Raw genomic sequence first — 72,089 nt, forward strand, 5'->3', positions numbered from 1 at the left:
GTATTGGGGTTGCAGAGGGGCAGCCTGAGGGTGGGTAAAGGCAGACAGTCCAAACCCCTTGTTGCCTGTGATGATTGGCTGATAGACTGCAGTCTGCCCCAGGGCGCGGGGGCTAGATGGTGACTGGCAGTAGCCACGACTGAGGCGACATTGGGATAGGAGGTGGGGGTTCCCCTGGGTGGGGAGACCCAGAGAGAGAGTGGGGTACTGCCAGGGGGGCAGCACCTAAGCCAAGGGCACCGGGGTCTGGGAGGGACACGGGGGCCAACGACAGGCGGGACACCTGGCCTGCAGAGGGCGTTCTGGATGCTAGTGAGCTAATTCCCGAGACGACCAGCAGGAGGCGCCGCAGGGGTGAGTCTGTGCCTGATCAGTCTCCAATAGGAATTAGGCACCTAAATATAAAAAGCTGAGGCCTGATTCTCATTGAAGTCAATGGAAGATAGGCACCTAACTCCTGTAGGTGCCTTTGTAAGTCCCACTAAGCACCAGTCTGCATCTTTAAGCATCTAAATACCTTTGTAAATCTAGCCCTAAGTACCTAAATCACTTAGGAAAATGAGACTTATGCTTGTATTTTATCCTTTAGCTAAATCCAGCTCACAATTTGATCCAACCACTGTTATGCTCTCTTTGTTTGCCCTTTCTTAAAAATCCGCAGGACTGGAACTGGCTTACACAAACACTTGAGGAGGAGTTTTTAATTCACATGAACGTGGATATTTGTTCATGAACAATGGTATTTGCTCCTGAACTGTTCCCCCAACCAACTTCCATATACACACACAATTATTTTGGGAAGTTGTGACCAGAGAAGATCGAATGTAAAAGTCTGCTAGGCAGCTAATAAATCTGGCTCATTTCTGTCTCTCCCCCCAGTCAGGAAGGAACCCAGCTATTTTTAAATATGGACTCCACGTACACATCCAAATATAATGCTCTTTCATTGGCAGATTGGACAGGAAAAGATTTGACATGTCCTAACATTTCCTAGGCCTGCTTATCTCTAAGTCACTGTCCCCAAGAGATTCAGTGCTCACCCTCTGCCTGCCTCATCTATACAGACTGTAAGCTCTTTGGGGCAGGGGCCATCTCCCACTGCGTGTTTGTGCAGCACCTAGCGCAAGGAAGTCCTGATCTCAGTTGTGGTGCTACTGTGATAAACAACAGCATTAAGAATATGGGTGGAATGAGCACCAGGCCTGGGCAATGGAACAGCTCCTTCCTTTCGCCCATCACTGCAGGCTGAGTGTGGAAGGAAGCCTTAAACTGACAGATGGAGGCCTCAGTCCAGAAAAGCATTAAGCATGTGCCTAATAGTAAGTACATGAGCTGTCCCATTCACTCCAGTGGGACTGTTCCCTTCCTTAAAGTTACACATGTGCTTAAATACTTTGCTGGATTGGGGCTTGGTAACTGACAGAATGATAATTACCACTGCTGATGAGCATGGAGTGAATGCTGGCAGGCAGCCCAGGCCTTCCAAATACATCATTGTAAATGGAGGTGTGCTGGGAGGAGAATCAAATCAGAAAGACACACCCAAGGTTACCACATTGTGTTCTAATTTTAATACTTCTAATGACCCAGCAGCAGCAGCCCCTTGGCTTTAGCTCATAATATCCCAAATCCAGGAAGCCATTATGACTCTCTAGGGTCAAAGGTTGCTCCCATTGTAAACCACTTCCTCCTTCAGAGATTTAAATTTGGAAATTTTTCTAACTGCCATTGTATATGACATGACCACTCAGATAACCATGGAATTGTTTTAATTTGTCTGCTTTGCCTCAAACCACCCACAACTTTCCTCGGAACAGTCCATAAATAGCAATAGCTAAGCAGGAGCCATACAACACTGTCAGTGTTTGGCTTCATACAGTGGAAGGGCTGTGTCTCTAATACACTGGACCTTATGTGAAAAACTGCTACGTGTGTGGGAGTGTGAGTGTGTGGGGGCGGGGTGAGGGGAAGATAGAAGACCCACTAGGGCGACACTGTTGACTGAAGGAAAAACGTGTAACACCACAGGACTTGTCCAATCATCCATAGAGGTTGTGTGACTTCTGCTTTCCCCTGATCGCTTACACCAATGACTTCATACTTGTATCTTCATTATTCGGAGATGTATTACTGTGGTCCCTGGAGGCCCCAGCCAAAATCAGGGCTCTTTTGCGTGAGGCGATGTACACGCATCCAAAGAGCTCACAATCTACACTGGCAAAAGGGATGAGGGGAACCAGAATCAAAGTGACTTGTTCAAGATTACACAGCAGGTCAGTGGAGCACGAATCATTTAATCTCGGTCTCAGTTTCCCATCCGTGAAATGGGGATAATAAATAGTTTCTTTCTCCCACACTGTCTTCTTAGGGCAGAAACTGTCTCTTACTATGTGTATGCACAGCACCTAGCACAATATGAGTCTCAAGCTTGGTGGGGTGCTCTTGTATTATAGTTAGAAGTAAAGTTGTATGCAGTGTTGTTATCGCGGTGTCAGTCCCAGGATATTTGAGAGACTAGACTTGAAGAAAAGCTCCATGTAAGCTTGAAAGCTTGTCTCTCTTATCAACAGAAGCTGGTCCAATAAAAGTTATTACCTCACCCACCTTGTGTCTCTAATTTAGAAGTAAATACATAAATAGAACTGAACAAAAAGAGAGGAAACGACAAATATTTCTCTGCAATTCAAAACGGGAGTTTGGTTTTTCTGAGTCTGTGATCCATTCATTCTGCTAACATCCCATTGCTAATTCTTTACTCACAGAAAACATTCAAATGCTAAAGCCCAAATCCTCGCAGCAAAATAAATCTTAAAATCAATACGAATTTGGAAGCTTCCACCATGCTAACCCCTGACAGCCTGCCCAGTTGTGTGCTGGGGTGAAAGAGATTTGTCAAGGAAGGAATTAAAACACTCTCAGCCCTGTTGATAACATAGACCAAAAGAAAGTGTTCAACAGCAAAGCAGACTCTGTAGGAGAAAGTGTGAATGAGCCAATTAAATCCTGGCACTTCTGGACAAAGAGGACTCTTAGGAACAGAGAGATTAGCACCTCCTGTTCATCAACAAGCAGCAGCCGGCCCAGGCATATTGCAGGCGCAGAGAAGCATTTCAGGGGTTGTAGAACTGGCTAATGTATCTCAAGTAGCAATGTAAAGGAATGCCTGCCCTGCTGTCAGCGTTGTATGAAATCACCCACCTCCCTTCCCACCCGAAGGGCTGTTGGCATTGTAATGAGCTAGAGTTTGCCTTTTACAGCTAGAGTGTGTGTATAGAGGAAAACAGGCTGGTGAGGCGATTTCTTTAGATCCTGTCAGTCTGCTACTACTCTGCTCCTGCTCCAATTCAAATCATTCCATACCTTACTCCAGTCTCCCTTGTATTAACTGCTTGGATCCCCTTCACCTGCCTCACCCTAACTTGTGCCACAAGTAAATCTCATCCCCTTATTGCATTGCCCTTTCTTCAGGTCCACAATCCACACAGGGAGCAAATTGGAGATGGATCCAAAAACGTCAACGTTCAGAGGAGTTTGGAGCTGGGTGTTTGCTTTGGCCAGCTCCAAAGATAGGGGCTATTTGCAAAGTTAGAGGCTGGGTTCAGATACACTGAAAAATCTTGACCCACCACGATGACAAGAGTGCCTATTGATTTTGGGTACCCAGCTTGAGACACCTTAAAAAGGCCTGATTTCCAGAGGGTGGGTGCTCAGCACTTTCTAAAAAACAGGCACCACTAAGGTGTCTCAACTTGGGCCCTGAAAATATGAGGCACATAAAATCGCTAGGCACTCTTGACAATCTAGGCCATTATTTCAAACACCACCCCCCACTTAAAGTTTAGATCCAGGGCTTTGGTCCCCAGTATGAATCCCTGTGTTCCCCCATTTCTCTAGATGACTCTTCCCACCTCACTCCCTTTCCCCTACAGCCGCCTTTATGGAGAGCCAGTTTCCAGAGGCCAAATCTAGCACAAGACTCAACTAATCCCCTGTTCCAGACTTGAAAATAAACTGCCCCACATTTACCAAAACATGAGGAGAGGATGTGGTCATAAAACCCCCCCATTCTCCCAAAAAACAAATACATGGACACTTTATTCACAGCCTTTAACTTGGGATGGAGTGCTGACAAGGTACCATTAAAACACCTAGTAATTCTCCAGCTTGCTACCATTGTCCCTCCCTCCTCCCTGCCATCTAGCAACACATTGGCCCAAATTCTCCAGAGGTGTAGTTAAGGGCAACGTCACGCAAATCAACAGGGGTATGCAGGGTCTGAGGGAAAAGCTGGCCCATCTACCCTATTCAATCAAGTACCATTGCACAAAGAAAGCAGATTGCCCAGGTAGGTGAAACATAAAGTTGTGCACCCACTTTTGTGAGCGCAGTCCGCACTGCATTGTAAACCTGGGTTTATGATGGCTGGACCCGGGTCTCACAGCCGTGCTAGCGCATCATAAGAAACATAAGAACAGCCATGCTGGGTCAGCCCAAAGGTCCATCTAGCCCAGTATCCTGTCTTCTGACTGGCTGGTGCCAGGTGCCCCAGAGGGAATGAACAGAACAGGTAATCGTCAAGTGATCCATCCCCTGTCACCCATTCCCAGCTTCATTCCCAGTCACTGTTATCTTAAAATTAGTAGCCTTCAATTTAATTCAGCATGCTGCCAAAAAACTGAAATATCCTCAGACACTGTGCAGTTCTGTAGGTTACTCTGGAGACTTGGGTTCCAAATCCCACTTTAGGTGACAAGTGAAAAAGCACAATTTTCTACCACCTCAGCTAAGGGATATGCCATTTCACACTTTTCTTGAATCCCTCTCCACCTCATTTCCCTAATCCTAACACAATGCCAGAGGAAGCACAAGGAAAGAGAGGTGGGGTGTATTCATGTGAGCAGTCAAGGGGCAAGAGGGGTGAGTCACTGGCTACTAATTAAAGATGATCAAATGCTTGAAGTTTTCTGTGGAATATTCAACCCGTGAATTAATTCTGACTGTGTTCACACTCCTTTGGGATTTTTTTTTCGACAAATATTCCAGCTAATTATTTTGGGGGGGGGGGGAGAGCAGGAATGTTCTCAGGAGCAGTCAAGTTCTAAGAAAATATTTAGAGAATATTTGTGCAAAGAGACAAAAACAACAAGGAGTCCGGTGGCACCATAAAGACTAACAGATTTATTTGGGCATAAGCTTTCGTGGGTAAAAAACCCACTTCTTCAGATGCAAGTGAGGTTTTTTACTCACAAAAGCTTATGCCCAAATAAATCTGTTAGTCTTTAAGGTGCCACTGGACTTCTTGTTGTTTTTGTGGATACAGACTAACACAGCTACCCCCTGATACTTGTGCAAAGAGAGTTTTTAGATTCACAAACATGAGTATTCACCTAGCAACCAGATTCTAAGGGTTGTGCTCATGCAGCCAAGGAACAGAGCACCACCACACAATCGGTGTGCCCAGTGAAAACTAGCTAATGCCTCTCAAATTCTGAATGTTGAATATTCACTCCCAGCGGCTGATAAACAAGTCAGAGGCATTCACAGAAACCACCCAGCAACTAATTTTGAATAATACATTTGAGAAAATCACAAACGGTTTACAGACAGGAAAAACTAAAAAAGGTAAAAAGTCACGTGTTAAGTTGTTCTGTCTTCGTTATTCGCCCAGTGTGAAGAGCCTTATCCAACGCCCACTGGAGTGAACAAACCTCCATGGATTTCAAAAGGCTTTGGATCAGACTCAATGGTCTTGTCTTCTCCGCAAGGTTAACTCAAATGATAACTAGGGCTCCGTGTCGGTTATGGAAGCCGCGGATTCCGTGACTTTCCACAACTTCTGTGACTTTTGCAAGGACAAGTGTGGTCCCGGAGACAGCCACACCAGCCGCTGCTCCAGAGGCCCCTGCAGTGGTCCCCCCGGGCCAGCCAGGGCAGCCATGGTCCGCAGGCCCCGGCCGCTGTCCCCCGCCAGCCCATGGTCCGCAGGCCCCGGCAGCAGTCCCCCGCCAGCCCATGGTCCGCAGGCTCCGGCAGCAGTCCCCCGCCAGCCCATGGTCCGCAGGCCCCAGCTGCTGTCCCCCGCCAGCCCATGGTCCGCAGGCCCCGGCAGCAGTCCCCCGCCAGCCCATGGTCCGCAGGCCCCGGCCGCTGTCCCCCGCCAGCCCATGGTCCGAGGCCCCGGCCGCTGTCCCCCGCCAGCCCATGGTCCGCAGGCCCCGGCAGCAGTCCCCCGCCAGCCCATGGTCCGCAGGCCCCGGCCGTTGTCCCCCGCCAGCCCATGGTCCGCAGGCCCCGGCCGCTGTCCCCCGCCAGCCCATGGTCCGCAGGCCCCGGCCGCTGTCCCCCGCCAGCCCATGGTCCGCAGGCCCCGGCAGCAGTCCCCCGCCAGCCCATGGTCCGCAGGCCCCGGCAGCAGTCTCCCGCCAGCCCATGGTCCGCAGGCCCCGGCTGCTGTCCCCCGCCAGCCCATGGTCCGCAGGCCCCGGCAGCAGTCCCCCGCCAGCCCATGGTCTGCAGGCCCCAGCCGCTGTCCCCCGCCGGCCCATGGTCCGCAGGCCCCGGCAGCAGTCCCCCGCCAGCCCATGGTCCGCAGGCCCCGGCCACTGTCCCCCGCCAGCCCATGGTCTGCAGGCCCCGGCCGTTGTCTCCCGCCAGCCCATGGTCCGCAGGCCCCAGCTGCTGTCCCCCGCCAGCCCATGGTCCGCAGGCCCCAGCAGCAGTCCCCCGCCAGCCCATGGTCTGCAGGCCCCGGCAGCAGTCCCCCGCCGGCCCATGGTCCGCAGGCCCCAGCCGCTGTCCCCCGCCGGCCCGCAGCAGCTGGCAGCCCCAGGCACAACCCCCGCAAGCTCCCTCAGTGCCCCCTCCCCCTCCCGATTTAATCATGACTATTACTAAAAATGCCGTGACTAAATCGTAGCCTTAATTATAACTCATGTGTTGCCCCTGACTAGAGTGCCATCCACACACAAAATCCCGTACGTAACATGCTTCCAGGGACACCCACAGCTGTGAACCACTGTGTTACCCTTCTGCTTCAGCAAGGGTGAGCTTTGCTGGCGATCAGACTGTGTGTCAGAGTAGCAGCCGTGTTAGTCTGTATCCGCAAAAATAACAGGAGTACTAGTGGCACCTTAGAGACTAACAAATTTATTAGAGCATAAGCTTTCGTGGGCTACAACCCACTTCTTCGGATGCATATAGAGTGAACCATATATTGAGGAGATATATATACACACACATACAGAGAGCATGAACAGGTGGGAGTTGTCTTACCAACTCTGAGAGGCCAATTAAGTAAGAGAAAAAAATCTTTTGAAGTGATAATCAAGATGGCTCAGTACAGACAGTTTGATAAGAAGCAAGTGTGAAAATACTTACAAGGGGAGATAGATTCAATGTTTGTAATGGCTCAGCCACTCCCAATCCCTATTTAGCCCTGAGTTGATTGTGTCTAGTTTGCATATCAATTCCAGCTCAGCAGTCTCTCGTTGGAGTCTGTTTTTGAAGTTTTTCTGTTTTAAGATAGCCACCCGCAGGTCTGTCAAAGAATGGCCAGATAGGTTAAAGTGTTCTCCCACTGGTTTTTGAGTATTATGATTCCTGATGTCAGATTTGTGTCCATTAATTCTTTTGCGTAGAGACTGTCCGGTTTGGCCAATGTACATGGCAGAGGGGCATTGCTGGCACATGATGGCATATATCACATTGGTAGATGTGCAGGTGAACGAGCCACCGATGGTATGGCTGATGTGATTAGGCCCTATGATGGTGTCACTTGAATAGATATGTGGACAGAGTTGGCATCGGGCTTTGTTACAAGGATAGGTTCCTGGGTCAGTGTTTTTGTTCAGTGATGTGTGGTTGCTGGTGAGTATTTGCTTTAGGTTGGGGGGTTGTCTGTAAGCGAGGACAGGTCTGTCTCCCAAGATCTGTGAGAGTAAAGGATCATCTTTCAGGATAGGTTGTAGATCTCTGATGATGCGCTGGAGAGGTTTTAGTTGGGGGCTGAAGGTGACAGCTAGTGGTGTTCTGTTATTTTCTTTGTTGGCCCTGTCTTGTAGGAGGTGACTTCTGGGTACTCGTCTGGCTCTGTCAATCTGTTTTTTCACTTCAGCAGGTGGGTATTGTAGTTTTAAGAATGCTTGATAGAGATCTTGTAGGTGTTTGTCTCTATCTGAGGGATTGGAGCAAATGCGGTCTCTGCCATGCCAGTCTGTCTTCCTCACTAGCAAACTCCTCAAGGCTCTCCCAGCCCAAATCTTGCCTACCAGGTAACGGTCAATGAACTTCCCAGCTCCTCAGAGATGTCTCTCCGCAACACACTGGCCCTAGCACTGTCCATTGACAGGAGATATTAAGTTTGCTGCTCTTTTAAAGAGTCAGCACGTTACAGTTTATTAACTTAGCAGAGGTAAACACACTCTTCCCCTCAGCCACAGCATTGAGTTGGTTTTTTAGTAAAACTAAAAGTAGTTTAACAAAAGGACATGAGTTAAGTGCTACCAAGTAGGGGGAATAAAGATAGAAATGGTTCTAAATAAACCAAAGTCAAATGACACTTTCTGATGGCTAAGAGCTAACTGAACAAGCTACAAGCTTTGTTCAAGGAAGTTTCCTCACCAATCTTCCTTTCCCAGAAATAGCTGGCTGACTCTTAGCCAGGATCCACAGAGAGTCCAAGGTGCTGGTTTTCTTCATCTCCTCAGGTGACGGATAATCCAGAGTCTTTCTGTGGGTTCTTATATCTCAAAGTCTGCCTTTGTTTCAAGGGTCAAATTGATCCCCTGGGGCTCAGTCTCCCATCTTCTCTGGGGGGCTGACTCCATCTTGGTTAAGGTGTTCCCTCTTGCGTGTTCCAATATGATGCTTCCTGATGCAATTTTACAATGTAAATGTTCTCTTCCAGTACAAATAAATAACCCATTGAGTTTGGGCACACCTGGATTGAGGTGATGGCCTCTTCCCTTGGTCTTGAGAAAACCTGTTTAGCAGCTCCCCCTAACATACCTGGTTTCGACACCTTTTAGTCAGACTTTAAAGCATGATATCCGTGAACATCCACAATTCCCCACACAGCATTGTCACATACATTTCACAATGATATTACTCACCAGTGTGTTATTAGTTTCAAATGATACCTCACCAGGCATATTTTGTACAAACATCATTGTAATGCTGTGCAGGGCAATGTGAACACAGCAGTTGTAGGATCACACCTTAACTCAAGTGTGGTGGTGGTCTTAACTCAAATTGGCTGGTCCGTCGGGGGTGTCGGCTACAGCTCAAGTTTGCACAATTCATTAGCTGCTAACACAACCACTCTGTAGCGTAGACACAGGCAGTGCCACTAGTCCTCCACTGCTTTCCCACAATTCCCTCTTTCTCCTCCTCCTGCCCCCCACATGCCCAGGAAGGACAGACAAGGTCTCTCACTATTCACTAGGAAAGGATACAGAGAGCAGCTTACCTCACTGCAGCACGAAGAACCGTGGGATGTGCCCCCAGAAGTCTTAGTGACACACACCAGTGAGTGTGGCACTAGTATGAACACAACAACTCAAGTGCTATATCACCGTATGGCTGCTCTCACTTGAGCTAGGCTAACTCGAGAGGAGTAACTTAAGTGTCCATAACTTGAGCTAATTCTGCAGTGAAGACACACCCTAATTCCCACGTGAAACCTTAAATTAGAGTGCTTAGCTAGGGCAGGGGTCGGCAACCTTTCAGAAGTGGTGTGCCGAGCCTTCACTTATTCACTCTAATTTAAGGTTTCACGTGCCGGTAATACATTTTAACGTTTTTAGAAGGTCTCTTTCTATAAGTCTATAATATATAACTAAACTATTGTTGTCTGTAAAGTAAATAAGGTTTTTAAAATGTTTAAGAAGCTTCATTTAAAATTAAATTAAAATGCAGAACCCCCCCAGACCGGTAAGTGCCACTGAAAATCAGCTCACGTGCCACCTTCGGCACGCGTGCCATAGGTTGCCTACCCCTGGGAGGGCATTCAGGGTCCTGATCCAAAGCCCACCAGGGCCGGCGCAACCCATTAGGTGACCTAGGCGGTCGCCTAGGGCACTACAATTTGGGGGGCAGCGACCACGGCGGTATTTCGGCGGCGGGACCTTCCACCGCCTCTGTTGGGGGCGGCATTTCGGGGCGGGACCTTCCGCCGCCTAGGGCGGCAGAAAAGCTGGCAGCCGCTCCTGAAGCCCACTGAAGTTAAAGGCAATTTCTATTGATTTCATGGGCTTTGGAGCATGGGAGCACCAGGAACGGGGAGGGGAAACCAAGGGCTCCAGTAAGGAAGCTATTTCTGCCTTAGAGCCGAACCAATGGCCTAATATATTAGAGGCTATTAAGGAAAAATGAGTTAGTTTGGAGCTATTCAGCCCTACTACCCCAAATACGAACAGTATTTTGATTTAAACCCTCTTAAGTCTTTCTGCTTTAGGGCATGTGATGAGTGGGGTTATTGGGTTAGTGATTGAATGGGAGTGGAAGGGAGAACAACATCTTTTTTTGGTCTTTGCTAATGAAAACAAAAAAGAAACCCTAACTGGGCCTTGCATGAATTAGGGACCAAGTAAACAGTACTTAACAGTTCTAATTGAAGGTCAGTAAATCCCCAAGAGATTAAATGAATCCTGCAGTGAGATGTAAATCTCGCTGCCTTTTATGGCATCCCAGCCAAGCCCTCAACCTCAGTTGTGCAAGACTTAATAAACATGGTATGTGTTTAATCAAAACCATTTTGCCACCAAAGGGGCAAGGGGTGTAAATCACAATAGCTCTTGGCACTAAACCACTGGCACAAAGAGGCCCAGCGATGCCAAATACCTTCAAGGGCTGACTTCTAGCACCTAGTTAGCTGTCTGGCACCACTTTCCAGGTCTAAATGCCCATCTTGCTGCTCTGCAGGGGGAAACAAAACACTAAACAGGACAGCAAATGCATGAGGGTTTTGCTTCTCTGTGTCTTTCTCGGCATGCCCTCTGCCAGCTCTCACCTCAATTTAGCAATTATTAAGCACATAGCCCTGGCAACAGCCTAGCCCTTTGCAGCTAAACCTTGTAGATTTAATAATCCCATCAAAATTTATGTTCCCAACGGTATTTCAAGGTTTAATGGTTGTTGCCTGGAGAATACTTTGGAAAAAAGTCTTTGAAAGCTTGGTTTCTATTTCAGCCAGTCAGGATTCTGGAATGGGTGAAGGCAAATTGATCAGGTGATGGGGAAAGATGGTCACCTTTGAGCTGAACACTTATACTTCAGCTGAGCTACGGTGCCATGAGTTTGGTAGTCTGTGCCAGTCCCTTGACGGCGGCAAAGCGTACAAATGAGAGAGAAAGAGATGAACATACCATCCAGCTTAAGTAAAGAGGCTCAGAGCTGTGGCAGAGTGGAAGATCAAAGTGACCCAGAGCGAATGAAGAAGAGACATGCATAGTGACCCAAAGTAGCTCAGGAAAGAGAGCCAGGATACGCCCAAATGAGATCAGAGAGGCGCAGAGCAGCTGTAGAATAGGGGGATCGCAAGGTTCTGAGCAGCAGAGCTGGACTGATAAGAGAGTCCTAGAACTATTATGAAGAGGAAGATTGATTTCAGGGTCAAGACATAGACTCAGGAGATCTGGATTTGATTCTGGACTCTCACGGACTCCCCCGTCATCTTGAGCAAATCATTCATTCAGTGTCCATTCGGGATAATACTACATCCTTCATCCATCTTGTCTATTTACAATGTCAGCTCTTTAGGACAGGAACGGTCGCTTGCCATATGTTTGTGCGGTGCCTAGCACAATAGGTCTGGACCTTGTCTGAGGCCTCTACTGTAACGATAACTATGACTGCCACTTTGCAAGGGGCTGGCTTATTCTGCAAGACAATTGGGCATCATGTGTGTCCAGCCAACAAGAAATGTGGGTTGTGACACTGCTTCGCCATATGGGAGCACTGACCAAGAACACGGAACGTCGTCATGCCCTCGAATAGCATCTTATGGCAATGTCCTATGCAAAGTCAATACAGGGCCCTTTAACTGTCCTCCAGAAGATGCTATGGCCCTGTGAATGATACAACACCACATGGAACAGCCAAAGGAGGGGAGGCCCAAAGAACATCTGAGAGGGGATTAGAAAGGCCCAAAGCTACCAAAAGGAAGATAGGAGGTAGCAGGATTGGAGAGTCCTTGTTTTTCTCGTGCCCCTTGTTCCTTGTCCCCTTTATTATGTCCAATGTGCAGTACCATACCTTGTGTTGCCCCGATACCCAGCAAACTCTTCTCTTGCTCTTTCTTCTCCCAGATGCCCCTTGTTCCTTAGAACACACTGCCAGGCAGAACTGGAACAGAGACAGATGTAGGGCACTACCCTAAAGGCCTTCACGTAAAAGACTTTTAGGGATTGTACTGCAAGATCACTGCGCATCAGCACCAGCGAGCGATCAGTCCTCCCCTCGCTCAGCTCATCTGACATGATGCTAGAACTCACCATTCTATAACAGTGGTCTCCAAAGTGGGGTGCGCAAGAGGATCCTTAGGGGTGCGTGGCACGAGGAGCCCCCTTTTTGGGGGGGGGCGCTTCGGCAAAAATGGTACAGCCGGCGCGGCAGGGGGTGCATGCTCAAAATTTTTTTACTGATAGGGGTGCGCGATCAAAAAAGTTTGGAGACCGCTGTTCTAGAACACTGGTCTCTTCCCTTTGGCCCTCAAAGCTCACAGCATGGAAATCGGGGCAGATTGACATTGGGTGATCTTTGGGAATCAGGAATTCAGCAGTCCTCTAACTTTCCCTGGGATGGGTTGAGACAAAGTGCGCCTTTTCCCTTTAGCCAATATTTGGGTAGCTCAAGGTGCAGGTGAACTGCCCCTGGCTTCCCCCTCCCTCAGTCACTTTTTGTCTCTTCTGCTTTCCTTTCATCTCACTCTTTACACACACACCCCACTTCCACCCTTCACGTTTCCTCATCATGTTCATCTTCTCCCTCTCCCATGTTCTTCTCCTGGAACTATCTTACCCTCCTTGTCCCATACTTTTTCCTCCCTGTTCTCTGACCCTCCCTCTCACCTCCCCCATTTTAATGCTCCTTTCCCTTATACCTCCCCTCTCTCTAGTCTCTCTCCCCAGCGCGCCTGGAGCCTGAGCAGGAAAAAAATCGGCTGGAGCCTTAATTGCTGCTCCCCTGCCTGATGTCAATTGGAGATGACATCTCCTGAACACAGAGCTGCAGCCGTCCTGCTGCATATTCCCTCTGTCTGAGTGTATCAGGGGAGATGTCACAACCAGAAAGCTAGTAGCCATCGCAGGAGCAGGGAGCCACAGAGATCATTGTGAAGCTAGCATGAAACATTGAAGAGGTTGGTAAACCTCGCTTCCGCAACGGGTTCTTCCAGCGCTTTCTGCACTGTTGGGCTCAGGCTCAGAGCAGTTACAGGAACTGACATTTCAGGGGTTGCACAGCAATGTTACAGCAGGGATTTTAAACAAAACAAATGTTTGTATTCGACTCCATCCCGGCTCTACAGCTCCCCATGGAAGGGTGACTTTCCAGTAATTGAGCAAGAATGGTGTTTGATAGCATAGAGGGGACTGGGTACTTATAAGGTTTTCAAACTTGTCTTTGCTTATGAAAGTGAGGTGCTCATAGCAGTGACTAACAGAACAGTGCAGACAGGAACTGCACAAGCGCCTTCATGCAGTTACACCAGCGCCCCTCAGTTCTGGTCTAGAGCACTCCAGTTTATTCGGTCCCTGGTCCCCTCACACAGTTCAGCCAATGCAGTTTAATCCTGACCTGCGATATCTCCCACTCTTTCAGTTCTAGGCCCTCACGTAGTTCTGCCAAAGCAGTTCAATCCCAGAAGCCATTATTCCTGTTCACCACTGCCAATGCCATTTATCCCAGACCTACCGCTAGGGATGAGGGAACCAAAAAAATTAGGGTGGAGGTCAGATGCCTGACCTGGAGCCCATCAGAACTTTGGGGACCTTTCCAACTTACCTCCCAACCCAGGTCCTCTTCTGACCCCCTGAGAAGCCCCATCTCCTTCCCCACAACCACCCAACACGTGTTGTGCTCTCCCCTTCCAAGCAATCCCTAACTTGGGCCCTTCCTTCCCCACCACATGGCACGCAGGCCTCTGAAGATGCAACACCCAACAGGCCTGAAACATTCACCTCAGGGCACCTGTTCACTTCAAACTTCCTGACACAGAGTCTTTCCCTTGAGTTCTTCCCCATGGTGCATGTGGGGACACACTGTCAGGGAACCCACATACCCAAGAGAAAATGTAAGCTTTGCTCTTCTATTGAAATCTCATTTGCTCTGGGACATTGGCATTCGCTGCAGGAGGATGATGTCGCTGTCTGCCCTTAAATAATAGTGGTGTTTACATTCGTCATTAAGTCTTGGCTGCTGTCATGTACATCAAGGGCTGCCCTTGGAGATAAGGGTGTGTCAGCGCCATTTTGGTAAGGCAGGCCGTGGACAATGAACAAGCTCAGGAGCTCTGGAGATGCAGATAGGCCAGAAGGCTGTTTTGCCCTGTGGGAGGGAACTCAGAGGTGATGCTCAGAAAAGGGATGATTGGATTGGGCAGGGTGAAGAGCCAGTGCTAAGAAGGGAGGAATGGGTAATGGAATGGCAGTCTGCATTAATCAATCAGGGTTTCCACTCTCACAAAGTGGGTACCATTGGTCTGCCTGCTTTTGAAGTTCACGTATGACAGTTTTTAACTGTGTTACAAGGGGCTGTTCCTGGGGTGGGGCTTTGGGTAGGCAAGAATGAATTCAGAATAATTTTCAGAAGAATATGTACATATCTATAGAATATTGATTTGGTTGAATATCACTATAGTCAGATACCCAAGTATGGATTAATATGTTGGGCTGATATTAGTGCTTCCATATACTCAACCTTCCCCTGCCTCTACACCCATCCTCCACTCCTCTCAGCAGTGCCAAATTCTGTTCCTATTTCCACCCTATCTGGCCCAGCCGCACAGGGAGTCACACACCCAGACACACAGGGAGAGGAGAAATCTCAAGGAAAGAACCACCAGTAGCTCCCTTCCCAAGAGACCTGCATGAGAACAGGATTTCTTTAGGCCCAGTGCATTCATGGTGCTTAAAGGGGGAGGCCAGCAGCAAGGGGACAAGTATTCCTTGCTATTGTTGCTGCAGGACAAACAGCATAAAATCTGCCAAGCCCCCATAAAATCTTTACCCCAGATTGGGTTGAGGAAAGTGGACCCACCAACTGGGTCCCCAAAGAGCTCAGGGCCTACTGGTTGCCCCTCAAGTTGGAACAGGAGGGGATCAAGACCAATGGGGCAGCCCCATATAAGGGGGAGGGGGAGTATGAAACTTTTCATAGGCCGGTAAGATGGGACAAGAATTAGAAGACAGGGCGAGCTGATGTTGTTGATATTCAGAATGATGATGATACGAACATCAATCAAACAGGAGGAGAGCATAAATATTCCCCAAATTTAAGGAACTCCAAATACAAATATCTCACAAACCCCAATACTAGCCTGTTCAGTAGAGCTGATTGAAAAATGCCCAGCATTTGCCCAGCAACAGCTTTTTGACAAAATAGACATTAAAAAAATTTTTTTTTTTAAATTGGTTTTCATTGCAGGGGGGAAAAAATGAGAATTCAGCAATTGGCAACCAAAGAAAATGAATTTTTTCAGTTTACAATCTTTCAATGAAACCCCCGTAAAACTGAAGACAAATGTGGATAAAAAACAAAAATATTTTCATCAAAAATTTTCATGGGGAGAAAAAATGATTTCTTTCCTATGTCTGGTATTCATCCATAGTGCTGGATATGTGGATAAAGAGGGGTTCTGGGGTTTATAAGAAGGGAGGTTGGATGAGGCGCCATGACATTCTCCTCCTGATGCGCTTTCTTCCTCTTCAGATTTACTTCCAAAATGCACCATTTCTCTAAGCATTTCCCCAAAGGAAGGAATTTCCTCAAATGTCCTCTGATCTGTTTATTTGGGAGGCAAGGCAGAAGCAGGCCCCCTCAACAGCAAAAGCACAGCCCCTACTACTTGGGCTAAAAAGATCAGTTCTGTGTATTGTAAGCAGCAGGCTCCTATCATCCCTATCCTCTCTGGAGGCAGCAACTAGTAGGTGACATGATCGCAGACATGCTCAGCCAGTGTATTATACTCCTTTTGTGGTATGGGCCAAGATACATTTGCACTTAGGTCAAAAAATTCATTTTATTCATTGCCTAAGAGATTTGATCCCAAGATCTTAACTAGAACTGGTGGAAATTTTGTGATAAAATTTCAAATTTTGAACAAAAACATCTGCAAAATTTTCATGGGTAGTTTTTGGTTATTTGTTTTGTTTTTGGGACATCACTGAATTCTGATTAAAAAAAAATCACATCAAAATTTTGAATTTCCATTAAAAAAAATGCAGGATGGGGAAACTGACATTTTCTTTCACCTTCTTCAGCCAGCTCTAATGCTAACGCTTTCCTTTGCCCATGCTTTGTGTTTCCTTAGCAAAGATAATACACTTTAAAAGAAAAAAAGGACTACAGATGACTCTTCTGTTCTGAGAACCACAGTCTGTAGATTTTGTAATAGTAAGTTTTCATTTCATATAGTGCTTTGCAGCTGCAGATCACAAAGGGCTTTATAAAGGACGGTAAGTGTCACTAACCCCATTTTATATATGAGGACACTGAGGCACAGAGAGGGGCAATAACTTGCCAAAGGCCACCTAGCACAGAGGAGAGCCCAGGTCTCCTGACTCACAGTTTGACATTTTGTCCGCACCACTGAATATCACTCACACTCCATTGAACAGAGGTCCAGGGTTGGTGCTGCGGAGCCGGACTGAGTTTCTCTCAGTAGAGCTGGCTGAGGGAAGCTTGCAGGGTGCCTGTCGTTAGAGCCTCTCTCGCACTTTACTTTAAAACAATTAAAATTTGCCACCAAATGAAATTAAGTTATTTTCAAAGCATCAAAACTAAACCCAGCTATTAACTGGCTGCTCAGAGGCGAGTGATTTGTTCATTCTCCCTAGCTCCATTCCACACTGATCAGCATCAGCTGGATTTTATTATTAATAATAAAATCAGCGGCAGATTTATGGGGCCCCATTGTTGCTAACAGGCTTAGGCTCTGTACATTATCAATATAAAAATCAAACCTGCTACCTGAAACCCAGGCAGCTTGGCAAGGCAGGAAAAAGAAGGGTGGGGGGGCGGGGAGAGAAAAATGACTACGAGCTACAGCAAATCACCAGTACTGTCAGGAGGAGGTTAAAGAAAGACTGGGCGCATTAGGAATGTGTAGGCTACACTCAGCCCCATAAAGCCATCCAGGTTAAAGTACAGGATACTGGTAACAGTTTTAAAATGGCTCTTTCTGTAGATCCTGCATCCATTGGTGGAAGCATGGAGAAAGGGAAATCAGGGAGAGATTTGCCATTGATTTAAGAATAACACGTTCTTAGGCTTAGAATTCTGGGAGTGGTTACCAGCGCTGAAGTTACCTGAAGCCTTGTCCATGTTTGCGTTAAACTAACCTCCTTTGGGAAACTGATTCTGCTTTCAGAGGGGACAGTGCTCGTCAGAACCATTTTCTTGTCTGCCTCTCCCATCAGGACTGCGATATTGTTCTGGAGCACAAGGCCTGAAACGCCGCTGCCTTGTGCTGTCATTTACCCCACGACAAAACAGGGATTAAAAGCTACTGTTCTGATCTGGTAGCATTTTACCCCAGCTCAGCACTCATTAGGAAAATCAGGTCCATTTTGTTTAGGGACCCAAATCTTGCAAGATGCTGAGCAATTCTGTGAGGTTATGAACGTCCTCAGTTCCCACTGACCATGCCGGCCCCATGGGTTAGAAACCATAGCACAGCTTAAAAGTTGTGCCATGCAGATAACAAATCCTGCTACCTTCTTTTAAAGCGTGTCATACAGGACACAACTCCCTGATTCTAGGGAAAGTGTCTGTTACCATGATTGCGGACTGGCAGAGGAGGGCCATTAGCTATGTTCTACCTTAGTAACCTGTGAGAATGTTGTCAGCCACCCCTGTGAAAACGTACCCTACATGGAACGATAAAAGCCACAAGTGTGCAATGAAAACCAAGGACCAAATAATATAATCCAAAGCGTAACTCCACATGGAAGTGGAGCCGAATGCCAGTGCTGAATAGAGCCCAATGCCAAATAGCGGCCACATGGAACGCAGAGCTAATGACAGATGCGGTGATGTATTATGTCAAGCAATAGCATGTAGACATTATTATATGACTCTTGTGCTGAACTAAGACACAATGTAGTGTCTGATCACGCAGGGCCTGGTGCTTTGCCCTGCCCTGTCAACAGCCTTTCGCAGCAAGATGTTTTCATCTCCGTAGCTTGCTCTCACTTGTCTCAGGGAGTCACTCCTTTGCAGGAGCCAAGTGACAAGTGCACTTATTCAACTCCACTGCTACCCCCGCCCTACAGGCTACTGCTACCTTGTTCCCCAAGCGCCCCATATCCTCCTCCCAGCCGCCAAACTCACCAACACCAGCACCATGCATGGCCTGGAATCCTGACGGACACTCCCTGCCCTCCACCATGCCCCCTTATGGCCCTGCGGTGTATTGCGCTCCAAGCCCCCTCAGCTTCTTTCAACCAATTACCCAGACTAGGTTGGTTTGAAGACCCCTTTGTGGTAGTCTGATTTATTAAGTCTTTCTCCAAAGTGTAGCTCACTTCATTAGTCGCCCCAGTTCACCTTACTCTGGGTACACATAAGAGTCCTGGTCAACCCTCCCGCCCCTGGGATTCAGGAGATCCACCAGCCCCTTCCTGGAGTTGGGGTTGTACTTTAAACTGTCACTCTTTGTCCCTCCTCAATCCGGGAGTCTCAACTCTCTTCTTTGGAGCTGGGGTGTAATTTAGATAATCACTTTCTCTCCCCTCCTGGAGCAGGGTATACTTCAGAAGTCATTCCGTCTCTTCTTAGGACAAGAGCCCCAGTCCTCCTCCGGGAGCTGGGAATGAGCAACAGGGGATGGATCACATGATGATTACCTGTTCTGTTCATTCTCTCTGGGACACCTGGCACTGGTCGCTGTCGGTAGACAGGATACTGGGCTAGAAGGGCCTTTGGTCTGACCCAGTAAGGCCATTCTTATATTATCACTTGGGTCAGCTGTAAGACCTCAGCCAGCTTCTCCTTCAGCTGACCCCTTTGCCTCATCTAGTCCTCAGGCTCAGAGGGTTCAGGCAGCAGCTAATTCTCCCACTGGTGTCTGCCCTGTTATGTGAGCGGAGGCAACATATGTAGTTCCCTTGTCCCGAGCTCAACCCCAACTGGCAGGGTGAGTGGGGAGCCTTGCCCCTACCCTCTCTGCAAGGCTCCTAGCCCCAGGCCCTTTAAGACACAGTGACAAGCATTACATATTCCCAGGACACCTTTCTTTCCATCAGTATCTCCTGCGTCTGTGTGTATATACACATCAGACCTTTCAAAATCTTAAATGATGAGTGGGCTGACGCTGGGCACTCCTTCTCGTAAGGGGGCAGACTACCCCCTAACACTTCCCACATCTTATTTCACACACCACCCAGTTCTGAGTCAGTCTGTAATAAAATATTACGGCTCTCGTTCAGAATTCTAAATTAAAAACATTATGAAAGTCACTATGCAGCAACTGCCTCCTTCAAATATTAATTACTTGGCCATTTCTTTATTTTAAGAAGAAAAACACCAAGAGGCATAAATATTAAAGATTAAGTGCCTACCAAATGGAATTTTGTACAATTTGCTGTGGTTTCTTTTTTTACTAAACTCTTTTATAGAGGAAAGCAGCTAAAAGTCACAAAATAACCATTTTCTCTCTCCTTATTCTAACTCCCCAAACTGGCCAATCCATTTTAACTAAACACACAGACATTCCAGGGTGTGCATCTCTGGACGCATGACTCAGGCACATGTGATGCATGAGGGCCAAAGGCCAAATGTTTCCAGCAACTCAAGTGGACTAATGGCCCAATAATGCACACCCAGGAGGGAACTGTTATGACTGTTGTGGGGCCCAATCCTGGTCCCATTGAAATATTTCAGAGTTTTGTGATTAACTTCAGCGAGACCTGGATTGACCCTTAATAAGGGACGGAGGTTAATGGTAACATTAATGTGCTATATAGCAGAGCATAACCCAAATGCCTCCCCCCCCCTTGTTAAAGCAATTGATTGCACTAGGCACACAAGCTAGTCAGCGTGGTCCAACTGCAAGCATTTTGTTCAATTTCTTTCTCCTGATGAAGCAGGGATAGATATTAAATGTGGGCTGCTGGGAACTGACTCTCAACAGAACAATGATGAACTAACCGTTCATGTATCAGCCCATGTTTACCTGTAATCACACAACTCCTGGCACCACGTTCCACTCATTCTACCCCTGCTTTATCAGTTAATGGAGACATGACTTCAGGTCTAATCCCAGTGGACTGCACGGCAGAGCTTGTGGCCCTGGGTGCTACTGCTGGAAACACCCCAGTAAAGTATATATAGCTGCCTTTAGGTTCTGAGAGGCTGTGGCAGTTCCTTTGGGGGCACTTCTAGGCTTAGATCCTGATGCCTCCTGCAGATCCATGCTTGAAAGAGACCCAGAAGAAACATCCATCTATAGTTTTCCTTAAAGCTTTTCTGCACTACTCTCCCCCTTTCACAGTTCCCTCCCAGCTGTGTACATACATGAGGGTGCATGTCACATGCGTAGGAACATGTGTATGTTCATGTCCCTGAGTGACTGTGCATTGAATTCAGCTAGCTCTGGTGACTTTCCTTGCCATAGCCATCCTGATCCACATCCAAACTCTCTTGGGCAAATGGCTTGAGTTTGAACTTCTCTCCTTACTAATGTGCTCCACCAATCTCTGACTGACTGGAAGGAAGAAAGAAAGAGAGAGGGAGGGAGGGAGAGCAGCATAAAGGTCAGCTAGCATTGCAGCCTAGTGCAAAGATTTATAACCCTCCAAACTCTCCCTCTCTCTGGCAGCATGTCTTACCGACTCACATTATCTCTATTAATACCAGCCACAAGGTCATTACTCAGGCACCAAGCCTTCCTCCAGCATAAATATTTATACAAGGCTGACCTGCGGCTGGCGCGTTTGCCTTTTATTTGATTTCTGCCGCCTTTTGTGTCTGTCAGCTAATGTCTTTCGCTCCTCTGTCTGGGACAATGGGAGCTGGAAGAGGAGGCATGCAAGCAGAGAGCGAAGGAGAGGAAGAGGACATTCTGCGTGATACTAGTGGATGGGCACAATAGGTCCTTTAATAAAACAGGTGAAATTTCCAAAGACATGTCTGATTCCTGGACCCCTCCGCAACTTTCCACTCCCTACTTTATCCTACACGCTGGCTTGGAGGCAGAAAAGGCCTGCTCTGTAGGTAATGTAGTCCAGTCCTGCCAATACAAGATCATTCTACTACTTCACTCAACCTAATTTTAACTATCCTAAGTGATGTAGTTTCTGGAACTTCTCTGAAGAGTTTGTTGCGGCTGGTGGCAAAGCCTAAAGGGCAGAAGCAGGATAGGAAGAAACAAAAGATGCTAACACACACACACTCTCTCTCTCTCTCTCTCTCTAACTCTGGCTCCCAGGTACTGGGGCATCAGCTGGAGCGCTATGGGGCAGCTGAGGCCTTTTGGGGGTCATATAATAAAGGTTAGTTGCACATACAGATGTGCTCTCTGACATACGTGCACACATTTGCTCTCCTATACATACCCACAGCAGGAGAGCTGGTAGGAAACTGAAACACGGTTTCCTAGCCTCACTCTCGTAGCATGTGTCAGGGTTCCAAAGGCAAATACCCTTGTTCGGTGAAATGGGTCAGCCTGCACGGCTTCTGTTACAGTGTGCAAGGGTGGCTTTGGGGCACGGCCTGGGAGCTTTTGCCTTAGCAGAAGGGGGCTGGTTTTGGTGAGCTGGCATCAGCGGCAGGGAAGTGGCTATTAGGGAGGCAGAAGCAATGGGATTCAGAGACTAGGAGAGCACAGCTGTGGGAGCAGTGGGCTGCACAGTGAAGACTTGGGCTCAGATTTTCAAGCGGGATGGACCTTTGCTGTACATGAGCTCAATATTGAAGGACACTTTGACCACACACAGAAAAAGAAAAAAAAATCCCAATCGCTCCTGCTGTGAAGATCTCTAGTTAATGGAAACATGGGCTGCAGTAGTTACAGTTTTGCCCTCACAGACCTGAGTTGCTGTCTCGGGGGAGCTGGGACATCACAGGTTAAGAGGAATAGACGTTCAGTGCTCCCCCACAGGAGGTGCTCCCCCAAACTGAAATGTGATGGCAAGGGACACAGAATACACAACTAAGAAACTTCATCATGGTCATAAGTTACAAGTGCCAGATGTAGGCTTAGACTTTGCTGTGATGGGAGTTATAGAGTCTCATTGTGGTGCATGTCATGCATTATAGTTTGTTTATTTTTGCTTTCCTCTAAGCATCAGTCATTAGTCACTGCCAGAGGGAGGATGCTGGATTAGATTGACTATTGTACCAAATTCTACATTATGTCACTTTCCTCATGTGGTCGAGTACTTTCAGTTGTGGTTGGGCAACTGGGTTCTCCGCTGGCATCTATTCAGATCTCAGGATAAGCCACTGAAACAAGTTAATCTAAAACGGCCCTTCATAGTAACTCAGATCAGGTTTTTTCCCCCTCCTCCTTGTAATCCTGCAGGACTCCAAGGACTTCCTCCCCTTACATGGTTTGCACTAGTTGATTTTTGCCTCCAGCCAGGAAGGCTCCCTCCATATTCCATCAGTGCCACTACTTCAGTTAACCAGAGAGGGTCTCTGGAGACTGACAGGGATGGGGGGGCTCTCTCCCCCACACACCCCAACTTCACATATTGTCTCCAGAGCACTCCCATCACACCTGTGGAGCAAGGCATTGAACTATGTATGGTCTTTTGATCCAGCCAGACTGGGTGGACTGAACCATTCACCCAGCCCTGATCCTAAGATACTTGCAGATTTTATTGTGAGCAGCAGCCAGCATCCCTTTCCTGAATGAAGTGTACACAGGTCCGTGTTTGTCATATTTGAACTGTCTCATCCTTGAGGCTGGAATGGCATATCCTGGAACTCCTTTACTTTCCTTAACCCACCTTAGGCGGCTTCTCCTTCATAGTATAGGTGCTAAAATACTCCATCCACTAAGGACCAAAACCCATCCTCTCCTTCAGAGGAAGTTATACTTAAAAAAAAAAAAAAAAAATCTGTTTCTGCTTTTCCCTGCCTTGCTTTTCGCTTTAGAAGAGGAAAGGAGGAGGAGGGCTCTTATAAACATTTCAAGCAATCAGCCACACAGTATTTAATGGATTTGCCACTGAGAATCCGACACAGAAAGCATACCTGGTGTGCACTGATCTGGAGCCTATCAGAAGTTCGAGCAAGCCCATTGGCCGGACAAAGTTAGAGCCGCCAGTGACAGCTGTAATCTTTGCCATGGAACAGACAGGAGTTAAGAATGATCAGCCAGAACTAACAATGCCTCTCCCTTTTTAACACGGCATCTCTCAGCTCAGCAACTGTAGCGTCACACACACACACCCTTCCCCCAGCCTGGCACTCGTTGTACCGTGCCTCGGAAACGCTCTGTATTGCAGGGAGGCTGCAGTTTTATGAAAAGGGCAGCGCTGCTTTTGGGTATGTGACCACTACACCTGTAACTGAAGTCAGCCTGTTCACAGGCCTGACCTAGGACACCAGCCCTGAATCCCCACAGGTACTCAAGAAAAGTTCCCAGCTTATCGCATTACTAAATTAAGCAGATCAGTTTTGGCACATGAGCAGATGGGCCTGATCCAAAGCCCCATTCTGTCAACACTAAGATTCCCATTGACTTCAGTGGGTTTGGATCAGGCCCAATATCTCTTGCATAAATTAAACTCAGCTGCATTGGCTCAGCTGATTCAATAGCACTCCTGTATGGCAGATGGGAAATTCTTTGACAGCTTCATATTAATTAGAAATGGAGAGTTTTATGGAACTGAATATTAAGTTGAACAACAGTACAGCAGCCCCTCTCCTGTTTTTGACATTAAACTCCATTTACCTAGCACTGTCTGTCTCCACACTTTCATCTTTCAATACGCTGCAGATTTTTGTACTGACAGCATTTAAGTGTGAAGTCAAGGTTATCAGGGAGACACTTCAGTTGGGTCCCTGAGCACTTAGGAAGGGATGAGACAGCTTGGGATTGTGAGACAAGCATATTACCTGAATGTTTCTGCTAAAGTGATCAGCAGCAAAATGGTTACAAATGTTGATGTTTAATTTGTCATCTTTAGGTTCAGGAGCTAACATCCCATTGCAATGAAAGGGGTCAGTTCACACCTCTCAGAGCTATTGTTCCGAGCTGCATGCAGACTTATGAGGACAGTTATACCTGGTTTGTTTGAAAAATATTTTTGCATAAGGCATTAAAAATGAAAGTTTAAATTCTGGAGCATAAAGCTGGGGCAAGAGATAGGAAAGGGATTCTTCTACCAATACCACGGCCATGGATATGGGGAATACACGAGGTCCTATTTATAAGCTAGACAAGCATCCACTTCAGTCTGGTTACTAGTTGGATAGGAGACCTCAACCCCAAAGGAAAAGAAAATAGGGAGTTCTGGCATTCCTCCTCAGTCAGTATGGAATCAATTCCCCAACATGGTGTGGGTGCTGTCTTTTAAATAAGATGAAACACTAAAGATCCTGCCCCCAATCTTGATTTGCCCCACCCTCAGACTTTTCATACACCTATGTACTCCATGACATCTGCCATTTTTGCCCTCCCCCCCCTCCTTTTGCAGGGTATAATCTAATCACATATAACATTTTATACATTGACAGCTTTCCCCCCCTCCCACCCCCCAATTTTTCGGAAATGATGCCTCAGTTCTGACCACTGGTGTCATTTAGAGCAAATTGGGAATTTTCTGACAATAGCGGTTGTTTTATTGGCAAATGCCTATTTATCAAAACTGAACCTCTTTATGAGATTGGGTCAGTTCTGACAAATCTCTCAATTTAAAAAAAAGCATGGAAAAAACAAAAACTTTCAGAGTTGTCAGAACATCCTGTTGTCATTTTCCAGTTTGAAATTACTTTGTTTAGAAATTTCAATTCATTTATACTTAAAAACAAATCTTTTTTTTTTTAAAGGGAGGTTGAAATTGAAATGAAAATTCAAAGTGATCCAACTAATGTTTTTAATTCACCCAACCTGAAATTTATTAGGGGGATTATCAGTTCATGAACATTTGAAATTTCAGTTTTGTCCAAGGTTTGGTTGGGGAGAAAAACATTTGAAAAAAAAAAATCAAACATTTGTATGAGACGGGAAGACAGTTTCCTGCCCATCTCTAGAGTCCACCTAGGCATCATACCCAAATTCCAGGCTCCTCAAATTGCTCCTGCAGTTTCAAGTGGCTACAGCATTATTTCTGCCCCCAAACATGGTGTATGTGTTTTTCTACCCTAGAGACAATTGCATCTCAGCAATTAAATGGGTTAAACGCTTCCTTTATAAAACACCATGTGATCTTTCTGGATGATAAAATAGAATTTAGTACATTTTCTTCTTTTTAGCTCAAAGGACCAAATTCGGTCCTCACTTGCACCCAGTCAACCCTCCTGGACTCTGAATTTGACCCAGAGGATGCTGGATTGTTTTCATATTATTTTTATTTTACTTGATTGCTTTATTTCAGATACCTGAACCTGAGCCACTCCTCTCCTCGGCAAATCTGGGATCCATTGCAGACTGCTACAGTTTAAGCTCTTGCCCTGTTTTTGTTTGTTTGTTTGTTTGTTTGGGTCTGCTTTGGTCTGCTTTTTTTCCAGAACATAACTCATTACTGTGCTCTTCTTTTTCCTTTACTAGAGTATTCGAGAAAACCATACAAAACCCACAAACAATAACTGAAGTCAGGCATCATTCTGCTTTGGGTTCCATTCTATATGGACTTCATTCAACGTTCTGATCAAAAATCTGGACTGAGGTAATCAGGCACATTTCTAATTTACATTATGTTCCACAGTGGTACTACTTGGCGTGATGATGCATTAGGTGACACCAGCTATCTCCTTTGGAAGTGTTCTGCTGTCTACATTGATCGTAGGCTTCCACTGATTCCATTCCACCTAGGCATTGCTTTTATTATTGGGCTACGTTGTCCCCCCAGATCTGAATTTGCAAGGTCTCCCCTTGGTTTTCCTAGACATTCCTGGCCCATGGACATTTCAGAAAGCTGCTCCCCACAGTGATGGCTGTGAAGCATCCAATTTTGAGGTTGATGTATAATGTATGGGGAATGCCAAATTATCCCATTCATGGATAGTTCATTAACAGAAGACAAGAACAAACGAGAGCTGTATATTAAAGCTCTTAAATCATGGAACTGAATGTGTCATATGAAAAGGAGAATGCATGAATTATTCAGGAGGACAAATGTGGGACCACAAAGCACCTTCTCTTCAAGAGGCTGAGCACATCCAGTGCCCATGATAATCAGACCTTCGTTCCTCATATGTTGTCCAAGACAGGGGGCTGTTTTTAGAATACGATGCACAGTTGTGGGTCAGTTCTGGTTCTTCCCACCAGAACTGCATAGAAGGAATAGAACATAGAAGAAATGGACAAAGAGTCCCTGAGCCATTCTGACTGTGCAGGGCAGACAAGCCAGAATGTCCTAGAGGGAGCCAGCATAGTCAGAAGGCTACTTATGGCTGGTCTGAAAAGAAGGCATGTGTCACCCACCCCAAATGCCTGTTACTGGGTACCAGCAGGTGTGCAGGGAGACAAGGACATGGTCATACCCTCAAGCTGCCTAGATATGCCCTCTTAGGAGCAAAGATCCTCTCTGGGTGTGCTAGCCAGCCCCCTCCTCCCATTTAGCCTGGATGAACAACAGGAGTGAGGTGTTGTGACACTGAGCATCACAGCATCTAACTTTCAGGTGCCTAGAAAGTCCTTGCGACTCACAGAGCCTGAATTAGGCTCCTAGTCACCTGTACAATGAATGGGGAGAGATAAGTGCCCTAGCATTAGGGTGACCAGTCAGCAAATGCGAAAAATTAGGACAGGGGGTGGGGGGTAATAGGAGCCTATATAAGAAAAAGACCCAAAAATCGGGACTGTCCCTATAAAATCGGGACATCTGGTCACCCTACCTAGCATACTGGCTTTTGTGAATTTCAGGCTAGGCAGGGAGCTGCCTAAGCTAGCCAATGGGAGATGCCAACCAGAGGGACGCGTGCTAAGCCTCCCCTCTCTCACAGACATGACCACTCCCTGCAGCCTAGACCCAGACACCTATGTCTGCTAATGATTCTCAGCTGTGACCCTTCTCCTGGACTAAGGCCCCTGTACCATTTTATCAAGTTGACAGGGAGCACACAGGAGGCCAGCCTCCCTCCTAATGTTTAGCCCCGTGGTTACTCACCTGGGATGTGGGAGAACCCCAGTTTAAGTCCCACCTCCACCTGAGGGGGAGAAGGGATTTGAAATGAAAGCTGCCACCTCAGTTGAGTTCTCTAGCCAGTGGGCAATGGGATAATCTGGAGGGCGGGGGGGCTAACTCAGTCTGTCCTAAGCAACAGAGGGTCCTGTGGCACCTTTAAGACTAACAGAAGTATTGGGAGCATAAGCTTTCGTGGGTAAGAACCTCACTTCTTCAGATGCAAGACATCAGTCTGACCTGTTGAAGCAGTTGTACTCTGAGGAGTCGGAAGGAAGAAAAGAGAAGAGATGTAAGGAGAAAGAGAAAGCAACATATAAAAACAGAAAGATGGAGACAGAAAAGGTCTAAAACTGGGAAGGAGAGAAAAGAAGACAAGGAGGGAAGAGTGATAAAGCGCATTGAAAAGACAGAAAAGTGTAAATAAAAACAACACTGAAGATGATGATCCTCAAAGACACCTGTCTGCACTGGGGCCTCATTGAGCAAGGTGCTGTATGAGCACATATGAAGACACAGTCCCTGCCCCAAAGTCCCTTACAATCTAAAGCCTGGACCTTGCAAGCCCCATTGATTTCAAGAGCCTAAGATGTGATACGATGTCTACACAGACACAGCTTAGCCAAACAACGGGTAGCAAAGAAAGGAACCACCATTTCAAAGGTTGGAGAAGAAAGCTCTAGCTGGTTAGTCATGCCGGCTCATGCACTGGTTTCGGTTCAGCTCTGCTGACTCTCACAGCTGGACTCAGACAGTTTCACAAAAAAAGAATGAACCAAGGGTCTCCCACATCCCAGCTGAGTACCCTAACAACTGGGTTAACGAGTTAGGAGGGTCCTCCTCCTGGGTGTTTTGTGTGATCTCACCCCAGGGGCCTGATCCAGGAGAGAGGCTCAGAGGGCAACTAACAGATTGGGCCCATACACGACAAGCAGCCAAACGCACCTCCTCGCCTGGTGTGAATCACTTTATGATTTAGGTGTCTGGATGCCTAGAGGGAGGCAGCAGTCTGCATGCTCATAGGCACCTAGGGAACTTTTTACTGAGAAACAAAACCCCCCCAAAAACCCCAACAGGTAGTGAGCAAGTTTAGGCGCCCACAGCAGTTTTGTGAAACGCAGTGGTCCTCACTCTGTGACTTAGGCACCTAAATCCCTTTGTGCACCCAGGCTTAAGTCACTATTCTGCCTGGGTCCTCTGTGGGAGCACTGACAAGGAGAAGGCTGCCTCTATATATCCTCTTCCTCCCCTAACATGCACTAAACATGAAGGCAAATGTACATCTGCATATTTCATAATGGAACAGCCTATACATGGGGTATCCTGAAAGAGTAGGTCCTCTGTGAGCCGTGCCCGGGTGTAAACTGCAGCAAGAAGCCCTGGGATGTATCAATTCCACTAGAATCCATTCTGGATATTTGTAAAATGAGGAATAAACATGGTGAGGTGGTCTAGGGTGCTGGCTCTTCAGAACGTGGTCAGGTTCCACCAGCCTCCTCAAACTGTTCCATCCTCTGCCTAGTGGCCACCTCCTCCTTCTTACAGCTATGTACAAAGTAGGTTGGGTTGGATGGTGCAGCAATAACTTTGGCCCAAGATTGTGTGTAGAGAAGATGTGATTATAATCAGAGCTGCTGTACAATGGGGCAGGACACTGAACATTTTCACCAACTCTAAATCACTTTTACACATGCTTTCTTATTCACTTTTCCATGACCAGTTGTTCAAATGTTGTTGGGGTTTCCCCCCTCCTAGCAGGTGTTTGCACAAGGAGCTCTTCCCCAACCTCCAATATTCACAAGCCAAGAAGAGGTTTCCACTAGCAAACCCAGGGTATTTATTACATGCTCCAGTGCAACTCACTTCTTTCTAAAAAGTTTCAGACAAAACAAGGGAGCAGAAACACCACATGATTGGTCACTGAAATCTCACAGCACAAACAGACAGCAGATAGCCAAAGACATCATAGCAAAGATTGCAGGGACAACCCCATAGGCTGAAATCTGTCCATACAAAGGGTTGGCTGAACAATTTCAAATAATTAATAAGCTCATAAAAATTGAAGTCTATTTGTGGCTAACTCATGCACAGAAACAAGCACTAGTTCCTTTCTTTAAATCCTTGACTGGATCATTCACCCTCCTCAAATTATAAATTCCATCTCAGCTTCCTAATGGTACCATAAACCATTTGAGTGCCACCCTTGTGGTTTATCGCCTCATTAGCTCTCCTTTGAAGTAATTAATACTTAATCATTTGACAAGCCAGGATCTCCTCATGGTGGCTCTGGGTCAGATCCTGCAGCCCTCATGCACCCAAAACCCTTACTGAAAAGAACAAGCCTTTTGCCCGAGTAGAGACTTCAAAATTGTAATCTTGTTGGGGGCAGGGACTCTTCTCTCATGTCTGTGCAGCACCGACCAGACCAGGGCCCTGATCCCTGACTGGTGCTTCTAGGTGGGAAGATAAAATACACAGATAAATGAACTAAAGAACAGTGACAATGATTTCAGAATGATTGAATGATCACAGCTCTTCCAGCAGTTTTGCCTTTCCACCTGCACATTAACAACAAGCACAATCTTGGTAGATTAGGACAACATTCATACTGTAAGTTTAGAGTCACGAGAGAGAATTCCTTTCTCCCCCCCCCCCCCCACCCCCAATGCCAGCGGAAGAGCTTCACAAAGAGGAGAATCCCAGGTTTTGGCACATAAGCTTTGCTTTTGAAAGCTTTACCGATCTTCCCGATTGGACTCAAAACGGACCACACGTGAGAAATTAAACAAACATCATTTGTCAAAAGGCTTTGTCGGCTCACAGCTGTGTTTATTTATAGGCTCACTTGTTATTTATGGGCTCTCACACTCTATATAAAGCTTTGCCCAGGAGAAGTGGTGATGATGGGGGGGGGGGAGCTAAGTGTTTTACTGCTTACACCAACATTAGAGTCTCTTTTCCATGGAGATCAAACAGTGGAGTGTCTACCTCATTTCCCATCCCCTTCCTGTGGCCGAAAGAAGCCAGGACCTGTCAAAAACTAACCAAGGCACCCTTAGTCTAGTTAGCAACTAACACTAGTTTAGGAGTTCTCATACTCTCGTATTATGGATCACTTCTTAGAGCAAAGGCCACATTATGGGCACTTCCCATCCTAGCCTGCCTCTCTAATCAACATTTATACCACATTCATTGCTGTAGTATCCTCATCCCTAAACATTCTCCATAGCAAACATAGGGTTTTTCCAACATCAACCAGTGATATTAGGACAATTTTAAAGAGACCAGGTAAAACTACTCTCACCTTAATGGGATGGGTGCAGCTGCTTAATTTTGTCTTCATTTCATATCCTCTCCTTCTGTGCAAGGCTTTAAATTTGTTGTCAATGGATTTCCTTTCAGTGTCTACAACCCCCACTACTCTCAATTCACAGGGTCACTTAACAGTTTGGTTCTCAGTCCTTATATATTTGCTACTAGAAATTAGTCTGAACCCAAACCGCAGATTTGAACCTCAGAACATAATTCAGACCTACTGCATCTCCAGAGTGGGATGGGTCTCATTTGAATCTGGAATATGCTGAGCTTTAGGAAGGTTCAGATTCAGAACTGAATTTTGCACCCTTGAGTTCAGAAGATGATCCGAGTCTCCCTGTAATGAAGACAAAGTTTGGATTTGGAGTCTGGATTTCAAAGTCAGACCCAGGATTTCCTTCAGGCCCATTTCTAGTTTTTACAAAATATTTTTTGAGTGATGCGACAATGTGAGACTGGGTTTCTAAATGATGTGCAAATGCATACATAAATAGGAATTCATCACAACAAGTTTTACATTCAGATAACTCAGAAACAGCTGTTTCCAACAGCATCATGCAGGTGATTAGTTTACAAGAGGAATGAATGGCAGTTGCTGTTTTGAGAATAAGGAATGAGAATGTTTCACCAGAAGTTTTCACAAGGCCTTTTTTAGCACATGGGCTCCTCTTGAGATGGAACTGTGCTGATCTGCTGAGTCAAAGGGAACAGGTCAACGATATAAAAATTAAAACATGTTTTGCAAGCAACCCTTGATGCAACAGAACATAAATACTCCACTGGAGTTTGACTAAGACGTGTCTGAATGGAGCACGAACACACATAAATAAAACCTATTCTAACTAGTCCCTAATTAGGTATTTACATGACAATCCAATCAGGTCTCAGAAAAAGCAGTTATTGACAACTGGCTAATTAAGGAGATTTTTGAAATACATTTTCAACCACACACACACACACAAAGACATGTTTATGAGATGTTAAGGGATTGACTCAGAACCACAAAAGCATTCAGTTAAGTCTGGGCTGATATGTTGTCATTAACTCAAGGCACTGAGCTGTTGGGCCTTTTTAATTCTACACAGCAGCACAGCCATCCACCAGGATTCTTACCCTTCTCCAGTGACTTCCTGACCTGTGAATTTAACAAAAAACACTCTTAATAGCACATAGAATGAACAATTTGTGGTTGGACTATAGAGCAGACATCGTCCTGGTTTCCCATCCCTTTCACTATTTTTGACTCGTCCATCCTCTTCTTCCACAATGTATCTCTAGCATTTCTAAAGCAGCCAACACTATAGCGTCTGCTAGCCTATGCAAGCAGACCACACAAAGTGGTTTGATAGAGTTGGGTTGGCTTGAATTTACTGCAGTGTTTGCAACACCAAAACTAGCCAGTGAGCAGCTTCCATAACAATTATGTAAGAAAGGGGTCACTGAGCAACTCTTAGAAATAAAGGTCCCAAAACAAAGGAAATTCTCAGCCCAAAAGCTTTGCTAGGGTGGTGCTAAGCTTGCAGATAATATAACAGTAAGTTTCTCAACCTAACAGTAATTTGTAGCTTTACAAAGTCTAACAACTACAACATTCAAATCTAAAGTTACACTAAACACCCCCTCCCCCCCCAGAAAAACAATATGCAGCACAAAGGTACTTATGAACAACCGTAATTGTATCCCTGCTGTCCCTATACCATTGTAAGAAAATGATATACTGGCATACTTTTGATATCGACAACATATTAAGAAGACTTACATTTTCAGTGGATTCCCCCCCCCCCCATAAATTATTTGTTTTTCTATTTTCTTCTGTGGAAACTTTTGAATGACTACAAACAGTTAGGAAAAAGTGAGATTTTTCTTCCAGTCCTCATATTTCCCAGATGTCTTGTTTGATTTGTCTCTGACTTTCCATGAAAAAAAGATTTACCCAACATGTAAGACCATGTGTATGAAATTTCACACGCTTGGTAATTGGCAAGACTTAAGTGGAAATATGCAGTGGAATATTAGGAGGAACATTTACTGTGGATTGATTTTTGAAATGGACACAACCACTTAAAAAAAGCGTTGATGAGAGAAGCTGCAGGGTGTGAATATATTCATTCTGTTACTGCGTCGATTGGTACATAAATAAGAATACTCAGGGAAACGTGTCCTCTTTATGCACTACTCACCCTGTGCGTACACCTACAGTTGTGTATGAAATACTGCATTTCACAAATTAAGGGATACATTTCTAACCATATATTTGACCTTCTGCTACACTTGATGTCACTAGAGTCCACCCATATCAAAATGATAATTGTATCCATAGTAACCGACACTTCAGAGGGTCAAAAGAATAGGGAGATTTAAAAGGAAACAAGAAGAATTACATAAAAATGACTGAATTAAACAGAGGAGACATGGGTGGGGTTCTTTGCCTATTGTTTTGGAAGATCTGCATAGCGTATGTATGCTCCACCACTCATGACTAATGCAGTCACCCAAACTCATGGTAATAAATATTGGACTCCACCCCATAACGTACGATAGATTAGATAATATTCTAAATCACTACAAAGGGATTTCTGGTGATGTGATATATCTTGTTAGCATAAGAGCACAGCTCGACTCCCATACCCCCAAGATGGGTGGAAAACGAGAATTCCATTTCATGAAAAGTTTTGAGATTTCTGGATTTGTTTTCATTCAGCATCAGAATGAAACCAAAGCCTTACAAAAAAAAATTGTTGAAAAGAAACGAGAAAGTGTGACTTGAACCTGGGTATCCAAACTGAGTGCCTAAACCACCACACCATTGACTGGGGTCGGGTCAGTCTCTGGTTTTCACCAGAAAGTCCATCGTAGACCGGAGAAAGTTTTACCAAAACAGACACATTTCCGTTAAATGTTTTGATAAATTGACATTTTCTGATGAAAAAAAATCAAAAATTCCTGACCAGCTCTACCGAAGACTCCATTTGGCAAGTGTTGGAAGGAACTGAACTATTAAATGTCTGTTGCCATAAGAGGAAAAAGTAAAGGGATTTCAGGGTATATTTTCAGTTGAGAGAAGGCCCAGCTTCTGTCTTTGCACCTACTTTTATATGCCCCCAAAATGAGCTGCAGGTCCAAGAGTGATTAGTTGCATTTTTGATTATTTGGTTTGCACACACAGTCAGGTAGTTGGTGCAATATCCAGATTTGTTCCCACAGTTAAATTGAGAGGAATGCTGCTCTTCTCTAAAGATGTTCATTCATTTTAGTCACTTAAAAAAAAAAATCAGTATTTTAGCCATGCTTATTTGAACCACGCTTCCCAGAACAATCCCAGAGCTGACATGTTAAACCAAGGGTCAGACTTTCAAAGGCACCTAAAGATACAGATAGGCACCTGGGGGGGATTTTCAGGAGCACTTATGTGCCTAACTCCCATTGATTTCAATGGGCGCTAGACACCTGCATATCTTTCTGCATCAACAAGTGCCTAAATGCCTTTGAAAATCTAACCCTAAGAACCTCAATGCAGGCCTAATCCTGAATTGCAATTCCCGTTGCCTTAAATAAGCATTGCAACCTTTCAGAACCAAGTTGAAAATTCATAGTTTCCAAGGCCAGAAGGGACCGACGTGATCATCTAGTCTTACCTCCTGTGTAACATAGACCATAAAGCTCTCCCGAATTAATTCCTAGAGCAGATCTTTCAGAAAAAAAGACCCAGTCTTGACCTAAAACCCGCCTGTGATGGAGAATCCACCAGAACCCTTGGCAAGTTGTTTCAATGGTTAATTACTCTCCCTGTTAAAAATTTACACCTTGTTTCCAGTCTGAATTTGTCGAGCTTCAGCTGCCAGGCACTGGGTGGTGTTAGACCTTTCTCAGATATATTGAAAGCACATCATCAAATATTTATTCCCCACAAAATAGTCACATTTCTTGGGGTGGGGAGGAAGATATGGTCTAGTATCTACAGCACCATTCAGTATCCATTCCTCCACTGCCATGAGGAAGGGTATCTTTGTTGGCAAGGCAGTGGCTTGGGACTCAGAGGTTGGGGGTACAATTCCCCACTCTGCCATACAGTCTCTTGGATTGGGTCATCTTCGTTCTGTGCCTCACCCTCTGTCTCTGTAAGTGGGGATCCTGTGCCTGTCTTGTCTATTTAAACTGAAAGCTCTTCGGGGCAGAGACTGTCTTACTATGTGCACGTCCAGCATGCAGCACAATAGGGCCCACACCCGGAGGAGCTACTGTGATACAAATAGTGTTTGGAAGGATCAGTTGTTGGAGATTTGTCATTCATCTCCCACAAAGTGTATTGCCTAAAGTTTACAATGTGAGTTTTATGTATTCTTTAAATGCATTTGGTTTAAAATCAGGTTCTGCAAGGACACACACCTCTAAAATATCAGGGGATGACAGTGTGGGAGAAGCAATAAAACATTGCTAAAAAAAATAACCATTTACAGCTGTCTAAACTAGATTGCCCTGTGTGACAGTGCATTTAGGTACTGAAATCCCATTTCTCTTTTGCCCACTAACTTCCTAGAGGAGAATTGCTACCCAAAGGCTTGATGCAGATGGAAGCAAACAGTAATTACACCAGAGCAACACTCAGTGGCTTCAATTCCCAGAGAGATTCATTCAAACCTATTCTTCACTTGCTCTTCGCATGGGGTTCATACACTCTGGTCTCACTTTGAGCTTCAGATTCCCACAAGCCTGAAAGGTCAGTCCAGAAAGTCAAAGCAAGCAGCCAGCTCCCCCCGGGTTATATCATATACCCACAAAAGAGGCCCAGGCTTACTTCAAACTAGAGATGGATCCAGGTGATAAAGTTCAGATCTAGACCCACTACAAACTTGCCCAAAGTTCAGGAGTGTTGGGATGGGGGCGGGGGGTTGATTTGGGCCCATCTCTTCTCAATACTGGGCCCAGGCTGGTAAGGCAAAATCTTGAGCCTCATGAGAAATCCTGGGGTGACAGAAGCATTTTATAAAAACTAAACCTGGTGACTTTTTCAGCCCAACTCTGGCCATGGCATATTGACAAGTAATTCAAACCACAAAGAGAGAGGAAGGAAAAGATAGTGGAGGGGAGTTTCCCTGGCTTCCCCTTTACAGATATCACAAATAGGATTCGGGTCTCTATGAATCCATGGCATTTTTTTCTGAGCACCCAAGACAAAACATGTAGCACTTACATGATGCTTTACATTTCTGAAGGGCTAGATTTGCCAGCTGGTTCAAGACACCACAACTCTGCTGAAGCCAATGGAGTTACTACCAAAAAAAAAAAAAAAAAAAAAAAAAAATGTACATCCACTACGGAACGGGTCCTTTAACCAAACCATAGCTAGTTGGCGTTTCCATTAAAAGATTACCCGGCTGCTTCAGAAATTATGAGAACAAAGTAATACAACCCCATCACTGTCATTCCCCCAGAACATAACTGGACCCCGTAAAGGTGATCATGACCTAATCTTTATGTTTGTTTACAGAGTGTAATAAATATAGTGGTGAGAATGGTACATCCTGTACAATCCTATAAAAAGCAGATTGCGAAGTTTACCTGGGAGTATCCCTGTGGTAGCTGTGCCCGGGACAGCATCATTAGACAAATGAAGGAATTTCAACATCACAGAACAAGAAACTTTTTGACATTCATTAATAGATTTATTACATCCAATGGGCTGGCTGCTTGCTTGCCACGTAACATATGTTTTGGCCTGCCCCTGTGATCCGTCCCTTCTGAAAGGGCAACCGAGGTCTTTGAAACAGCTGCCCATCGGAAAAGAAAATATGGAAGACAGATTGTGTTTGGAATTACACTCATGTAAATCCAGAGTTTCACCCCTTGAGCCAGATTCTGATGTCAGTTATGCCAGAGTAAATCCAGAGTGAGACCACTGAAGGCAGACGAGTTACTCCAGTTTTACTCTGGTGTCAATCAGATCATAGCCCTGCCCTCTGCTAAGAAATAGTCTGGATTATTCCCACTGAATTTTACATCTCCCTGCACTCTATTTCCAAGAGAAAGGGATCTTTGTTTCTTATGATAACGTTCTCCTTTTTTGCCAAGATAGATGAAGCCCCGTTCTTCTGGAAACTCAGTGGCAGCTCCTGCATTCCCCCAGTGCTGTGTATCCGTTGGCAGAAATTGGCAGCAACGTTCAAACATTCGTTGGTGGGGATGTGAGGGGGCCGTCTGAAGCAATATTGGCTGGTAAACCCTCATGTTATTTTTGGCAGGTGAGCATCAGACTGGAACAAAAGGCTTAAGCAGGAACAGTGCAGCCTGTGATGTTATGCATTAAGTGAAATGTCAGAACATCTGGCATGTTTGCTCATTTTACCATGGGTGATATGGGACTTGCAGATGGGATGACATGGAGTGTTGGGTAGAGAATCATGAAGCATCCCTTAGCATTTCCTTCATAAATGCAGGTTTCCATATGGGGGTATTTGTACTGATGTAGCCATACTGAGTGACAGATCCACTGCCCTGGTGCAAGCCCAACTTTACATTTACAGGTACATATAGTACACAGTAAAAATATCCCCAGTACAGACCAGTCCTTAGACAGCAAAACGGGCAGCTCCCATTACCAGTTTCCAGCAGCTTCTCAGCACAGTTCTTTTTTTCCAGTTTAAAAAGTCACAGCATTATTAGGGTACATCCCTTTGCAGAACTGTAATCTAAACAGTAAATAGACAGCAGTCCTCCCAATCATTCACTATTTTTTTTATCTGAGTCAGGCTCCAAGTGTATATGGGTTAAATATAAATGCTCATTTTATGGGCGATGGGTTAGCATGGATACAAAAATGGAGGCGGGAATGGGCATTGCAGTTACCTCTTCTGGGGTATAACTCTTTATTGGTAGTGAATTCCCCACAGTGCCTGCAGCCCCACCGGTCTCATCCCCCCTGGTGAATTGGTGATTTGGTTCCACCCCCTCCAAGTTGGCTACCACTCTGATGTTGGGGTCTTCTGCAAGTTTGAACACAGCTGAGATCATAGCAAAGAAAGACACAAGAGGGGCCCGGGGTTGCTCATGTTGGTCAATAAAGCCCCTGGAAACCCTCACATAGTCAAAGCAGGATTCCTCAGCGCTAGAGATGTTTCACCAGCTTGGCACATCTCATGTATGTGCTCTAAAGACCAGCAGCAATCTGCAGTTCAGGGGCTGAGATCCAAGGGTTATTGATGAGGTAAAAGATTAGGGTGCCTAGAAAATCAGTCACTTAATTTTCTGTATCCCTCAGTAAGGAGAAGACAAACCCAGAAGCAATGATGATTATAAATCTTAGATATCAAAGCCTTGATCCCTACTCCCATTAAAGTCGATGGCAAAGTTCCCATTGATATCAGTGGTACAGGATCAAGCCAGTAAATGCACACACAGAGGAGAGGCGCCGAGCACTTAAAACTCTTACTGAAGACATCAGGAGCCGCAAGTGTTCGGCAGTTTCAGGATTTGCTGCACATACTTCCTAAAGCTTTATAATTCACTCCAAGAATCCCCTCGTAACCAGATGACAGACAGGGCGTGCTCTTTATGATAATCTCTACTATAAGGGAAAGGGGGAACTCCACAGCCTCCCCTTTAGATGGGTAGCAGGCCAAAACCCATTCTGCACACCTCAGGCAGAGAAGACCCCTTACGGTTTCCTCTCCAATGGGTCTGAGGTGTAAGGGTAGCCAGATGGGCAATATAAGCACAGGCAATAACATGTCCGATGAATCTGTCTGGTGGCATTTCCCATCCTGCAGAACAATACAATGGGGATACATTGGGATGCTGTATACATATTTTGCATCTCTACTCAGAGGTGCACCCAGACAGGAGATATGTTTTATCAGACAATTTTGACAGCAACTTTCTAGAAAATGTTTCTAAACCCTGACTCACTTTTTTTCTCTCCCCTCCCTCTCCTCTTTTCCTGTCAGTCTCCATCCCTCACCCTTTGTCAGTGTCTGCCTCCCTTCCAATTAACATTTAGCATCCCCCTCCCTTCTGCTCTTCTTGTGTTCGTTTCTCCATTCTTCCTCTTTCCCTCTCTGTGTGTCCTTAGCTCCATCCTTCCCTTGGTCTCCCATGTCTTTCCCCCCACCCCATCTTTCATTAGCCTCCACTCCCTTTATCTTTTCTCTTTGTGTCCTCTGTTGTCCCCCTCAGCCCTTCCTCTGCTCCTGCTAATGGCCATGCATGGTAGATGCTTCCCTCAGACCCAGCTCCCAGCGGAGTGGAGGGAAATACCATTCATATGCTCTAACCACTCCTACTCCACGTACCAAATAACACCCCTTCCCACACTGATGCCTGGTTAGAAATGTCTCCCATCATAGCTGGGGGGGTCCCTGCTGTGAGGTTCCAGCCTCCTTCCATCAGTAAACCTGAAACTTTGCATTTCATAATGGTATTTTCCTCTGTTTTCTATGCAAGGACCTTGGCAGAAACACTGCCTTATCTATTCTGTTTTAGTTGAATCATACAGCTATCTGCCATTAACAGAGTCCCGTTCATCTGGAAGAATCAACTCTCAAAGTGCTTTACTCACATATAGCGATGCCTTTGCCTACCCATGAAATGCAACTGCCTCCAAAGTAGAGTGCAGGTCACATTCCCAAGCAACACAACAGTTTCAGACTGGACATGAAGAATATTTCCTCCTTTAGAAGTTACAAGGGGACAGTAGGCAGGTCACAATATCATTGCCTGAAGTGTTGTGAATGTAACCAGGTGCCAACAGGTTTTAATGACTGCCAGAGAGTAGAAGCTAAGCATAGTCTCATCCAGATGACGAGAACTCCATGAGCTGCTACCCAGCAGTCTGCTTTATCAACGCCAACTTTCCCACTCAGTCACCAACGCCACTTCCCACAGCGCCTGATCTTTCTATGGAGGCCTCATGTACGATCCTATTTAGCCATAAGATCAGATACTATCACAACCCAAGATGGCCTGACTGCTGGCTTGCTGGGCCTTCCCTGGCCTAATGGGAAACAGATTTACCAGCGAATAGCCCAATTTCCACCTTTACTTCTGAATAAAAAACCAAAAACACCTGAGCTGCTGGAATAACTCAGCGGAAAGGGACAGTCAGCATGATTGTGTCCTCTGGGATGGCATGTAAAACAAGAAAGCTAAGTTAGCATAGACAGAAGAGGGGACAGGAAACTCCCCCAGCTTGGGGTTCAACCCAGTTTCCCTAAAGACATCCTGGCCCCACCGTTTCCCAAACAGCCAATCACAGTCTCTCCCTTGAGCCCCTGGAGCAAATGGTGCTTCCGTTAACTCCTTTTACACCAGTGTTTCTGCAACATCACTGCAATAACTCACTGCAGCCTGTCTGCAGCAAGATTCTAGTCAAGAGGAACACGCTGCATTAGTGGGTGAAAATGGCAACGCTCTTGCTAGCACTACTGTATGCTTTGCCCCAGGAAGCACGCTCTATCTCTTGGTCACAGGCACTCAGCCCAAAAGGAAAGAGTTACTCAGAGGGTGAAACCGTGACTGCCACACCATCAGCATTACACAATAGTCTTCTGAAGCTAGAAATCTTATAGCTGTTCATTCGGGGGCAGGGGGAGGAGGAGGGAGATGAAATCCAACTATAATATCATGAAATACTCAAACCCATGGCTATACACTGCACAGAGCAGTGTCCCATGCCTCGGAACTAGGAAATGCAGTGAGCAGTTGTTGAACTAGGGTTTCTTTCTTCGCAGTGCATCTAACTTAAGTGAGCGCTTGTTACAGTAAGAGAGAGAATGAAAGAATGTGTTTAACTCCTTGTCAAGTCAGACTCAAACACAAAGCCCTTGTTTGAACTTGTAACAGTTCATAGACTCACTGTTCCAGAGCGCTTCCTCATGGCAAGCTTCAGCATCACAGCCCCTCTGCCTACTCCTCTGGACCTCAGTGGTCTGTGTAGTGACTTGTCCCTCTAGCAAGGTCAAACAGTCCTGTCCTTTCCAGGGTAACACTATTTCAATTAAAAAGAAAAAGATCTCTTCCCACTCTCTGTCTTCAGCAGGCTCTTCACCCTTCTCCCAGGCTCTACAGAGTTCTTCCCCACTCCATTACAGAACACATCACCTTCCCAGGGCTTTCCCCCTAGAGACCCATCTCCTGCCAAGCTGCTGATCCTCAGGGCTTCTTTCCTGGAGCCTCTCTTCCCTCTGGCTTGGTTTAGGAGTCACCTGCTGCCCTCTCCCTTCAGGGGCTGTCCCAGGGTACAAACTCCCTCCATGTTTCCTTTCCCAGAGAGAGGAAACTCACAACTATCTCATTCCTGGGTCTCCCTCACCAGTGCACTGCAGTCCTAAGAACCATCCAATCTGGTTCTCCCCAGCTGCATCTGATCCTTAATTACCTGTCTCCCCTTCAGGTGCCACAGAATGGGCTAATTGATCTCTCCAGCTCCCCTTAACCTTTTCAGTACCAGAGTGGCATTTAAATACCCCAGAACAACATCTGCAGAGGAAGTAAATTCAGCAACAGAATAAACATGTTCCCAAGGTGGCCCATTAATGTCACAAAGTCCTGAGTGACAAAAAGGAATTAGTCAAGGCTTTGTTGTTTGAGCTAAAGGGCGGTCCAACCTTTTCACTGCTGCGGGCCAGATGGAGTTGGATGGGGCCCCTCCATGGGTCACCTACAGAAATATATGATCTACAAAATGGTGTCCTCCCATGCAGTGTGACCTTGTACATACAGTGCGTGTGAGCTCATGCTGCGCAGAGAATGCCATTTTGTAGAGCAGGTCTGCTGGGGAAGTGGATGAGTCCAGGGGTCGGGCAAAGGACAAAAGGAAAGAATTGAAGGTGACATTTTCAAAACACCTAAGGAGCCTTAGATACTTTGGAGCCTAAATGAGAGTTTTCAATGAGACCTAAACTATGTCATTTTTGATAATGGGACTGAGGATCCTAAGTAACCCCTAAGCACTTTTGAAAATGTTACCCCAAGTCCGTTAGCTGCAAGGAAATAGAGCTCTGTGTGCATAATCAATTCTTCAGTTCAGTGACCAAACCAAAACACTCGGGAAAAAAATTCATTTTCGGTCCAACAAAGTATTTTGTTTTGTTTTCAAGGTTTTGTTTTGGGTTTTTTTTTACCTTTTTCTAAAAATAAAATTCAAGTGAAATTGAACATGTAAAGCTGTTTCAAACAGAAAAATTGCAAAGTTTCCTTTTAAAAAATGTTGAAACAAAAATTTAGATGGGGGGGAGGGAGTTTCTGACTGAAACAATTCAGTTCATTTTAATCTTCCAGTTCAACTCCTAATACAACCCATCTCCTGTGCCCCTACACACACACACACACACACACACACACACACACTCAAATCTTTCTTTCAAGGAAAAAAAAATAACCTGCAAATGAAGCTCATATATGTCCTAAACACTTTCCATTTCGCGAAGAGGAAAAACATGACAACACTCTTTAATAATGCTCCATATTCAGTTAAATTATACAGGATGGTGCCAGGCCTATGTAAACGTAATTACCTTGACACGAGGAGCCATAAAGCCAACAAGAGCCAGATTATGATGGACAGAGTCAATCACACATCTGAAAGCTTCCTAAACCACTAGCAAGGCAAATGCTCAGGGAAAGAATATATGCAATTTGCAATGACAAACTCTGATGTCTCAAATTGGGCCTGCTAAGTGCATGCTCAGAAGATGACTTGTGCCGCAAATGCAGTTGTCTTTCGATAGTAATGAAAACACTGAGCTTGGATTTGCACTGTTGATGAAGTATCTGGTTTTCTTAGAATGTCTATTCCCCACAGCACCTTCTCCGACAAATAGTTCTGATAACTCCATGGAGCATGCATCCGAAGAAGTGGGCTGTAGCCCACGAAAGCTTATGCCCAAATAACTTTGTTAGTCTCTAAGGTGCCACAAGTACTCCTCGTTCAGTGCTTCTATATCATGATGCCAACTTTTCCCAACCTAGCGCTAAAAATTTCCCAAATCTGGTGAAAAATTCCCAAAGTTTTTTACAGTGCTTCTATATCCTGGGAAATTTCCCAAAACCTGGCAATTTGTGAGTAAAATGTTTCAACTTGGGAAATTGAGAATTTGCATTCAAACATTTTACTCACAAATTCCCAGACTTTGGGAAATTTCCCAGGATACAGAAGCACTGTCCTCGTTCTTTTTTCCATAGAGTCTGTGGCTGACATTTATGGATTGTCCCCTAGTGAGTCCCAGACAAAACACTGCAGCCATTTGATGTTGTTCAAGGAGTTTTAAGGCACACTGCTCTCGTGTCTCAGCATTGCACAGGTGCACAAGGGAATGAGAGCGAACAAAAAATCTACCCCACCTTGAGACTAAAACTGTGCAAAGCTAGCACTACTATCAGCCAGAGCATCTCTAGAGTGGGCAGAGAAAGAGGAGGGTTTATGGACCCACACCACACCAATCAACAGAGTTGTCTGGCAAGAAAGAGTGTATACACTAAATCCCAGTGACAAAGCATTCGTGAGCAACCGCAGAGTCAGTTCAACGGTAATCACAACCCTTTTGACTCGCTTTCCACAAACATTTGTGCCTACCTCATGTTGTTTGTGGGAAAGGAAAATGCTCTGAGGAGTGAGGCAAATATGTCATTCCACAAGTATTTGCACTGTGAGTGTTCATGTGGCCTTACTGAAAGCACTTTGTAGGCTTGGGAGCCATACAGTCATGGAGCAGAAATAATAGTGACTTAGAAGGCCAGTCACCTATAGGGTGACCAGATAGAAAATGTGAAAAATCAGGACGGGGCTGGGGGGTAATAGGAGCCTATATAAGAAAAAGACACAAAAATCAGGACTGTCCCTATAAAATCGGGACGTCTGGTCACCCTAGTCACCTATCAAATTATGAATACTCAGTGAAGACATCCCGGCAAAGTGTCAGTAGACAACCTGCAGGCTGGTATGGGTTTACATAAAACATTCCTTGAATAATTTCCAGTCATGAACAAATTCCTACAAATCAGAATCTGTTCCTGGATTGTTTGCAAACAAAAGGGGCTAGGTTTATCAAGTAGTTCTCCCAGCTCAATTTGAAGCTACATTACAGTAATAATACATTATCTCCCATGTTTTTATTTGATTACTTAAGGACAGGGAGAGATGAAAAATATTCTAAGTCAGAAAGTTTTAAGGTAACTCGTTAGCTGCCATGCTGCTGAAACGAAGAGGATACTTTCTTCCAATCCTACCTGCTGGTTATATCTATTATCCAGGGAGTCTCTTGTTTAATGGCCCATGGGTCCTTCCTCCGTTGTACAGATGCTGCTGGGGTCAGTAAGAGAAATTAAATGCCCCATTTGGACAGTTTCATTAGACAATAAACGGGGCCAGCATATGTTAGAAAAGTGCTGAGTAGCAACCTATGGAGAAAGAGGGACAAGCACACAGAAAAAAGGAGTGAAACAAGAAAGAAAGAAAGAAAGAAAGACTTAAACATGATTTTCCTTCAGTCATTGTCCAGGTTCTTCGGAAAGGAATACACAATTCAATCAAATAACATTTGAACAAAGAGCGTATTTTTGTTACAATAAACGCTTCAGTTCCCTCAGATCTGGAGGGCAATACTTCCTCTTTCAAAAGTGCCTCCCATTGATTCGTAACAGATAATTCCCTCCTTTCGGAGGCGAGTCCTCGCATTGAAGAAGAATGAGGTGAAGGTTTTCGGTTCTTGTTTGGCTTCCCTGACAAAGCTCGGGGGAGCCTGTGCAAAGTACATTCCTATGCGCAACAAGGTTTTGTCACAACTGCAGTTTAAATGTGCTAATGGAAATGCTGGAAAAAAACCACAACTTGTACAGCTGCAGCTGCTTCTAAATTAAAACAATGTAACTTCTTCTGTGGGAGTTTGCAGGGTGGGAGGTTGTTTGCTTTTTTCTTCCCTTTGCTTTCAGGTGCTTAAGAAATCAAGTGGCTGTTTTGTGCTTCAATGCACCAGCCGGGAACTTGAAGGGATCAGATAGTACAGACTCTGCCCTTTGGGCCTTTACAATCCAAAAGAAGTTTTCCTTTTTAACAGTATAAAACAAACATTTTGTCGAAGCACAAATAGCCCTTTTGTGGCTCTCCCGAAAACAACACTTCTATACCTGCTTCCACTCACATGCTTTACTTAGGGTGGGGAATCGGCCTGAAGTTCAAGTGTTCAGATTCAGGGGGTTGGTTCGGGCCCACCCCTATAGTCCTTAGAGGCTCTGGCTATGCATGGCTGCCATGTCTAAACCTAACCCAGTGAAGGCCCATGATGGCTCATGGCTAGCATTCCCACTGCTGCTCAGTTCTCATAGAGACACCAAAGTTACCAACTAGATTGTCAGAAGAGCTCAGCATATTGCCCCTGAGCTCTCTGGAAAATCTGAGCAGAAGTGCCACAATGGGAGCTGCAGGGTGCAGTTCCTTGTTTGAAAATCTGGCCCAACGTGTGTCAACTAAAAATGGTTCAGAGGCCCCGTGGTTTTCATACTCTTTTAGCACCATACTAAAGAACCATATTTCAACATGGTCCTAAGGAACCCAGAGCAAACTCTCTGTAGACCAGTGGTTCTCAAACTAGGGCCGCCGCTTGTCCCTGGCAGGAAAGTCCCTGGCAGGCCGGGCCAGTTTGTTTACCTGCCGTGTCCGCAGGTTCGGCCGATCGCGGCTCCCCCTGGCCGCGGTTCGCTGTTCCAGGCCAATAGGGGCTGCGGAAAGCGGCGCGGGCCGAGGGATGTGCTGGCCGCCCTTCCTGCAGCCCCCGTGGGCCTGGAGCGGCGAACCGCGGCCAGGGGGAGCCGTGATCGGCCGAACCTGTGGATGCAGCAGGTAAACAAACTGGCCCAGCTCGCCAGGGGCTTTCCCTGAACAAGCGGCGGCCCTAGTTTGAGAACCACTGCTATAGACCAGGCTTATTTATGCTGTCAAACTGTTGACAATAGTATGTATTGTATCCTCTAATTATAGGCTATAAGTTATAAATGATCATCCACTTGGATCAAGAAGCCACTTTGCATAATGGGACTTGTAGTCCTTGAGGGCTCCGCGTTCATCTTAAACGTAAGGCTGCCGAAGGGTCAGACTGTCAGAAAAACTCAGCTCCCATTTAGCCACCCGTCTGAGTGGCCAGATTTTGAAATAATCTCAGCACGTAGGATGCATGTTGGAAGCTGAGCAATTTTGAAAATCTGGCCCTTATTTAGCTGCCTACTTGGGAGCTGAGGCCTTAGAAAAACTAGTCCCATGACACCAGAAAGTAATCCGACGGATGAATCAGGTGCTGTTTTCTCGGAAGATGAAGAGATCTCCTCTGGGCTTAGTTTAGCTGGACCAGAATTCTCAAGTGACCTCTGCAGAGTGGGCTGATTGCTGTTAAACATGTGTTATTAGGAGCATTAATTCCAGTGTCATTGCAAAGTTTTAGTTTTGTAATTATGTTCTACCTCCCTAAATTATCTTTGTAATTTCTAATGGATACAGGATTGTCCTTCACTTCCTGTCCTGAACTGTTGTGTAGTTTTCCTGTGAGCTGTTAATCTACCATGTTTTACCTCAGAGCTGGTTGCATTTTACTGGTGGAAGAAGTGGTCCTTCAATGGTTGCCTTCTGTGTATAGTGGCACATGCTGTGGTACCTTCTCCTGGAAGGATGAATCATGCTGGCAAAATTCAGCAAGTGTCATCTCTGCCTCTCATGAGGGGAGAGTATAGACCAGAACAGAGCAGGGAAGGGAGCATGACTGGTGAAATCTGATGATCCAAAAGGAAATCTGCACCAACTGCTACCCATCCTGGTGGACAGTGGACCCACTGTCTGACTCACTGGGACCCCCTTTCCTCCCATAGCCTGGGTCTGTTAGTAACTGTGAATCCCCTGACTGCAGTTCCCATGCCTTCGCACTCTCTGAGACCCAGAGGAGAGTCATTGCTGGCATGTTCAACCATACAGATTTCTGCCATGCAGATTTCCAGCTGATATCTGGGCAGCGCATGGAAGAGCATGTCATAGAAAGTAGCTATTTCCCCAGCATTGCTGCCTCTGCTATCCATCCCCACTCCCCCCAGCACACAATGGGCATGCTCTCTCCACTCCCACACAGCTTTACACAGGCAGACTTCTGCCATCCCTTGGGTCGGGCACTGCTTCCCACCATCCACATGTCGGGGTGCTTTTTCTGCCCTGTTTGATTCCCCTCCACAACACATAGCAGAGAGGAGCATGAAGCCTTTAGGGCCCAATCCTGCAAAGGTTTTCTATCAATGTTAGTGCTTATTAGTATGAGGAGTCCCACTGAATTTAGTGGGGTTACTCACAATAGGAAACACTATGATCAGGAGCTTTTTTTTTTTTTTTGCATGATTGGTCCAATTGTTTGTAAGTCACTTCTGAAGGAAAAGTGCTAGATTCAATTATCATTATTATTGTTTTGTTTTATTTGATACTCCAGACACTAAAAAAGGTGTGTATCCTTTCCATGTCTATTTTCAGACATTCTGTGTCAGAGTTGTAAACTTGAAAGTTGTTCTAGATTTTTTAAAAAATATGTATAAATAAAATAATAACATTAATAATAAACCATATGAAACTTCATGTATACACAGTATTAATTCAAGCACAGTTGTGGGCACAAAAGGGACTTTCTGAGATTTGTTATATTTAGGCACATCCTGCACTGCTGGACAAGGATAAAGAAAGCAAGCTATTTCCAGTATCAGCAGCATGTAAAAATTAGCATGTGTATATGTGCACAAGATTTTCAAAAGTGACTAATGATTTTTGGTGCCCAACTAGAGATACTTTAAAGGGGCCTGATTTTCAGAGACTGGGTGCTTAGCACTTGCTGAAAATCAAAGCTTTTAAAGATGTCTTAGGTTGGCACCCAAAATCACTAGCCCATTTTTGAAAATCAAAGCATATATGTCTGTGTGCATGTATGTGTTCATGTAATCTTGAGTATGTGGTATGCTTTCTATCTAGTCTCTATATATCATTTTAGTTCTACATCACACTGGGCATGTTTCTCTTACTATGTGTCATTTTTCATTAATTACTTAATACTAAAACAACAGTCTTTATTTAGAAATACTCCAAGAAGCATCTGCCAAAAGAAAATATAATGGAAAGAAAAAACCAAGATTTTTATTTCAGGAGAAAAATTAAACGACAAATATTTCATAAAATTTGTGTTCAGCAGATCTCAAGGTGGTAGTGTTGCTGTTTTTCCTTGTATCCCTTCTTTTTTTAGATATATATTTAAGTGATTCTTCCTACAAAGCAACCTGGTTTCTGTGTTGTCTTTCATCATGTATTTTTCCTAAGCAAGATTTGCAAAGTGTCAGGCATGATTTGAAAGGAAAAAGAGAATCTGCAACGCGAATGTTGTTTTAAATCAGTCAAACTGGATATCTGAGTAGATACAGAAGCATTTTGCTCAGCAAATAAATATTGAAATTGCTCTAAATAGTCCTGTGTATATTTATTTTCAAATATATTTATACGGGCTGTATATATTTTATAAACACACGACATGATCTTGCTCCCACTGATTCCATAGGAGCAGCATCAGACTCATTTACGAGCTAACAACAGACAGTCAGGATGGATTTTTAGTCCATATTTATTTGTGTCTATTTTTGCATATTGTAAACACTGATGCTATTTCTGAATTTGATTTTCTTTCTGTTGCTTGCTTTTATCCGAGAGAGAGGAATACGATTCCATGTCTCTTGTGTACTTTCATGATTCCCATCCATCACAGATTGGAGATACGTGGAGGCAGAGGGTATGCTTAATAGGAAATTATTTCCTAGTATTTTCTACCCGGCTTGGATTTCCTTTCTTTCTAGTATTTTTAGTTCCTGAGATTTAAAAAAAAATAATCTTGGTTTATTTGTGTAGTAAGACTAGCCACCAAATAAAGCACAGATCATTGGGAGACTTTCTTCAATGAAAGCTCCAGTTTAACTGGTTCACTCTTAATTTAATGAATGACTCTTTCCCTCCGACAGCTATAGATATTGTAAAAGATAGAAAAGCCAATACCGGGCGGCTTTATGTTAGCTTCTTTTCTTAAAACATTTGTTTTTAACTTGAAATGTTCAAAAAAAACCAACTTGCAGACAGCGGAGCCTTCCTTTAGAGCTACAGAAGTGTTTATATACCCATGGCAAAGACATCCTAATTAAATGTATCCATTAATGCTAGTTCTGAATTCAGACTTTAAAATGCTGTTATTCGATTAAGCCTCAAAATTAAATCTTTATCATATATTGAATTTCTTTCTTTCTTTCCACAGAAAGCTGTGAAATCCACACTGCTTCTCTGCGGCTATGATATACCAGGCTTCTTACTAAACCTCAGTACAATTTTCTGCCCCGTTTGAAAGCATTTCAACATAAAACACGACCATTTCATGCTATCAATTGCTGCCTACAGTTTCAGTCCAACTGGTATTTCCTCCCATCCTCATCCTCCAAAATTAAAATGCAAACAGAGCAGAGAGCATAACAAAAAGGGAAGGGGAAGAAAATAAAAGAAACAGGCCATTTAATATATCCCAGAATTATTTCTTTAAAAACACATTTGCAGTGACAAGAAGAAGGAAAACTTAATATTTTGTTTTCTGCCTTTCTAGTGGATTATCCTGGTTTGAAATAAAATATTACAAATGGAAAACAAGCTTGTTTGGTTTCCCTCACTCATTTCCTTTGCTGGAATACTAGTTTGGAACATCTGAAGAGAAAAAGGGGTTGCAAAGCTTGATTTTTGTTGTTGTTTAAATGATGAATTAAACTAATCCCCGTGATTTGTAGGAGTTTGTGGTGTAACAGCGCCCCCTGGAGATCAGAACAGTTCTGCCTTTCTTTGACTTTGCAGTGTTGTGTAGCCTTGTTGGTCCTAGGATATTAGAAGGACAAGGGGGTGAGATAATATCTTTTATTGGACCAACTTCTCTTGGTGAAAGAGACAAGCTTTCAAATTTACACAGAGCTCTGGTCCAATAAAAGATATTACCTCAAACACTTTGTCTTTCTGTGACTTCTCATTATTTTTTAACTTTAGTTTTCTTATAGCTTTTCAGAGCGAGAGAGAGAGAGCGAAAAGGAACTTTTCAAACATTCTCAGGACCTCTGCTGCTCAGTGCTGGCCTGGGAAGAGGAGGCTGCAAGAATAACTTCCTAGTTATTTCAGATAGTTTAAAAAAAACTTCCACTTTTTTCACTTAATCCCACTTTAGTTGAGGTCTGACCTTGGATACTTCCAAAAGACTTTAATCTCCAGTATGCCTAAATTGCTAAGGGGAATTTATGTTGTGTGTGTGTTTGTGAGTGAGTAAGAGAGAGCGAAAACTGTTTAGAGTTGTTTAAATAGTTATGAACAATTTGGACTTTCCTGATTGTAACCATCTTATTACAGGCTTGCAGTAATTTTTAAAACATTTCATTTTTCTGCAGACAAGTAAATCCATTCATTAAAACTCAGGCAAGGGAACTGTGTGCCATGTAATGAACAGTGCCGCCACAAGCCTGAATGTGTTGCTTTGAAACAGAATTTAATATTTTTATATAATCCTCACTTTTAAAAAGTAGTGAGAAACAAACTAATGACCATATTCTGCTCTAGTTACATTGCCATAATGCTGTGGACTTCAGTGGAATTTCACTGTTGTAAGATGGAGTTTGGGTGTTTTTTTATCCTAATCGAATTTCTCAAGTTTGTGAAACTGTAATATTCCAGTTTATTGCTTCATTAAAACCAATCTGCTCTTTAAATATCAGAGAGGAATGTAGACAATCTGAGTATGATGCATTTAGAGAAGTGTAGATGCATTGAGACTGTTTATTTTGTTTATCTGATGAAAAGTGACACAGAGATACAAATAATTAATTTACTATTATAAATTTATTATCATTCATTATAATTTATTATTACTGGGCTAAATTTATGATCCATTAATACTGTAGAATGTGTCCCATTATTATTACTATTTGAGTTACTGTTTGCGTAAGGTTGTGTCAGTTCTTCCTTTATAAACCCCATTTTTTGGTGTGAGTCTAAACTAGATGGTAAAAGTTCACTCCAGCCTGAAATGTGACATTTAAAGTCTTGTAGCTAGTGCATGTGTATTTATAACTAACGGTAAAAGAGAACACTGGCTTGGCAGTTCTTAAGTTATTCTTGTAAAATGTTTATTCTGCTTTTTTTTTTTTTTTATTGGTTCTGGGCACTTTTTTCTCCATGTGCATAACTCAAGAATGACTTTTACAAAAAATGAAATGTGTCAAGTGATTCTAATTCTTTGCAGTTTGATTTTCTTTTTATTTTATCACCTTGCCCAAAACATACCTAACAAACTCAATATAAACATAATATAACGACTCAGAAGGGGAACTAGTACAAATAACCTAGATGTTCAATGCTGAAATGTATGACTGTTACTGAGCAATAACAGCATGGTGCAAAACAAAAAGAAAGACACAGTCCTTGCCCCCAAGGGGTGAAAAGTAGCTTCTTGCACTAATGATTTTTCTAATCAGTTTTCAGGAGGCTTTTTAATGAGAATTTATTATGTGATCAGAGGGAATAGCTCCCTTGTAAGTACATAAGAAGTGTTTCAAAACCCTGGAAAGGCATACATAGAAAGCAATGTCAAATGTAAACCAATTTCAAATGTAAACCAATTTCAAATTCTCATTGAGGAAATTATGTTAGATGCAGCAGAGTGACTTATGACTATCAGACAACAGCAGCTGCAATGTATAGATCACACACACATACATAAAGATTAGGCAGCTCAAAGAAATTAACTAAAATATTATTTCACACCATGTACAGAATTAGAGCCCAGTTCTTCATTCTTTACACCACTGGGTCCTTAGCCAATGTCTATGAGAGTCTTTTTATTGATTTTAATAAGAGTCCCTAATCATTACTCCTATGAGTAGGCAGAGGGTCTGATTCTGAGCTCACTTACACGTATTTTACACCAGTTGCCTCCACTGACTTCAAGTGAGTTATGCCTGGTTCACTCTGGTGTGAGACCGGAATCTAACCTACTGACTGCAATGGGAGTAGAATCAGGCTCTAAAATGCTAAACTGTCAGTGCATTTGAAAAACTATTCTGACCATATATTTAGCCCAGAGATTGCTCTGTTTTGGGTGGAAATATTCCTTAGTTCAAAACAACAACTTAGACAATATTGGTCAGAATTTATAAAACAAAATAGGTTTATTTGAAGCTGCCTGGAAACTACAGGAGGTTTTCCTAAGAAAAACTCTTCCCAAACTCAAACTGTATTTCCCCATGTTCTGGCAGGCAGAGATAAATAATATTTGTGCATTTTTACACATTCTGGGAAAGATATTTTCCTTTTTTTTAAAGGAAATTAAACACAATTTTTTAATATTGTGACACAAACCAACAAAAGACAGGAAATGGAGACTTAGGCTGGACACTCCATCCTTGCCTCTCTCATCATTGTGTTTTTTGCCGCAAACACATTCACAATAGTGAGAGGCAAAGAGGGAATATCAGCCCCTAACTTACATTTCCTGACTTCTGTCAGCCAGTGTCCGAAATCTTATTGTTATTTAAGCATAGGCTGGGTTGTTTTGTGTTTCTGGTCTCTCTTTGTGCGTGTCTGAACATAAAATACATATAATTATGAACAGGTTTGTAAAATACTGGCAAAGCGATCAGCCTTGCATAGTTAAAACAGAAAAATAATGTTTTTATTTCTAGATTAAGAATGTGGGAATAACTAACAGGACTGGAACAGAAAGAGCAAAAAGGAGAGAGAGAGACACTGTTTTCTGTCGTTAATACTATATAATATCTTGTATTATTTAAAACGCTCGCACAAAGCATTTTGGGTTACAGGATGTGCGAAGGACACCAATGCTATATAAATATAAAGGTACCAATCCTGCAAAGACTTCAGGAGTAAGTAACTTTACTCAGATGAGTAGTTCCATTGACAGCTTCTGGACTGAAGAAAGAAAGAAAGAAAGAAAGAAAGAAAGAAAGAAAGAAAGAAAGAAAGAAAGAAAGAAAGAAAGAAAGAAAGAAAGAAAAGTTCTGGACAGTTTGCAATCTCCTGGTCATTAATTTAGTGCCAAACTCTTCATAATGACTAAGTAATGAGAAATTGAACATACAGGTTTGGTCCATGTTGATTGCAAGTTCTTTGTACACTTTCTGAAGCTAAGTGTTTAAACTTTAACTGCATTTCAGCATCTGAGGCATGGTGCTTGTACATGCTCCCGGTTTGTAACCAGTTATTCATTAAAATAGGCTTTATTGGCACTCACAATTTATTTCTGCATTTTTTTTAAATGCAAGCAAAGAGCTGCTTTCTAAATGCATTTCCCTTGGGGTTCATTGAACCCCCCCGTACACCTTGACATTTGGGTGCTTTAGCCAGAGGTTTCTGCACTGGAGAAAAGAAGCTCTTTCTTGAAAGAGAGGTTTAAAGAAAAAAAATCCTTTTAAAAAGGGCTTAGGAGGGGTGGGGGTGGGGGTGGGGGTGAGACTTTATTTTCTAAAGCTCAAATTCCAAAGGAGGAAGACGGGAGAAATAGGAACTGAAACTAATTTACCTGCATTCCTTTGTCACTGCTTGGCCCTTGACTAGTAAATGATTCCTTTCACTAGCCAATAAAACCAAATCAAAAGCAGGCTTAGGGAGCAAGGGGGGTAGAGAAGAGGGGGAATCAACTTAAACCCTGACAAAAAAGCAAACCCACTGCTCTCTGCCTTGCAGGAGATCATGGCAGCCGCACGCCTACCCCATTCTGCTAACTGCCTGGCATTAGCACAGCACAGACTCTACCTGCTGCCTTGCAGCTCGGGCTGAGAGGCCATGCCACTGCCGTACATAGATCCGGCTCCCCACAGGGATCTCCACTTTAATGGCTGTCCCAGAAGTCCTGCTGATTTAGCTATAAGCGTCAGCCACATGTGGCTGTGTAAGAGCTGGAGTCTATTGGAGAACATTTGTTACTCTGGCAGTTAGGATGCCTAGCCGGTATATCCCAGAGATCTAGTTGACAGCACCCTGGAATCACAGAAGTGAGATACAGAAAAGGACGATTACTATTATTGTTATTATCACAGAAGTGTCCGAACGACACTAAAGTGTCTCCTAAGTGGTTTCAGACTGTAAATCCTTTTGAAAGTAAGAGGGTCCTAAGTCACTTATGCACTTTTGAAAATGTTACCCCACTAATCCCCATTTCACAAATGGTGATCTGAGACACAGCGAGATGGGGTGACTTCCTCTGGTCACACGGGGAGCCTGTCTGAGAGATGGGAACAGAACCTAGATCTCCTGAGCCTAAATCACAAGACCAGATCTCATGAAGTGCTGAGTACACTCCCCCCACCCACCTCCCAACCCCACCACCGACTTCAGCAGGAGTTGAGGACACTCAGCGTTTTCAGGATTGGGCTCTGGAATTGTTCCTTACAAAGTATTTGATAATATACTATTGCCACAGGGATCTGTGCCCTGAAAGCAGTATTCCGAATGAGGCCAATAAAGAGTTAGATGGACAATAAAATCAGCTTCTTATTTTCCAGGTGAAGAGTGTGAATCTGGGTCTAGACAGGTGCTTTCAAGGAAGCCACGCGATGGATAGTCCATGGGACTTAGAGCAAGAAACAAGTGTGCTCTCCTTCCAGCTCATGTGACCTTGGAGAATTCACTTAGCTCTCATATCAGAAGTGATGACAGACGGAGAAGAGAGCTCCTCCCTGTGCAGAGTTGTGGCAGAACATGGTAGGTCAGTCTTCTGTGGGTGATTTACATTGTTATATTCAGCCAGAGTGATGTACAGTTATTTCCATTAAAAAGCAAACCAGCATGTTGCCTTCATGTTGGCTTCACTATAGTATAACCTATATCTAGGTCCATATTGCAACTAGCAGGCACGGGCCCATGTCGGGGTAGGTGCTGAGCCTCATTTCCCCAGGGCAAACTCCAATGTGCACCTTAGGAGGGCACAGCAGGCTCTCCCATGTGTGGCCAACCAGCTCTGCTTCTTCCCACCCCTTCCCTTTCCCGTTGCGGTAACTAGTGCCCAATGGGTCCTTGCCTTAGGTTGGGACAGATGCCTTGTGCTCTCCCTGCAGAACAATGCAAAGACCAGTCACACATCTGCAGCCCTAGAGGATAACTCCAGAATGGTACAAGGCACTCTGTCGCCACTCAAGGGGCTATGAGATAATTCTGTAGCATCACCAGCCTCCAAGAGCCCAAGGTATGGCCCAGTGCCCTAACAGCAGCACAGCTCACTGCTTCAAGATTCATAGGCACTGCACAGAGAGAACAGACATGGCACCTTCCCTGAGAAGCTTGCACTATGAATGCACTGGGGAACATGAACTAGGATCCCTGCATTGCACTGCTTCATGCTCTCTCTAGACCACTGGGCCATACCATTTCAGATGCATGAATCCCATGCTCAGACTAAGTCAACTCCAATGAGAAAACATCCCGGTGTCCTCAACCAGCTATGTCACCAGCCATGAACTGCGAAAAGCCAAGGCTCCTGTTAAGCTGCTTCTAGGAGTTTCAAAGAGGTGAGGTTGCTGGCAGGTGTACAGTATTGTCAATTAATTAGCAATTAATACAGGGTAGAGACAAAATAATTCTGTGTCCCTGAAGTGCCTCTTAGAATAGCACACCTTGTGCGAGCGCGTGTACACACACACACACACACACACAGAGATGCCCTCTGCACACACACAAACACGCCTTGGCATCACCTGTTTTCTAAATACTCAGGAATCACTGTCATGAATACAAGCAGCTCCATGTCTCCAATGCAGCTACAGTAGAACCTCAGAGTTATGAACACCTCAGGAATGGAGGCTGTCCGTAAGTCTGAAATATTCATAACTCTGAACATAACGTTATGGTTTTTCTTTCAAAAGTTTACAGCTGAACATTGACTTAGTACAGCTTTGAAACTTTACTATGCAGACGAAAAATGCTGCTTTCCTTTTATTTTTTTTAGTAGTTTACATTTAACACAGTACTGTACTGTTGGGGTTTTTTTGTCTCTGCTGCTGCCTGATTGTGTACTTCCGGCTCCAAATGAGGTGTGTGGTTGACTGGTCAGTTCGTAACTCTGGTGTTCGTAACTCTGAGTTCTACTGTATGTGGTGTGTACATGTGGTCCTATGCCCACCCAAATCTAGTGACAGCTTCACTGCCCATGACAACAAGTCCATACCCCCACCCACCCTTCTATCCCACAGACCTGTGCTCTCCGGGACACACAGCAGGATATGGAGAGTGAGGGAGGTGATGGGGCATAGATACTGGACCCATGACTACACAGATGCAATGACCAGCCCCTTAGAGTGGAGGATGCAGTAGCTGTGGAGGCAAATGCAATGAAGATGAAGTAGTAGCTACAGCACAGCTCTGCGGCCACTACACATCTTATGGGTAGAGGCAGCACTGTTACTGACACTGCACATCCCAAACATTCCCTGTGTATGGCCCTTCACGTTAGCCATGCACAAGCACCAGGACGTAGCCCATCAGAATGCTGACATTTTCTGTATAACCCCATCTCTTTTATTTGCTTCTCGTAGCCAACTTGTTTAGAGAACCCTTTCCTTACACTCTTTTCTCCTGTTACATCAGCTAATACCCTGGAGATCCATTATATATACATGGGGCCGTGACATTCCCTTCAGAACGGAGCCTTGGCACTTTCCATATATCAGATCATTATTTCCTTCCATTGGTTTGTCCTTAATGAAATAAATGGCAGCTTTTTTCCAGCAAGGGTTATTTCCCCGTTCCCCCAGTGATGAAGGAAATACCCCAGGAAGGAAGTTAACTGCATAGGCCTATATGCTTGTGGAAGTCTCCCATTGCCATGACCTGGAGTTCTCCAGGCAGATCTAGTGCAGTACATGGTCATTAACAGCTCGGTAACAGCCTCTAGCTGATTTTCCTTCTTCCATATTTTAAGCAGTATTGGTAGGACATAATATTCTGTATGAGGGTCCCATTTCTCAGATAGATAGATGATAGATTAGATTACACACTGATTGATCTATTACCCTGCAACCACAGTGTACCTATAATCCTTCAAGGCAGACATGCCATTATACACACTATTTCACTAATGCTGAATGCTAGAGAACTCTAATAGAACGCCGATAATATTATTTCACTCTTAAACAGCCCTCTATATGCTCAAAGAGCTCGTCAGGCACAATACAGCCCTGGAGCTTTAAAATTCCATCTGTCTTGCAAGAAGGGATGTTCCACTTCAACAGGGACTCAGTGTTATTCAACAGAACTAACCCTGCTGAACATGAAATCTCCTGCAAAACAGGTGGGATTTTGAAGCTGCAGGCTGTACTTAATACTTAGCACTTTTCATCTGTAGATGTCAATGTGTTTTACACTGGTGGGAAAGCACCTTTATTCCCATGTTTGAAAGGTGGGAACTGAGGGAGAGGAAAGTGGAGTGACTTGGCCAACGCCAGTCAGTGGCAGATCCAGGATCGGGACTCCAGGTTTCCTGATACCCAACCCTGTGTTTGTTCCTCCAGACCACACGGCATCACACAGTATTAATAAAGGGCTTGTCAATGAACAAACTGTGTCCCTGAGAGGCTAAATGTATACATCAGGGCACCAAAGAGCTACAATGAAAACGGAAAGACTATTACACCTACATATACCCAAGTGTTCCACCCTTTATTGGTCCTCCTCCAGGAGAAGGGGATGGCCGAGCATTGATTGGGGAGATGCTCTTTCATGCTCTTATATATCTTGCCCTCTTAACTAGGCTTTCTAAATCTATAACAAAAGCAAACACTTTCCCCACCGTCACATTACTGTTCATAGAGAGGATTCAAAACAATGATGCTTGGGCCTTGGAACAAAATCCTATGTGGTTATTGATGATCAGTGTAGACTTTTCAAATGCAGCCTTGGAGGACTTGCATTTAGGAAGGCAAGTGACAGGAAAAAAAATCACAAATATTGTAATTATTTGCATTGCTGTAGCACCTGGGAGCCCCTGTCATGGATCCATTGTGCTAGGTGCTGTACAAACACAGAACAGAAAGACAATATTTGCCCCAAGAAGCTTATACTCCAAATCTATAATTTATTGCAGCAGGTATGTCTCAAGATACTGCCAAGATCATTAGCTCTGGTTTTATTGAAACATTTTTCTCCAAGGCACACCCATATTAACATGTGTATAACATTATACACCCCCCCCCCCAAATACTTTCCCTATGGAAGGCAGACAAAGCACATTAGCCCCCAGGGACAATGTTTCAATGTACTGTGCAGCACAAAGAACAGGTAGGGCATGTCACACACACACACATACACGTGCTATGAAGTCCAGTCACCAGTGTAACTTCCTGAGTGACAGGTTGTAAGGAATCTCCTCAGACAAGCTAGTGCTGGCCAGGCAAGATGATGTGTTTGCTGGGAAAGAACCCCACCTTCTGGATGGGAAAACCATGCCTGTTACTTTGAGATGGGGCAATCGCTAGCCAGACGCTGGGCTTCAGGAAGGGAATAGAAAGAGAATTGAACACCTGGTTCTTGGAATACGATACCACCAGAGCAAAATTTCTACATCTATTGCCTCCTTCCCCCCATAGACATCCTGACCTAAGGTGTGCATCTCATGGTGCATGCATGTGATGGATTATGGGTCTCTCCAAGGAGCAGAGACCTGCTTTGCCCCATCTGTGGTTTGCATAATGAATACAAAAAGCTGCTGTATGCTAAGCCTGATATCAATCATTCTTGCTGAGAAGGTCTGGGGTTAGCATTCAGCAGCTACATTTATCTTCTTATCTATCTTGCTCACCGCTGTGGTTTCTGGGGGTGACAAAATTGGAGGTGAGGCATCACCAGGTGTAACCAAATCGATGTGGGGAAAACCCCAAAGGATTTCCGGCCCTCTCCATAACCCTTCGGCCATAACTCTGGTTATGAATTCACGTTCAACGGAAACACCACAAAGCCACAGCATTCTGTTAACCTACGCATCTCAAATTGGCCTCCGCTCCTCCCCGCACACATACAAACACTCTCCCAGCCGTGGCCCTAGCTGAAGAGCTGGCTGACTCCCAAACACCCAAGGTCCCCCAGCAGCTCCCTTTGTCTTCATTGTAATCAGGTGTGTTTCCTTGCTAGCTCCTAGATGTACTTGCTAACTCATATGTCAATAGGTTATGCAGAACATTGGTTCTCCTTTTGATCCCTTCTGCAGTGCATGATATGGCAGGCCAAGCAAGCTGCGCCTTCCCACCCTCTTCCCACCCCTAGTGTGGCCAGGCATATCCGGTACATCCTGACATTCCAGCACAATGCAACAGCTCCAACACCAGCTGTGTGCATGGGCCACTTTTCAAGCATACGGTACTGAACTCTGTGCCCATTCTATCCTTGGCCTCTTTGATGAGATTGCCAAGGAGGGTGCCTTTACTGTTTCTTATCACATGAAACAGTAACCGGTGCGAGCTGCACAGAGGATAACCAAACCATTTCACGAAGAGCCAGGTGAGGGAGAAGGAGAGATGTCCAGTTACTACCTACAGCACCTGGGCGGATGTAAAAGACTCCCTATCCTATTACCATCCCCTGGGCCCCAGGGATACAGTCCCCCATTTTAAATTGGGTTGGCAGGGAGAATAGATCTGCAAGCAAATCTCATCTAATGTAATCTAAACTCTGTCTTCACAATTCTAATAAGACCTTTGCTCTAGAATACAAGGAGCTGGAGCTACCCTCAGTGTTTACCTGCAGCAGGGGGGACCCCCAATACTATGCACTCTTCATGCCTTTCTTTGGAAAGTCTTTTCTTTAATAGCAAGGGGTAGCAGTCAGGGCAAAGTAAGGGCTACTTGATCCATGGTTTGGCCTCCAGCCAGGTTCTGTTGGCCCCTTTCCTTCCCTCTCTACCCCCAGTTTTTGTATCGTTCCTGTAATTCGGGGAGATTAAGATGTATAGCCTGTAAATTGGCTAAACTTTTCCAGGCTACTCTAATGAGGCTTCCTATAATGCAGTTGGTTATTTTATTTTTTTAAATATTTTCCTTAACATGACCCATATGGGAATAAAAAGATGTATTTTTAATGTATGCTAGATTATGGCCGACGTTTCCCTCAAATTAAAATCCATGCTTCAGCAGCAGCGTACATTTTCAATGATGTCAAAAATATTTTTTCAGCCAACTGGCTGGGGTCACCCTTATAATTCAAGTTTAAGTGTGCTGGATAATCAGTAGAACATGTGGGTCTCTGTAGGGCAGCACAGCCTGCTAGGAAGCATACTGTACCTATTCCGCTTTCCTAGCAGGAATGCTAACAACCACAGTCATTCTCAGCAAGAATCATTTTAAGGAATGTTGTAAGCACCCTAGGATGTGCCACCAAACTATGTCAGTTCCAGTCTCCTCCGGCAGGAGTCACTATAATGCACTCACCACAAAAACTGCCAGCATTTGCAAGTTGCTACCACACTTATAACTGAGACACAGTAGGTGCCATTAAAATCTTATGGTGCACCTCTGCTGCCATGTATAGAAAACCCAGTGACTTCAATGGCAGCAGCTACACAGGGGTCGGCAACCTTTCAGAAGTGGTGTGCCGAGTCTTCATTTATTCACTCTAATTTAAGGTTTCGCGTGCCAGTAATACATTTTAACGTTTTTAGAAGGTCTCTTTCTATAAGTCTATAATATATAACTAAACTATTGTTGTATGTAAAGTAAATAAGGTTTTTAAAATGTTTAAGAAGCTTCATTTAAAATTAAATTAAAATGCAGAGCCCCTCGGACTGGTGGCCAGGACCCAGGCAGTGTGAGTGCCACTGAAAATCAGCTCGTGTGGTGCCGCCTTTGGCACGTGTGCCATAGGTTGCCTACCCCTGAGCTACAATCTAAATAAGGGCACAATTGGGTGCTTAATGTTACTGCACCAGGGTATTTACTTGTGCTGGTGCCAAAGTATTCGCAGTACTTCCTGTTATTAAAAGGGGAATACTCCAAATACCACAGGAAATTTAACTACAGTGAGCGACAAATGCCATGATTTTAATGTGCCATGTTTTTAACCATTTCTTTAAAATAGGAAATAGCAGTGGTAACTATTTGGTGATCAGAATTTAAATCAGATAACACATTTGGATTCAGTCTAAATTTGGCAATTCAGAGAGGCATTCACAAAACAGGAGAGCTGGCACAAAACAATAGAGCTGGTCTGAAAATGATAAATATTTTCCATTGAAAAAAATTTTTTTAAGTGTTCATATTTTTCAATTTGTGTGTGTGTGTGTGTGCGCGCGCACACACAGGTATTTAGAAAATGTCCCGTATTTAGACAGACAAATGAAAACCAAAAATATTTTGGTTTTAAAAAACCCCAAAACCTCAGTGGTTTTGGTTTTCAGTGCAATTTTTTTGGTTTCCAGGTTTCAATTTTTCATGGAAAAGTTGGGAAATTTTAAATGAAATGAAAATTTCCTGCAAAAGTTGTCACTTAGAAAAATGGCCAGTTTTCACTGAAAAAGTTTCAAAGGAAAATTTCTGACCAGGTCTACAAACCAATGTCTCTCATCTAACATTAGAACTATATAGAAACACTGCCATTATAGGACAGGAAGGTAAGGCTTGGTCTACATTAAAAATTTGCCAACTTAGCTATGTTGGTTAGGAGTGTGAAAAAAATCACACCTGTAATTAACATAGCTGGGCCAGCAAAAGCCCTAGTTTAGACACAGGGTTTCTTTAAATGACACAGCTTATATCTGTTCCCTGAACAAAATAAACTTTACCAGCAAAAACACTTTTTTGCCCATGTACCTGCATCTCCATTGGGAAGATTTGCTAGTACCCTTTCTAATGTCATTAAGGCCTCAGAACACCACCTTGAAATGATGGGTAATTTAGGTAGATGGAAAGTGATTATCCACACTAGATTTTGGACAGGACATCAGATCCAAATGGCTTTCTTAGCCTTAAAAGTTTTCCTTTAAATCCATTTGTGCAGTACCATCTCCTTTCTTCTTGTCACCAATAATCCCCTCACCTGATCCGGCTTCCCCTGTCTGATCTGTTGCCTAGTGTTTTGTTTTGGGTTTGTCTCATGAGCTCTTCAGGGCTGTGAATGTGCCTTAGGCAATGGCTACACACACTACAAACTGCTGCCGACATAGCTATGTCAATCGGGGGGGGGGGGGGGGGGGAGAAGAGGAGTCTTTACAGATTGACACCCGCATTGCTCCACTTCTGAAGGATTCCGAAAGAAGCTTTCCTGGCTAAGGCCCCAATCCTCCAACTGACTGCACAGAAAGTCCCCTACCTGCAGGATTAGGGCCTCTGACACTTACACTTCAGTGGGTGCCCATACATACTACAGCGCCGTCTGTTCACAATAAAATGGGAGCTGTGTCGTTAATTCCTGGTGCAGTGAGCTTGAAGGTCTGCCCCCAAAATAACCTCTGTTGTGCAGAAGTTGCAGTGATACAGCCTCATATATAGCTGTCATCTGTCCGGGTACCAGCCCAAGGACTGCAACAAAGCAAGTGAAGTCGAATCACTAGAGCAGGGAAACTAGGAAAGAGGACTCCGAGGGTCAGAGCACTGGGGCCTTGTGAACTCAGGAGACCTGTGTTCTAGTCCTGGTTGGGCCACTGGCCTGCTGCTTGAATTTGAGCACCTTACTACATGTCTCTGTGCCTCAGTTTCCCCATGAAGAAAATAATGCTCACCTCCTTTGTAAAGTGCTTTGAAAAGCACTATATAACAGCTAGCTATTCTTATTTTGCTAGTTCTACCACTGGCTCAGTACGTGAATTCTCTCTGTTAACCCATCTATACAGAGGGGATAATAATATTTATTTACCTCACAGGATTCAGTTGTGAGAATTAACTCTTTCATGTTTGTAAAGTGCTTGGTAATACTTGTATGAAAGGCGCTATCAGATCCCCTTACCGGCAGCCCCCTGTAGCCCTCAGTCCATTTCACTGCACAAGATGCCCCATCATGGACAATAGCAGCTGAGATGCTTGTGCTTTCCATCAGCAATGAAGGGGTTACTCTTCAGTAAATCATGTGGACAAGTCTTGTCTGAAATACTTTGGCTGGCTCAGTTCTATCCAAGATGCTGGGCAGGGATGGGACAGGTGGTGGACTGAGAAAAATCAGATACAGACATTTGGGGTGGTCCAGAGTGGGAGTTACTGCTGACTCCCCACCTTGGATTCTTTAAGAGGACACTGTCAGTCCATCCTTAGCTAGGAGACTAGAATGACTCTTGATGGGCCGCCCTATCAGTGGGCTCATTTAGCTGATTACGGTGGAATTTGAGAAGAAAAGGCCGCCAAAGGCTGATCTTCAGCCAACAGTGCATTAACTCCTCTGGCGTCTCCATCACCCTCCACTGGGGACCAATAGGGATGGTTAATTCTTGAAAAGCTAATCCAGCCTGATGGCTTTCTGTTAAGCTCTCTCCTTGCTTATCGGGAGCTCTGGGTAATTTCTTCCCCTTGAAGCAGACAGTACAGGGCCTGATTCACCTCTCATTAGCATCAGTATATTTACATTGGCTTCAGTGGATCGATTCCTGATTTACACCAGTCTGCCAGACAGTGAACGGGGTACTGTCTGAGCCCCCTGAGTATTGGGGCTGTGGGGACGGGGAAGGATGTGTCTCCACACATTCAGGAGGATTGTCTTGTGTTAGGGCCAAAATCACAATCTGCTGCTTATTACCATGTTTGTTTAAACACAGGACAAGCACAATGGATAATTAAGATGGACCCCAGAGGAATAGGTTTGTTGAAAGACCCCAAACTCTTTTCAAGCCCATTGACTGTAGCCTTCTGATATTAACCAAGGAAAGAAACCTGAGAGTATCTGCCACATTATTTTGTGTTGCAAGCTTACAAGGCTGAATTTCATTGTCCCAATGCATCTCCTACCAGATTCTGGGCTTAATGGGTCCAGTGTCTTTGGGTCAGTGATAGTACAGCTTCAGGTACTGGGGAGGGTAGCTATGTGTGATCCCTGAAAGGTTTGGAGACACTCTGGCTCACCTTCCGAGGCCGTAGAGTCTTGATGAGGAGGTTTACAATTCAGAGACGGGGCAGAAAGAGGAGATCTCTCTGTGATGCAGAGATTTGTGAGAGTTCCTGGAGGGACACAGAGGTGCAAGACAGCTGCTTCTGATAACACGGCAGAGGTGCCTGGGCTCCGGGTTCCACAAAAGGGGACTCCCTATTTGCTATGGACCCTGTTTGAGGAACAGGACTTCTGTGCATTTGTAAGTAAACAAATTACAGCAGGAAAATACCTGACTCCGCATCACTGAGAAAGTGATCTGCAGGGCCCCCAAAATTTGCTACTACTCAGCAAAGGGTCAACACTATCTATGTATCTATCCAGGGTAGTTCTATAACACCCACCAATGTAGATAAACAAGGTAATTTTAATCCATCTAGTATTGTCCACAGAAGACTTGATAGTGAATTTTGCTCTTTGCCTCTCCAGAGTTCTTGGAAACTTTGCTTTTTTTTCTCCTCTCTGTGTTCCTATTTCCCTGCCTTCTGTCTTACGGAGCTGGCCGTGGATGCTTTTCTGAACATCTTTGGTCTAGCAGTTAGGCTGGAAATCTCACAAGAATAGGCTCTTTCATGGGATTTCCAGTATATCTGGGTTATGCCCAGCTTGGTAACACCACTCATTTCTCAATGTTGTTTCATCCTTCCATTCCCAGGTGAAACCAGGAGGTGCTGAGATGCCAAAAATGACATGAAAAAATTGGTTAAAAGCTGTTCCAAATCTCAAAAAAAGTTTTTGTGTTTTATCTCAGCAACTTTATTCCATAGATTCTGTAGATCCTGCTCTTAGGTCTAACACGTGTGTCAATACCCTGCACTTCTGGAAATCCCATTTTGAAGCATCAAAGAACCAAGGATATCAACACCATACTCTAGTTTTCCATGATGGCTGCCTCACCCCTTCCCCAGCCTTTCATCATGGGCCTGATTCGGTGAAGTACAGAATCCCTGCTACACTGCTGCGGATGTTCCATTCCCAGTGACTTCACTGGGAATTGAGGGTGCTCGTGACCTTTCAGGAGGTTCTCAGCACCTCAGAGGAGTGGACTCTGTGTCACTTACTGGTGAGTAGTGTGGACAGCTTGGCTGGAGAACCATGGGCTTCCTCGCAGCTGCCAACACCAACAGTCCATGCACCGAATCATAGAAATGAGAGATGAAGGGAGAGTATTAGCTCACCATGTCCTTCTCCTGCCCTGTCTGCTCCCTGCAAAATAATTAAGTGTTTTGTTCACTGTAATCGTAACTGACTCTAATGGACAGGGCTTCCACCATTCCCCTATTTCACTGTCTAACAGATCTCACCCTTCACAAATGTTTCTGAACACTCAGCCCAAATTTTCCTTTGCTTAATTTCCTCCTATTAATCCTACTTATATTCCTACCCCACTTCCCTGAGCAATTTTGGTGGATACAGATCTCTAGCACATCCTGCATTTCGGCTAGCAGAGCTGAATATGTCATAGGAAGTAAGGTGCAGGCAATAGGAACTCTGCTGTGACTCATGCATACGTATACTAGAGTCCTCCTAAGAATACTGGGAACTGTACATGAGCTTGGTAAGTTACAGAAATATGTACTGTGGATATGTCCTTTGCAAGCAGAATGTGTTGATCTAAATAGTTAACTATCTTTCGCTGTGGTGCTAACTGTACCCCCTCTTCCTTATACGCCCAGCAACCCCTCCTTTCTCATTCTCCCATTGCACCCAGCCTCTCAGAGCTGTTGGTGGGCTCCCCCCCTGCCGCCCCCGCCCCTCCATAAGGAGGATTTCATTCTTAGTGCTGAGATATAATTTCAGGAATCAGTCCACCTGCCTTGTGGAATTTTTGCTACAAACTTGGTTTAGTGAAATACAACAACCTGCTACTCTCGCTACACACAGAATGGTCGGGTGCGGGCCCATTCTGAGCAGCAGAGCCTGGTGGGGATGGAGAATCCCAGAGCAAAGGATATAGCAAGCAGAGCAAGGTAGCAAAATAATAGTAGTTTGCATTTCTATAACACCTTCCATGCAAGGATTGCAAAGCACATTACAGACACTAATAAATGAAACCTCACAAACCTTACTTGGAAATAGGGACGCATTATCACCCCGCTTTTACGGACCGAGAAGCTGAAGTGCAGAATCAGGCCAACATTTCAAATATGTCCACTAATAGTGAGGGCCTCATCCTGAGACACATCAGACCTAACTTTCAGAGGTGCCTAGCACCTGCAACTCCAAAAGAAGTTAGTGGGACTGCACATACTCAGCACCTCTGAAAATCAGGCCACTTAATGCCTGAAGGCAGGCGTCTGAAATCAAAATTAGCAGGTGCTTTTGACGACATCGACCTGAGTGACCGTAGCAGAGCCCAGAATAGTATCTAGATTTTCTAGCCTTCGGTACTGTGCATTTGCCATGAGAGCAGCCTTTCTCTCTGGCTAGAGCTGAACTAAATTAACTCCTAGTAGTTCTACAGGAAAAGAGTAATAATCTCTAGTCACAGGGCCATAGAGGGACTGATAGAATCCCTTCTTTATGATACAGAGGGGTCATAGTGCACCACATTTGCCTGTTGGTTGAAGGTGGCTTTGCCCCTATGTGGATCTTATCATCAGCACTTTTGAATCACTGTTATCATTTTGGGGGAGGGAAGTGAGCGGGGAGGGCTGGGTTTTTAATTAGACACAGCTGGACGGAGGGATGTCATTTGTTCCTAAAGCTGGGGCAGTCTTTCATATGAAACCATTAGCAGCAAGGGTGGAGGGTGGGCAGAGGGGATCACTTGAAGTAATTTCAACAGCTGGGGGTCAAATTATAGGAAGAAGTGGAGAGAAGTGAAATTTATAATCTATAATTTGAAACCAAAATAAAAGTGAGACAAGCTTATGTGAGAGACTGGGAGGGAAAAGACGTGATATATTGCCTGATAGAGCCAAGCAAAATGAATGCTGCCATTTCACCATTACCTTGCAGACAACCCAAAAATCTAGAGGGCCAATTAAGGCTGTCTCTGGGCAAATGTAATTAGACCATGTGGACAGTCCCTGATGCCATAGGGCCCTTTAACATTGCACGGGCTCCTCGGCAGACCTGCAGTATGTAGTGCAGTATGTCTGTAATACAATGTCTGATCCACGAAGGGAATAAGCCAAGAAGAAATGGAGAGAGAGACCAACAGATTAGAAATTGGCTTTGGGATAAGGGAAGTCTATTAGAGAGAAGAATTCAGAGTGAAAGAGAGGAATATAAGGACCAAAGTTCATCTGTAGTATGAAACCACTGACTTCAGTGTAGTTACATCAGGAATTAATTCGGTCCAATGTGTTGATGCTTTGGACCTCTTTTGTTTATAATAAATTAAGGGGATGAGGGTGGGCAATTGCTGCATTTCCAGATGAAACAAAACTAGAGGAGAAAAGAGCAAGTTAAACCCACATGACTTGGTTACAATGACCTTATCAGGGGGCATGCATCATACTCAGTAAGATATTGAGGACACAGACCCAATTTCACCCTACGGGCTGGAGTCTACATGACAGAGCAATACAGGTTATATGTAGAATAGTACAGCGACGAGTGGGAATCTCTTAAAGAGCTTCAATAGATTCTTCAAGGACAGAAAGTGATGCTGACGGATTTATCAGCAGAGTAAGGCATTGAGGAGCCAGGGGACAGATCTTCACATGGGATAAGTCAGCTGACTTCAATAGAGCTATGCCAGTTTATACCAGCTGAGGATATGGCCCAAGAAGCATTGAAATGAAATTCAGATGTAGCCAAGGATTGATGAAAAAGTCAAAGGCAGCCTTGTCAGAGAATTGCAAAGCAAAAAAGGAGAGTGCCAACCATCATATTGGGATTTTTTCACACAATGCATAGTCAACCTGTGGAACTCCTTGCCAGAGGATGTTGTGAAGGCCAAGACTATAACAGGGTTCAAAAAAGAACTAGATAAGTTCATGGAGGATAGATCCATCAATGGCTATTAGCCAGGATGGGCAGGGATGGTGTTGCTAGCCTCTGTTTGCCAGAAGCTGGGAATGGGCGACGGGATGGATCACTTGATCGTTACCTGTTCTGTTCATTCCCTCTGGGGCACCTGGCATTGGCCACTGTCAGAGGACAGGATACTGGGCTAGATGGACCTTTGATCTGACCCACTATGGCCGTTCTTATGTCCTTATGATTGAGATGGCCCTCTGCACACTTGACTCACTTTTCCCATCCTTGGATCCCAGGCGATATGTGGTTATTTAATATCAGTCTCTCCAATTTATGTCCAGATAGAATTCTGAGCCCCTTTTTCCTGGTCTATAAATTAAATAAAATGCCTCTGCTATGTTTATTGTAAATAAAATTGCAGCGCCAATAGTGGGAAAACATTTCTTGTGAATTTTCACTGGAATTTGGAAGGTAATTTGGACTCAATTGAGTTTACCACTATTTTCTGATTCATTTTGGTAGGCATTCAAGTATTCACACAGTTTTAATAGTGTAAGCTTCTGCAGAAGGAGAACTTTATGCTTGAATATTTACAGAAAGCAAATTCTGAATTGTATATTGGATTGTAAAATTCTCAGTTTCTGCTGTTTTGGTTGGGTCCATAGGTCAGCCAATCAGGGACCAATAACTATACCACATGACATATGTAACTAACCAACACAACCCTGATTTTGACATTCAAATGAGCTATTCATATAGAAGAAAATGTTTCACAACATTTGCAAATAATATTGAATAAAATATGTATCTCAGAATTTCATGATCTTCTTGCAAACAGTTCAGTAGCATAAAAAAACCCATTCAATGGCTGTTGAAATCAGTGGTAATCCTTCCATCAATTTCAGTGGGCATTGGATCACACCACCAGAGGCGGGAAAAATTGAGGAATAAATTGTCCATTCAACTCTATTAAATATTTATATTCATGTTACTTCAAGAATCCCTAGATTTTACAACATTTAACTGAACCTAATTAATTAATCCTCGCAACACCCTTGTGATCTAGGGAAGATGCCCAGTTTACAGTGAGTTGACTGATTTGCTAAAGGTGGCAGTGAATCTGTAGTACAGCCTGTAAGAGAACCCAGGAGTCCTGACTCCCGGTCCCCTTCTCTAACCACAAAGCAAAACAGCCTTTGAAATGTTCCACTTGGAAACGTACCCTCTTCATTCAGTTAAGATTCCTAACCATTCCTACAGAGATGCTTGAGACAATCCTTAGCAAAATAAGGGTCCACCAGAACCCTGGACTAATCTTGGATGCTGACTCTCTGATGAAGAGATCATGAATTTTAGCCACCCTGAAATGTCTCCATAATATTAGTGACACAAGGCAAAATTTCTTCAAACCAAGCAATGCCTGAACAGGAGTTTATAGGTCTATATTCCTCATTATAGCACATTTTCTTTATTCACAAATCTCTCTTTCAGCATTTTACCTGCAGCTTTTTCCCATAAAGGAACCGGCTAATGAGCAGAGTTGAAGTTAAGCTTGCCATGACTGAGCTGTGTTTCATTTTGGATTGAGTTAAAAGTTATTGACAGTAGGTCTGTGCCCATTGCAGGTGAAAGCTAAAGAGCACATAAGCAGGAACTTAATGGAAAAAAAACCAAGAAAGAAAAGCTACTTTTAAGCCAATAAGCATTTATAAAAATTAAGCAGTATATATGCCAATTATATTCAGACACCCTATCCATCAGCAGGTGCCATCTCATATAGGAAACTGCAGGCAGTGATTTGGTAGGAAACCTAACCAAGTTGGTATGGTTTTCCACTGGCTCCTATGACATCATCACTGCCGGACATTTCTTTAGAACAAATAACCTCTTCCACATGTCCCTGAGCGCATGGCTCCTGAAATAAATTTCAGTTGATATAAGTCCCAAGGACATCCTAAATCACCTTGGGTTAATAGGCAGCAGAAATTGAAGAGGAGGGGATCCGGTTTTCATTTTCATTATTCCATCAGAAGCGTTTCAGATGAGGTCATCATGAAACACATCAGATACAGCCTGGGGCAATCAGGAAATAAACATCTGCAGGCAGGGATGGATGTTTACATCCACATACTGAGAACCTGGCAGGGTGTTGTGCAGTAATTCACATATTATGAGAGGGGTTATACTTGAAATGAAGGCGGGGCCAGAGGAAGTCTGGGTTTACACACATTCTCTCTCTTGCAAGCCCTTACAGAGCAGCATTACCTGCCATGCATCACTGCAAGGAGCTGGGCTGGGGGTAGGTTTGCAGAGCAGAGATGGAGGCTGGGTGCGACACGGTGACTTTGAGAATAGGCCCTGTGCTAGGGGTGGCCCTGCACTTCGGAAAAAATATGGGAGCATTGCATCCCGATTGACTAAATTATTTCCAGGGTAGACACCCAGTGCAAGGCACATGCATAATGTGACTCCCACTTAGCCCCTATGGGTGTGATTGGGATTTAAATGGTACCTACTGCTCGTACTGACCCGCTGCACAGGGGAAAATCTAACCCCTAGGAGTCTTGAATTAATATAATAAGGTAAAGAAACGGCAGCTGTATGGAATGTGTCCAGCCTAGTTGGGTCTCTTAGTGAACTAATACTCCCAAATTGCCCTGTCCCACCATGTGTAAAACCTGGAGCGGGCTCTTCCAGAACTGTCTTTGGGCGCTGTTCTGAAGCACAGAGGGGATGTTCCCTGGATATTAATATTCTCTCCAAATCTTGAAGGAGGGTCATTAGCTTGACCACATCAGAAGCAGAGGTGGACTATATCTCAAATCTTGGATCTGGACCACACAACTTTGAGGAAGTTTGGATCCAGAACTAAACTTTGCAGTTGGCCTCTATCTGCGTAATCTCGTTGATAGAGATTATTCAGTAACTCAGATCACATCCTGCTAAACTGGAGTCGGAAGTTGTAACATGGAGCCCTTGAACCAGAGAAATTTTAGATGCAAAAGGCTTGTTAGACTATTTTACCCCTACTCCTGCCATGATTGCAGGGTTGTCCCTATGGTACTGTATTTTCCCCAGTCCTTTGTTCAGTGCACATTTAAAAGGGCTAAACTGTGTGGTTTCTGACACTTCCCTTCGGGAGACCATTCCACCATCTAAACATGTTTGGTCATTAGGAAATGTTTCCTGATGCTCTCTTGAAAGATGCCTTTCCTCCTTTGTTTCATTGCATCACTGCCAGTTATGCCCGCTCGGAGAACCTCAGCAATTCCTCTTCCTCCCTGGTGGTTTACATCCTAGAACATTAAATTCTACCCACCATAGCCATGTTAGTAGTTGAAGCTAAGGGTGAGTGGGAAGAATAGACAGACACAGATTGCGGGAGTCCAGGCTGGAACAGCCGTAGCTATGGCTTGGTGAAACCCCATTGGCAGGAAATAGTTTAGAGATGCTATCGCCTAGGGACACCTCAGAGACATCTGGCACTAACTTATCCCTAGACCGATGGAATTCACAACTCCGCTGGTTTCATGGTAGCAGCATGTTTATGTTTTATTGCTGTTTATCCATCCCTCCTTTCACCTGCTGCACCTTCCTGGAGCCGCTGATTTGATTAACGAAGCTGTTTTGCATGAGATCCCCATCCCTCTTTCTATCCTGTATTAAACTGGAGGAGCTGTCCTCCCACCATCACCATCTCCAAGATGCTTCTTAGCACAACCCTTCACAATGCAGGAGTTCTACCACAAAGTAGGTCTGTCTGATGGGATCCTTCCAGTCTCCTAGCTACCCCTTGCAAAAACCGCTGTGTCAGAGAAAGCTATCTTGCCACCATTGCCAGCAGCAATCAAATCCAGTCACCCTCAAATGCTTTCAGGACCAAGGCATGGGTGATCTGTTGTTGACACAAGCTTAGGGAGCAGCTTAGTAAATTCCCATCACTGCAGCCAGTTGTTATGCCAACCTTCCAGCTCTAAAAAAGCTCCTGGTAGCTGCCATGAGGCTCAAGATATAGGACTGCTGCCTTTGTATCCTAGAAATCTTGAGTCCAGTCTCAGCTATCATTACATGCTTGAAAACATACAGAAGTGAGTCTGACTCCGCAGATGGAGTCTGATCACGGATTACGTCTGCTAGGCAGCCCCTAACCGTCATTTTACAGACACATCAGCAACACTGAGCCACTTCTTTTTACAAGTTCTCAA

This window comes from Emys orbicularis, chromosome 16 (genome assembly GCF_028017835.1).
Source record: "Emys orbicularis isolate rEmyOrb1 chromosome 16, rEmyOrb1.hap1, whole genome shotgun sequence".
NCBI lineage: Eukaryota > Metazoa > Chordata > Testudines > Emydidae > Emys > Emys orbicularis.